General features: G+C 56.6%; 2 protein-coding genes across 2 annotated transcripts; one reads left to right on the top strand and one right to left on the bottom strand.

Moving 5' to 3' along the window:
- The first annotated feature begins 5,096 nt into the window (after nucleotides 1-5,096).
- LOC141981237 (cytochrome P450 11B, mitochondrial-like) lies at nucleotides 5,097-11,791 on the top strand. The gene is made up of 8 exons (XM_074942914.1): nucleotides 5,097-5,182; nucleotides 5,702-5,901; nucleotides 6,586-6,789; nucleotides 7,687-7,841; nucleotides 9,098-9,264; nucleotides 9,777-9,855; nucleotides 10,811-11,002; nucleotides 11,620-11,791. The coding sequence occupies exons 1-8, from the start codon at nucleotides 5,118-5,120 to the stop codon at nucleotides 11,731-11,733; spliced, it is 1,176 nt and encodes a 391-aa protein (XP_074799015.1). The 5' UTR covers nucleotides 5,097-5,117; the 3' UTR covers nucleotides 11,734-11,791.
- Nucleotides 11,792-27,393: 15,602 nt separating this feature from the next.
- Nucleotides 27,394-61,742, bottom strand: LOC141983507 (uncharacterized). The gene is made up of 10 exons (XM_074946707.1): nucleotides 61,670-61,742; nucleotides 53,178-54,525; nucleotides 50,698-50,738; nucleotides 50,327-50,515; nucleotides 48,844-48,924; nucleotides 47,011-47,197; nucleotides 32,038-32,139; nucleotides 30,534-30,675; nucleotides 29,607-29,791; nucleotides 27,394-28,803 (listed from the first exon to the last, which is right to left on the bottom strand). The coding sequence occupies exons 1-10, from the start codon at nucleotides 61,740-61,742 to the stop codon at nucleotides 28,554-28,556; spliced, it is 2,598 nt and encodes an 865-aa protein (XP_074802808.1). The 3' UTR covers nucleotides 27,394-28,553.
- Between the last annotated feature and the right edge of the window lie 2,986 nt (nucleotides 61,743-64,728).

Here is a 64,728-nt window from a genome sequence, read left to right as displayed (position 1 = left end):
AGCAGGGGCTGGGAGCAGAGGAGAGCAGATCAGGGCTAAGGAGGGAAGTCTCTGGCTCAACTTTCTAATCTTCCCCTGATAACTGAACTCTGGGAAAGCCCATTTCGTGGCCCACTATGAGCCAGGCCTGAGGCCTACAGGGGGACGCAGCCCCAGCCTGACCAGTCCCTGAGACACTGAACCAAAAGCTGGACCCTGAGGAGATGGGTGGCCAAATCCATGGGTGGGGGGGGACAGCAGAGGAGGCTCCGGGGGCCAGTCTGGGACTCCCCTGTCACCCCCAGGCCCACACACAGAACAAGGGGCATGCTGTGCCAGAGAAGGAGAGGGTGCTCCAGCTGGGGTGGAGTGTGAGTAGAAATAAGGCACAGCGGTTTTCACCCTGTCACCTAACCCTGGCTAGATGTCCCCTGGGGTCACAGAGGATGTGGTGTGGGGGACAGGCAGGGCCCGGGGATGCTGGGCGAGGAGGGACGTGGGGGGGATAAGCAGGGCTGGGGAATGCCAGGCGAGGAGGGACGGGGGGGAGGGGATGGTCAGGGTCCAGGGGATGCCGGGTGAGGAGGGATGTGGGGGAATGGGCAGGGCCGGAGGATGCCCAGGGAGGAGGGACGGGGGGGGACGGGCAGGGCCGGGGAATGCTGGGCGAGGAAGGACGGGGGAGGACGGGCAGGGTCCAGGGGATGCCGGGTGAGGGGGGATGGGCAGGGCCAGGGGATGCCGGGCGAGGAGGGATGTGGGGGGACGGGCAGGGGATGCCTGGGAAGGGGGGATGGTGGGGGACGGGCAGGGTCCAGGGGATGCCAGGTGAGGAGGGATGTGGGGGGAGGGGCAGGGGCGGGGGATGCCCAGGGAGGAGGGACGGGGCGGGGGATGGGCAGGGACGGGGGATGCCAGGCGAGGGAGGACGGGCAGGGTCCGGGGGATGCTGGACAAGGAGGGACGGGACAGGGGACGGGCAGGGCTGGGGAATGACAGGCGAGGGGGAACGGGGCGGGGGATGGGCAGGGCCGGGGGATGCCCGGGGAGGAGGGACGGGCAGGGTCCGGGGGATGCCGGGGCGAGGGATGGGCAGGGCCGGGGGATGCCCAGGGAGGAGGGATGGGGGGGGACGGGACGGGCAGGGTCCGGGGGATCCGGGGCAGGGGACGGGCAGGGCCGGGGGATGCCAGGCGAGGGGGATGGGCAGGGGTGGGGGATGCCCGGGGAGGAGGGACGGGGGGGGGACGGGCAGGGTCCGGGGGATGCCGGGATGGGGGACGGGCAGGGCCGGGGGATGCCAGGCAAGGGGGGATGGGGGGGGGACGGGCAGGGACGGGGATGCCCAGGGCGGTGGACGGGCAGGTCCGGGGGTTGCCGGGGCGGGGGACGGGCAGGACCGGGGGATGCCCGGGGCAGGGTACAGGCAGGGGTCCGGGGGATGCTGGGGCGGGGGACGGGCAGGGCCGGGGGATGCCAGGCGAGGGGGGACGGGCAGGGGCGGGGGATGCCCGGGGAGGAGGGACGGGGGTGGGGACAGGCAGGGCCGGGGGATGCCAGGCGAGGGGGGACGGGCAGGGTCCAGGGGATGCCCAGGGAGAAGGGACGGTGGGGGGGACGGGACGGGGGACGGGCAGGGCCGGGGGATGCCAGGCGAGGGGGGACGGGCGGGGGACGGGCAGGGCCGGGGGATGCCGGGCGAGGGGGGACGGGCGGGGGACGGGCAGGGCCGGGGGATGCCGGGCGAGGGGGACGGGGCGGGGACGGGCAGGGCCGGGGGATGCCGGGCGAGGGGGACGGGGCGGGGGACGGGCAGGGCCGGGGGATGCCGGGCGAGGGGGGACGGGGCGGGGGACGGGCAGGGCCGGGGGATGCCGGGCGAGGGGGGACGGGGCGGGGGACGGGCAGGGCCGGGGGATGCCGGGCGAGGGGGGACGGGCGGGGGACGGGCAGAGCCGGGGGATGCCGGGCGAGGGGGGACGGGCGGGGACGGGCAGGGCCGGGGATGCCGGGCGAGGGGGGACGGGCAGGGTCCAGGGGATGCCCAGGGAGAAGGGACGGTGGGGGGACGGGACGGGGGACGGGCAGGGCCGGGGGATGCCAGGCGAGGGGGGACGGGCGGGGGACGGGCAGGGCCGGGGGATGCCGGGCGAGGGGGGACGGGGCGGGGACGGGCAGGGCCGGGGGATGCCGGGCGAGGGGGGACGGGGCGGGGGACGGGCAGGGCCGGGGGATGCCGGGCGAGGGGGACGGGGCGGGGGACGGGCAGGGCCGGGGGATGCCGGGCGAGGGGGGACGGGGCGGGGACGGGCAGGGCCGGGGGATGCCGGGCGAGGGGGGACGGGGCGGGGGACGGGCAGGGCCGGGGGATGCCGGGCGAGGGGGGACGGGCGGGGGACGGGCAGAGCCGGGGGATGCCGGGCGAGGGGGGACGGGCGGGGGACGGGCAGGGCCGGGGGATGCCGGGCGAGGGGGGACGGGCGGGGGACGGGCAGAGCCGGGGGATGCCGGGCGAGGGGGGACGGGGCGGGGGACGGGCAGGGCCGGGGGATGCCGGGCGAGGGGGGACGGGGCGGGGGACGGGCAGGGCCGGGGGATGCCGGGCGAGGGGGGACGGGCGGGGGACGGGCAGAGCCGGGGGATGCCGGGCGAGGGGGGACGGGCGGGGGACGGGCAGGGCCGGGGGATGCCGGGCGAGGGGGGATGGGGCGGGGGACGGGCAGGGCCGGGGGATGCCGGGCGAGGGGGGGACGGGCGGGGGACGGGCAGGGCCGGGGGATGCCGGGCGAGGGGGGACGGGGCGGGGGACGGGCAGGGCCGGGGGATGCCGGGCGAGGGGGGACGGCCGGGGGACGGGCAGGGCCGGGGGATGCCGGGCGAGGGGGGACGGGGCGGGGGACGGGCAGGGCCGGGGGATGCCGGGCGAGGGGGGACGGGGCGGGGGACGGGCAGGGCCGGGGGATGCCGGGCGAGGGGGGACGGGCGGGGGACGGGCAGGGCCGGGGGATGCCGGGCGAGGGGGGACGGGGCGGGGGACGGGCAGGGCCGGGCACAGCCTGTTCCTGGCGCTCGGCGCCGCCGTGTCCTTGCGGGGCGGGGCGGGCCCGTCGCAGGGCATTTAAGGGGCGAGCCCGGCGCCGGCTGCGCAGCGAGCCCCGCGGACCCCTCCGTGCGCTCGGCCATGGGCCCGCCGAGCCAGCTCTGGAAGCCGCCCGCCCAGCGCCGCCTCTCCCGCTGCCTCCCGTCGGGGGCCGCCCGCAGCTCCACTGCCCCGGCCCCGGCCCCGGCGCGGCCGCTGCCCTACGAAGCCATCCCGCGCAGCGGCCGCAACGCCTGGCTCAACCTGCTCCGCTTCTGGCGGAGTAACAGCTTCCAGCGCTTCCACCTGGTCATGCAGCGCAACTTCCAGCGCTACGGGCCCATCTACAGGTGCGGCCCGCCCGGCGGGCAGCCGGACTCCTGGGTTCTCCGGCTCCGCGGCGCCCCGGGCGCTGGGCTCCCCCGGGCGGCTGTTCAGGGATCGCGGGTTTGTCCCGCACCAAGCAGCCGCCTCCCCCCTTGAAGGGGGAACTGGGCCCGCCCGGCAGGGCCCCCAGGCTGGCTGGTCAGGGCGAGTGTGGGGGTGAGCCCCCACCGTGGGGAGCTGCCGGCCCGCTGGATCAGCCCATTGCTGGGGTCTCTAGGGTGCCCTGCCCGGGCCGAGCTGCTCCCAGAGCCAAGGGAATCCGACCCGGCAGCTGCTGAACCGGTCCCCGCTGAGGGGACAGAGCCGCGCCCTGTGAGCCCCGCTCGCTCTGGGGTGGGAGGCGCCTGACAGCTCCGTGGTACTGGGGATGGCGAAGCTCCATCCGCCGACCTGTGCCCCGGGTTCAGGGCTGCATTTGCCTACAGCCGCTTTCCTGGGTTCCCACCCGCCTCGGGCTGAGGTGTCCCCAGGGATGGGGGGCTCCCAGCACTTCCCTCCAGAGGGGCCAGCCCCTGTTCCATTCAGAGCCACTGGCATCACAGGCCCAGCAGGGCCAACCCTGGAACTCCCTGCAGCAGAGATCAGAGTTAGACACCCAGGCTGGATATTTTGTAAAGGATAATTCCACAACCATCCGTCTCTGGCGAGAGGGGGGACAATCAGCTCTCATGCTTCAGGGCCTGAGCTGGCCACGGCTGCGGTCAGGAGGCTGAGAGCACTGGCCCCAGCTTCCACACCAGCGCACCCAGCAGTGCCGGGAATCCTTTGCCCTGTGCGATACGCCCATAGCTTGGGAAGAGGCAAGGAGTGGGTGGGTGATGGGATGGGAAGTGCTAGGGGCTGGCAGAGGATTATCTCTATGGCACTTGCCCACGGGCTCTGGGTGGCACCGGCTCCGTCTGCATGTAGAAGCTACATTACCAGGAGAAGCAGCAGGACCAAGCCCAGCTCAGCAGCTGCTGGCACCAGGGAGCCTTGGGGAATCCGTCACAGTGACTTGCTCCACTCGGTTACCCTTTGGGAGGTCCCCCACCCAGGCCATATCCCAGCACAGCTGGGTGCCCAGCCAGTGCCTGGCCACGGGGGAGTGTGATGGGCCCCTGAGGGGAGAGGGACTCGCTGGAACAGGGCTGCATCCGGAGCGATGGATCCGGAGCACAGGGGAACCCACACTGGGCCTCAGGCTGTGACTGGCGCTGCGCCTGGCAACGGGGTTAGCTGCAGGTGCCAGCTCTTGGGGGGTGAACCCCGCCGGTGCCCACGGGGGCTGGGGCAGGACCAGCAGCTGGGAGAGGGGTGGGAATCCCCGATGGCCGGATTTTCAATCCCGAAGGCCTCCTGCCCTGAACCCTCCCTGGCTGGCTCTGGGGAGAGCTGCCCAGGACTCTGTGCCCAGCCCCCGGCCCCTCGGTCACCGGGAGAGGCTGCGTGACCCTCTCTTCTCCCCAAGGCCCTGCTCGCGGGGTGGGGCAGCTGGGGCCCAGGCTGGTGCGACCTTGGAGCACCCGCTGCCAGGGCTGAGGCTGGGCGCGCCGGGCCGGGCAGCGGGCGCCGAGCTGAGGCCTGGGCTCTTTCGCACAGGGAGACCGTGGGCACCTACAACTGCGTCAACGTGCTGCTGCCCCGAGACGCGGCCCAGCTCTTCCAGTCGGAGGGGATCTTCCCGCGGCGCATGGGCATCGAGTCCTGGATCGCCCACCGCCGGCTCCGCAACCACAAGTGCGGCATCTTCCTGCTGTAAGGGCAGCCACTCGGCTGGGCGGGAGGCGGGGCGGGGCGAGGGGGGAATGGGAGGCAAGGCAGAGGGAAGGGAGTTGGGGAGGGGGGTGGGCAGGGCATGAAATGCAGGACAGGGGCAAGGCCTGGGGCAGGGAGAGATGAGAAGGGGTGAGAGGCCTGGGGGACAGCAGGAGGGGAGAGGGAGGCTGGGCCCAGGGGAGCTTTCATCCCCTTGGGCATCGCCTGGTAGCTAGGATCTGCTAAGATGAGAACTGAGCCAGTGACTGGCCACAGCCACGCAGGGACGCTCCGCTCCCTGGAGCCAGGTGGCATGTCTAACTGTGCTCCCACGGGTGCCCCTTTGCTGCAGATGGTGGGGGCCAGGTGCTCAGCGCTCACACCCAGCCCTTCCTGCCGCTGGAGCTGAAGGGGAATCTCCTGAGGCTGAGGGCAGTGCAGGGCTGATGACACACACCCCAGGCAGTTCTGATGCCCCCAGCAGAGGGCAGTGTCGCTCACCGGCTCTCCTGCCCCCAGGAATGGGGAGGAGTGGCGCTCGGACCGCCTGATCCTGAACAAGGAGGTGATCAGCCCTGCGGGCACCCGGAAATTCCTGCCCTTCCTCAACACTGTGGCCCAGGACTTTGTCACCCTCATGCACCGGCGCATCAGCAAGAACACGCGCCGCTCGCTCACCATCGACCTCTACAGCGACCTGTTCCGCTTCACCCTGGAGGGTAGGTGCAGGAGGGGCTCCAGGTCCTCGCCCCATGGCCCTGGTCGTCACGGCATCAGAGGAAGGCCCTGTGGCCAATGTGGGAAATGCAAAGCCCTGCCCCTGTGGGGTTGCCACTGGTACCCCCTGCCAGGCTCTGCCTGGCTTGTCCCGGGATCCAGGCTCGCTGGTGAGGACGAAGCTGGGTCCAGTGCACCACATCCAGGAGCTCTGCATACCCTACTCCATTTAGACAAGCCAGGCCCAGGGACTCCTAGCAAACTGCCCCCGCACCCGGCAAAGGTCGGGCTGAGCTCTCCTCTGCCCCAGCCATGGGCCTGCAGATCTGCGCAGGGTGGCCTCCTGCCTGCCTCCCATAGCCCAGCCGGATGGACACAACTGTCCACAGCCCCCTTGTGACCCAGGGCAGAACGGCCCCCCTGGAGCATTGTGGTCGCAGCTCTCAGATGTGGTTTTGGTGTGGAGGGGCCCTGAACACGCTGGCGGGGAGCCAAAGGACAATCAGGGGAAGGTGGGGGTGGCCTTGTGCTAAACCACAATCCAGGACACCTGGGTTCGATTCCTGGCTCTGCCATGCTGTGTGCGTGGGGGCAGGCTGCCCCCGGCTCCCGATCTGTGCATGGAGATGCTGATTGAGGGGGAGCTGCAATTAGATCCATTCACGGTTCCCCTCTCCTCCGGCCAGCAAGCAGCTACGCCCTGTACGGGGAGCGGCTGGGGCTCCTGGAGGAAAGCCCCAACACGGAGTCGCAGAGATTCATCAGCGCCGTGGAGACCATGCTGCGGACCACCCTGCCGCTGCTCTTCATCCCGCCAGGCCTCATGCGCTGGGTTAACACCAAGCTGTGGAGGGACCATATCGAGGCCTGGGACACCATCTTCAAGCATGGTGAGCCGGGGGAGGGGGGCACCGCTGTGCGAAGGAGTGGGGCATCCCTGTGGGGTCTCCTGCAAGAGGCCTCGGGGCCCCGCAGCAGGGGCTGCTCTCCTAGGGACGCCCGGCCCCTCCCTGAGAGCCACACGTGGTACAGGTCGGAGGGTCGCCTCTTAGCAATGAGCTCACAGCCCGGCCACACAGCCCCGTCCCCCCGCAGGGCCAGGCTGCGGCACTATGCCCAAGGCTGGGGCAATGAAAGAGTCCCCCGCAGCGCGCCCTGCGGCATGCAGGATTTTCCTTGCGGGTCTGCCTGGGGTCTGCCCACCTGAGACATAACCAGCTCCCAGCAGCAAAACAACTGCAAGACCGTCTCCAAGCACGCCCCTGAGTCGGGCTGACCCACACCTGCAGGAGCACCGTGGGGCTTGCCTGTCACTGCCTCTAGCAAACTCCCCATGGCCCCTTGCTCCCCCACACTCTTCCTCCCCCTTCCTGTGGCAGAAACGGCCAGAGGGGAGAGCCTCAGAATTTGAGCCAGGACTCCTGGGTTCCATTCCTGGTTCTGGGAGATGGTTGGGGGGCACTGGGAGCCAGGACTCCTGGGTTCCATTCCTGGCTCTGGGAGATGGCTGGGGGGGAGCTGGGAGCCAGGACTCCTGGGTTCTGTCTGGAGCTTTGCAGTTGTGGGATTCTGGACACTTGCCCTCTCAGTTCCTCTTCTCTAAAGTGGGGAAGGCCTCATTTTCCTCAGGGTTTCTGAGGCTCCGGAGGATGGTCCCTGCCTGCTCTGCTCCCCTGGCACCTGGGGCTCTGGTTTGTTTCCTGCCCTGGGGCTGAGGGGGGATTGTGACCCTGGCTGCGCGTCCCCAGCTGGGAGGAGTCGCTCACTGCCCCGTGCTCATCCCCCAGCTGATAAGTGTATCCAGAACATCTACCAGGAGTTCTGCCTGGGGCAGCCCCGGAAGTACTCGGGGATCATGGCGGAGCTGCTCATGCAGGCGGAGCTGCCGCTGGACTCCATCAAGGCCAACATCACTGAGTTCACAGCAGGTGGCGTGGACACGGTGAGTACCTGGCACCCTCCCCTCCGGCAGGCTGGCTGCAGCCCCAGGCCAGCTCCCTGGCAGCGACGTCGTTCGGGATCGCGGCCAGCCCAGCCCATCCTCCCAGAGCACTGGGCCTTCGCTGGCCTGGGCCGCGGCTCAGAGCTCCTGGGGTGTCTGTGCTCACAGCTGCAGCCAGCTGTCCCTGAGCTATGGGGCACCCACTTGGGACAGCCAGGGGCCAGCCTGGGATCCTGATGGGAAAGGTCCCTGTGGAACTGAGTGGGGAATTCTCTCCCTGCCACAGGACTCTATGGGGTTCCTGACCTACCTGTGGACAGGAACTTGTTCCTTATTGACTCCTCTGGATCTCTAGTGCTCCCTGTAGCTCCCAGTTCAATCCCCGTGGGGCCCTGTTGGCTTCACCCCCACTCAGGTATGGGAGCTCTCCTCGTGGGAGAGAATGGCACTGACGTCCTTCCCAGTCAGCTTGGCGAGGGCGCTGCCGGGGCTGCATTGAGGTGGGCATGGCAGGGCTCAGTCCTGGATTGGGCCTGCTCAAGACCCTCCCGAGCAGCCTGCTAAGCAGCCCCGCAGTGACTAAATCCACAGGACCGAGAAATGCTCCTGGGGGCCCTGGAGAAACCAGAGACCGACTTGGGGAACAATACTAGGCTCAGGCCAGAGACCTGCAGCTAATACTCATGGGCGGGGGGTGAACCAGACCCCCAGTGTGAGGGAGCAGGAACAGCTGAGGGACCAAGGGGGCAGCAAACAGACCCTGATTCAGCAAAGTGGCACAGCGTGTCGGGGGGTTGCGTAGGCAGAGAGCTCCCCTTGGTGGGGCTCTGCGAGGTCTCCCCCAACTCAGGGCACCTGGATCCTGCAAGGAGGTAGCCACGCTGGAGAATGCTCAGGGAAGAGCTGGAGGGGCCAGGGGGAAGCACCTACATGAATGGGTCTGTTGTGACCAAGGGGGTTGAACCCCATGGAGGGAGCGGGGTGATTCAGGGGGGAACAGGCCTAGCGTGCCGAGAATGGGGCAGGGGGACAGAGCCGAGGAAGGTTGAGGCTGCATCTCAGAGAACACAACTGAGACCGACAAGGCTGGGGATGTTTCAGTGGCTGATAATAGTGGGTTGGCCAAGGCAACTGGGCCCCTCCCGCATGGGCCCCTGGGGCCGGCCAGTGAGACGCCCCTGTGGTTGTGCCCAGCCCACTGCGCCCCCAGGTGAGGCGTGGGGGTGGGCCGGCTCTGACTGTCCCCTCTGGCCCAGACCGCCATGCCACTGCTCTTCACCCTCTTCGAGCTGGCCCGCAACCCCAGCGTCCAGACGGCCATTCGCCGGGAGATCGCCGAGGCCGAGTCGCAGGGCCCAAGGGAGCTCTCCAAGGTGCTGAACTCCATGCCCCTGCTCAAAAGCACCCTCAAGGAGACACTGAGGTGAGGGCCAAGGGCACAGCCTCCGAGGCCCATGGGGAGCTGCCCCTGGAGTGTGGGGGAAAGGAGGGTGGGCTCTGCTGCCTGGGACTCCAAGGGCAACTTCTCCATCATGCCAGGCACTGGGTCTGGGGCTGAAACGCCCGCCCAGGGAGTGCTGGGGACGTGACTCTCCGGGCGCAGGACTTGGGGGGCCAGCCCGGCCAAGCGGTCCCTACAGCAGTGGGGTCTGGCCAGGCACGAGGTGGGGAGAGGGCGTGGGCAGGTCGGGGCAGACACTGCCGGGCACAGATGGCTGGGGGATGATCCGGGATGCGGAGGGCAGCCGGAAGCAGGGAACGCTGGGTCCGTGGGGTTCAAAGCTCAGCAGCAGTAGTGGGTGAATGAAGGGCAGCGGAAGTGACACGGGGCTCCCCCGAGGGGCCATTTGCCCTGAGCAGTGTCGGGCCAGCTGTCTAGATGGCGACGAGGGGGGCGCAGGGGACAGGCAGCTGACGGTGCGGCTCTGTTGGCAGGCTCTACCCTGTGGGCATAACGGTGCAGCGCTACCCAACCAAAGACGTGGTGCTCCAGAACTACTGCGTGCCAGCTGGGGTGAGTCCCTGCTCCTCTGCCCCCACCCCCATTCTCTGCAGCCGGAGGGTGCCCTCTTCCCATCACTGCTGGCCCCCCCAGTCAGGAAGTGGGGACGCTCACTGGCCCGGGGGTCAGGCCGGCTGCTCGGACGCCCATGCAGATCACAAAGCGGGAACTCCTACTCCATGCTTAGAAGAGGGCTGGGGGTCTGGAAGGGAGCATCACACCCCATGCCCCATCCACAGCACCGCACAACTGCCCCAGCACATGATGGGCTTCTCACTCTGCCCCTGATGCCGCAGGTACCAGCCGCTACAGAAGGCAGGGCACCAGAACTGCCGCGTGACGGGGTACGGAGCCCTTCGGCATCAGCATTTCCTGATTTGCCACAAAAAATCCTGGATTTTGATAAAACCATTATTCATGTTTTGCCAATTTTTTTAACCTAAATTTTGACTTTTTCGGGACTGGAGCAATATTTCACAGGGGAAGTGGATGGGGCCAAGCTGAAGGGCTGGCAGGGTCAGCGGGGGGCTCTCTCTGCCAGGGAAGCCAGTACTCTTGGGGTGCAGCCTTCTGTTACCCTCCTGGTCCCCACCCATCAGTACAGCCCCATCCACCTTCCCTGCCCAGTGGGGGAGTGACGGGCAGGGAGGGGAAGCTCCCACAACAGCCACATGGCGAGTTACCCTCCCCTTCTCCCTGCTGCCCTCGTTTTTGGGTTTTACTGATACGTGGCAGGGAAATTAAAGAGCTCCAACCCCAAAGGCCTCATGACCTCAAGGGCCCATGGGCTGTGCCAGCGTGGGCTGGGGGAAGAGGTCACCCCGTGACTTCTGTTTGACAAAGCAGCAGCTGTTGCAATGATGGAGGTATAAACCAATCAGCTCTCCTTATGCAAGTGAGCTTACGTCTGATTGGTGGAGCCTAGTGGCCATCCAGGTCCGTACCTCTCCCCTCTGCTGCCCCGCAGACCCTGTGCCAGGTGGGGCTATATGCCATGGGCCGGAGCCCCGAGGTGTTCAGCAACCCAGAGCGCTACGACCCCCTGCGCTGGCTGAGCAAGGAGGATAACAGCTTCAAGGCCCTGGCCTTTGGCTTCGGGGCCCGGCAATGCATCGGCCGCCGCTTGGCAGAGACCGAAATGATGCTGTTCCTCATGCACGTGAGTCGGGGAGCAGCTATGGGGAGAGGTGCCAGGGCTGAGAGCCGCAGAGCCAGGCGGCCTGGGGGCAGGCCTGGGGCTGGCCCGAGGTCAGGGGCCTCTCACTGTACGTTGGCCAAACTTCACACAACTCAACTTGTTTGTTGGTACTTCAAGAAAATGAGGAAGTATTTGTAAGACTCTGTGACCTTCCCACACAGCTCGGCCACCGTCCCTCAACCCCAGCCTGATGTCCCCTGCTATCCCGGCCCTGGGCTCCCCTCAGCTCCGTACTATGTACCTCAGTCCTGGCTCGCAGCCCCCTTACCTATTCCAGGGCTCTGCTCTGCTCCTCCTCCGTCAGAAGTCAGGTTATTTAGGAGCTTGGCTTCTTCTCGTTCCATCTGCCCTGGACCGAGCTGGCCACATGGCCTTTTCAGACACCGTCAGGAGAGACCGGCAGAAACAAGCCAGTAAATGCCCCTGCACAACCCCATCCCAGCCCCACGGCCTGCAGCATCTGGGTCTCCCATCCCCACGCACAGCAGCCCACCCCGCCCCGGCTGTGGCTCAGGCTAGCCGGCCGGATCCCAGCCCAAGCTGCTCCGGTGTGTCACCAGCTGCCTGTCTCCTTTCAGGTCCTGCGGAACTTCCGGATCGACACCGTGTCCAAGGCAGATATTAAAACCGTCTTTGGCTTCATCCTCATGCCGGAGAAGCCGCCTCTGCTCACGTTTCGGCCCATCGACTGAGCCCCTCACCCTGGCTCCCCGCCTGCTCCTTCCCCACCCTGGGCGTGGGGGAGGGAAGGAGGAATCCAGCAGTGGGGGGAAGCAGGACCCCTCTCCCAGGCAGGGCATCTAGCTGGCAGCCCCCCACCTCCCAAACGTGCCGGGGCAGCCTGGTACAGAGAACAGCCACCCCACCTTGTAACAGAGAAGTAGGTGCAGACCAGAGAGCCTGTGGGCCTGCCCCTGGATCTCGGCCACATGCTGGGATTTGTAGTCTCTATGGGCTGCATAGTGTGGGAGGAGGGTGGCCGGGGGCCACAGTTCAGCCACCTCTGTCCTAAGGGCATCTAGTCCCCCTTTGCCCATCTGCTGACAGGGGAAAGGGGTCTCCTTCCCTGGGAGAGACACAGCGCTGGCAGGAGACCCCACCAGCAGCGTGGAACCATAAAGCCATGGGACGGGGCAGGAGAAGGAGGCAGGCTCTGTTGGGAGAGGAGGGGGCAGAGGTGCCAGCTCCCAAATTTCTCTTATTCAAATAAGTGGCCATCTCCCACTTCATGTCAATGGGTCTGAAGCCAGCGAGATGTGGGAGGGAGGCTGCCCTTAATAAAGATGGCTGCCATCTCCCATGCTTCTGTATGAGGTGAAGCTGTGCCACTGGCAACGTGGCTGGACGGGACACAGAGACTGTGAGGAGCAGCAGAGACCCTGGGAAAGGGGGATGGGGAAAGTGAGGGGAGGAAGATGCAGATTTACGGGGTGCAGGGGATGTTGGGTGCAAGTGGGAGGCTGGGGGCTGCAGGGGAGCTGGGGGGCAGGGGGAGGTGCAGGGGAGGTGGGGTGGGGTGGGAGGACAGTGATGGGGTGGGAGATGGAGGGGATCAGATAGCAGCTCCCCCAGCCTGCATGTGGGGGGGAAGGGGTGTCCCCTCCGAGCAGCCAGGGGAATAGAATCATAGAATATCAGGGTTGGAAGGGACCCCAGAAGGTCATCTAGTCCAACCCCCTGCTCGAAGCAGGACCAATTCCCAGTTAAATCATCCCAGCCAGGGCTTGGTCAAGCCTGACCTTAAAAACCTCTAAGGAAGGAGATTCTACCACCTCCCTAGGTAACGCATTCCAGTGTTTCACCACCCTCTTAGTGAAAAAGTTTTTCCTAATATCCAATCTAAACCTCCCCCATTGCAGCTTGAGACCATTACTCCTCGTTCTGTCATCTGCTACCATGAAGACCGTGTTGCAGCATCAGCAGCTCTCAATAACTGATCTTGAGTCCCGGGATTTTGCTGCCTGCAGGAGGCGCTGTCATGATGCCACGAAAAGCTCATTCGCACCCAGGACTTTCAGGGCTAGGCAAGCGGGCAGAGTTCCGGGCGAGAACGGCGGGGCTGAGGACTCAGACCTGACCTGCCATGAGCCCTGCTGTGGTGTGACCCTCTAGCGGAGAGAGGGGCCTGGCAGGGGTGGGTGTGGGGTTGCTGAGACCCACCCACAGAGGAGCCCCAGGGCAGCAGGAGGCAGAGAAGTGAAGACAGTGCTAGGAAGTGGCTGGCTGCCCCCAGCTCAGGGGTGAGGAAGTCTCCAGCCGGGAGAGACGGCTGCAGCAGTGTGTGCAGTGACGTTTGATAGTTCAACCCAGAATTCTCACCCGCTGCCCAGCAGAGGAGTGGAGGGGCATTAAAAAGGCAAAAGACAGGACCCAAAACATCACAGGGTTATTTTTTATAAGTCATGATTTTTTGGGGCCCATCTCCATGGCGTTGGTGGGTTGGACTCGTGGTTTTTGATCGCGGGGGGCTGGCGGTCCCCACGCAGGAGCACAGCAGCTGCCTCGGAGCAGGGCCCAGCCTCCGCTTCCGCATCTCAGTGCGAACACTCTGGGCTGCAGAGCAGGGGGCCCCTCACCCCGTCCGCCCCGGTGCCACAGCTCCTTGGGGGGGGGCATGGACGGGGGAAGGGGACCAAGGCTGGGGCTGCAGCTGGGGCCAGGAATGGAGCCATGGCCAGGAGCCACGGCTGGGAGCCACGGCTGGGAGCGCGGCTGGGATTGGCGCTGGAGCGGGGCTGGGTGGTGCTCCCTCTTTACCCCCCATGGGGGCTGGCCAGGCTCCGCTGCACCCCCCACCCCCGAACGTTTCTCTGCACACACACCCCCCGGGGGCTTGCCCACAGGTTAGGGACCTCTGCTGTAGAGCAGGTGGTAGCCTGAGCCCTGGTGGCCAATGCTGCCAGCCCTCGCCCTGCTCGACTGCAGCGTCTCTCCTCCTCTCCTGGGCCTCTCCTGCCTGCCCCAGGCCATTGTCTGCTATCATGAGGCTGTAATATAAATAAGTATCTTCTCCCTTTGTTAAACTGTTCATCCATTTTGAGGAAGGCCGAGGTGTGTGAATTTGGCAACCGTGGCTTAACGGATGGATAGAAATAATTAATCTGGGTTTGGGTCTCTAACTGCAAAGAGCTACGGTGCTTTACTTTTCACCGAGCCCCACATAGGTGACCTCCAGTGATGTGAGGCCCCAGAGAACTGGTTTTTAAGAACTGGTGTTTGTTAGAATGAGATTCGGCCATGCCATGCCAGTAAACCGAAACGGAGTGGGAGACGGCGTCATTAGACTAAAACAGGATCGCTTCCAATACACTTCCTTCCTGGGTGGGGGTCAACACAAGTTCTAACTAGAAAATATTCTTCGTTCTTCCACCTCGCATTAATCATAATGCACCAATGGCTGGCTGGCTGGAGGAGTTAACAGTAAAAAGAAAAAGTACAAATACCTAAGGCCTGGTAAAGGCAGATTTCACGTTGCTTCACTGAACGATCTTTTCTAAAGTAATTGACCACAAAGGGTACTCTGGTAAGATGTAGGTGGCTGGCGTAGAGTAATGCTGGAGCTGCACCTCTCTCGGAATTCAGCATAGACGCTGCCTAGGCAGATGGAGGGATTCTCCCATTGGCGGAGTTAATCCACCTCGCTAAGTGGTGGTAGCTAGGTTGATGGAAGAATTTCTCCGTCCACCTAGCACTGTCTACACCAGGGGCGGGGTCAGTATAGCTACATCTCTCTGGAGTGTGGATTCCCCACCCCCACCCCCCGACAGGCACAGCTATACTGCTGTAAGTGCCTAGTGTAGACCAGGCCTTACTCTGCCAAATGTATTTCCCCTTATCTGAATACTCTACACCAGGGGTTAGATTTCATTGTACCTCTTGCATGTGTTGATAGGTGATCTGCTGTAGAAACTATACTGCTCTGGAATTCAGGAGGTTGCTGTTTCTTAGCTATTTTGCTTAAGGCTGAATAATAAACTTTGAAAGCAAAATAGGTACACCGGCCCTTGCCTATGCTCCCACTAGAACACGGAACGCTTCCAGGTCCCTATTCCCCGGGTAAGGAAGCCCTTAAGAATAGGAAGACTTAGTGCGGTGTAGTGCATTACAGGGCCTGGGAAAGCTGCCTGCACAGGGCATTGTTTGAGAAGAGCAGTTCCTGAATAACTCCCTGTGTAGATAAACCCCCAGGGTCAAACCGAGAGCTCCTGGCCTGCACAAACAAGTGTGGTTTGGGTTTGGGGTTTTTGGGTAGCAGGGTTAGTAAGTATCACTGGTCCTTGGCAAATGCTGCTTGGCAAAATCACTCAGGGCAGTATCTTTACACAAATCTATAAAGAATTCATAATCTGACCTGTTCTCCAGGTTGTGCCACCTGTATTTTAGGTAAATATTTGAACTGCGTGAAGGCAATGATGTTTACATAAGCCAGTGACTTAATGCACATGGACAGCTGGCCTTGTATCTTCTCCTCCGTTATCCCTTTGTATCGGTCGAGTTCCCGCCTTCGGCAGGGTTGGTGCTGGCTCCGTCTGTGTGGGGCGGAAGATGAGCTAGGGCGGCTGTTGTGATCACAGCGGAGAGTGATCCCAATGCAATGCCGCTAGTTCGGTCAGCAATAGTGCAGGGCTGCAGTGCATAGATCTTCTGACAGCCACAGGGAGACACGGCTGGACATGGCCAGCTGCTGAGTGAGCTTCTGTCTGCAGAGAACCGTTGAGGTTATCACCTGGAATGCAACTATTTTTATTATACAACCTGTTGGAACTGCAGAGTAAAACAACAAAGGCCTTTAAACGGCTATTTTGCATGCAAAGTAATAAAGTCTGAAGATGAGTGGCCAATATTCTGCTGATTAAAGATTAACACTTGGAGAAGTGACCTCAGCTGAGCCTCCAATATCCAAAGGACTCGATGAAATTAGTGCATTATGATCGGAGCTCATCATCTGAAAGTCTCTCTTGACTGGCTTGGCCTGCCTAGGGTAGAGTTTGCACATGGGAAACAATAACAGGAAAGCATGTGAATTCCATCGGACGCGCTCTGAGACTGTAGCTGGTACATACAGCTGCACAAATGGAGTTTCCTTTCATCGTTAGGCCGTGCAGCTCTAAGCAGCCTGTCTTGGACGCCATCGAAAATAAAGTGAATGTACCCGGGAGTTCCCTTTCCCCGCTTCCAACACTGAAGTCTTGTAGTGAGCTCCAAAGAATACAATACTTTGGGCAGCTGGATGTGGTCAGATCTCTTCTTTCCAGAACCTCTTTCAGAGTAGTGTGTATATTTCAGGGTTGCTCTGAATTTCCTTATCAGGGCCCCGCTTGTGACTCTCCAGACACTTGTGGTTCCCCATCCCTGTGGCTTTTTCTTTTTTTTAACGATGATCACAGTCCTGGGCCTGGCTGGCTGAGCTGGTTTGCTGAATGGGACTCATGGTAGAGGGAGGTTCACCAGGCTGCAGGGCAGCCTAAATTCTTGGTCTTTTTCTCCCGCTGGGCGCTGAAGGGCAGGGTTGCAATGTACAGGTTTCCTTTACCATGTTACGAATGATGCTTCCTGAGCTGGCAAAGCAGATACAGTATCGATATAACATTTATTCAAGCCTGAAATTAAAAATAAACTAAAACTAGCCTAGCGGGGGGCTATGTTAATAGGGCTCATGCTTAGGAATTGAGCAAAATCCTGTCCTTGCTTGAGGCAAGACTTAGAAAATAGAGCTTCCTAATGACCGTGTGGTGTTCACATGCTACTTTCCCCAGCTGGTTCGGTTTTCTGCTGGACAAGCAGGGCTCCCACTCTCTCCTGGCCCTGCTTTCTGACTAGAACTCTTGCTTATTGCAGTGGTTTTGTAGTTTTGTCGGTCCCAGGATATTAGCATATTAACATCCTGGGCCCAACACACCTACAAGTACAATGCTAGAACCAGGGGAGATCCTGGATTTTGTCGTCTGAATGGAAATGCCACAAGGTGAAGAAAAAGGAAGCAAAACTTACCAGCGACCTCGACTTCCTGAGCAAATGTAAGAAACAGAACAAAACATCCTCCTGGAGGACTCACCATTGCCAGCCCTCTGACCCCTGCCTACAGCTCTTGCTTCTCTTCCAGCATAAGTGAATGGCTACCTCCCTTTGGCTACCACTTACCACCTAGTGATAGGTGAGAGTGCATAGTTCTTCCCCTGCGTTTGGGCTGGGTCTACATTACAATGTGTTGTCAGCATGGCTGGTTGGGCGGCGGGGGCGGGAATAACCACGCTCCCTGGCTGCCATAGCCGTGCTGGGAAAGCCCCCAGTGTAGACACACCTATGCCAACAGAAGAGTGCATCTGTCGACAGAGCTAACGTCGGGCGGGCAGGGGCTGCCTGCCGTGACCCCAGAGCATGTGTGCCAGCCTCAGGGCAGAGTGCTGGGAACCCAGCACCAACCCCCCATTGGCTGTGAGCTCTGTATTCGATTTCACCAACCAGTTACCAGGTGTGAGCGCCTCAGGCCCTACAAAAGCCTAACCTGGGAGTCACAGCCAGGCCCTGTGGGCTCCCCCATCTGTCCTGCCACCCAGGGGAGCTGCCTGTGTGATAGCTGGGCCCTTACCCCAAAGATACGGCAATAGTCAGGTTACTCCCTGTCCCAAAGGACGCGTCACTCACCCCAGGTCACCTGCGCTTTAGCTCTCACACCAAAGCCAATGCTTGTAGCTAGTCCTATAATAAACTACACACAGATTTATCCGTAGGCAAGGGAAACAGGAGAGTTATTGACAAGGTTAAGGCAGGCAAATATACATACACAAATGAGCTCCAACTGTAGGTTTCGAAAGGGAATAGAAGCTTCTATCACAAGCAAGCTCCATACGTCCTTTAGGTCTAACCCAGGCTGAGCACTGGGGATCTCTTGCTTCTGCCTAGAAACCTGCCCCCCACCCTGCCCGATTCCAAGCAGCAATGAGATTCCGTTTCTCCCTGTCAGGGGTATTTATTCCCCACCCGCCATTTCCTCTGAGCTGTGAAGTCAGCTGATGGGAGGAATCCACTTGCATGACTCAGCTTCATGGGGGTGGGGGAAGAGCAGAGCAGCAAAGGCTTTTGTCCTCTCTAATGATCCACAACGGTCCGTCTGGTGTCGATGGGCCTTCCCTGTGGGGCAGGACGTAACACCTTCTGCTGGAGCCAGCACTTCACACTGCTTAATGTCTCTCTCCTGCCTGGTGAGTTGCACGATCACAGAGGCTCAGACGCTCAAACATTCCCTTGCACTAGGGGATACAGATGTTAGAAGTGAGATTAATGCCGGCAGCAACTCATAGACTTTAAGGTCAGAAGGGACCATTATATTCGTCTAGTCTGACCTCCTGCACAATGCAGGCCACAGAATCTCACCCACCCACTCCTGTAACAAACCCCTAACTTATGTCTGAGCTACTGAAGTCCTCAAATCGTGGTGTATAGACTTCAAGGTTCAGAGATTCCTCCAGCAAGTGACCCGTGCCCCACGCTGCAGAGGAAGGCGAAAAGCCCCCAGGGCCTCTGCCAATCTGCCCTGGGGGAAAATTCCTTCCTGACCCCAAATATGGAGATCAGTTAAACCCTGAGCATGTGGGCAAGACTCACCAGCCAGACACCCAGGAAAGAATTCTCTGTAGTAACTCAGATCCCACCCCATCGAACATCCCATCACAGGCCATTGGGCAAATCTACCGCTAATAGTTGAAGATCAATTAATTACCAGAATTAAGCTATCCCATCCCACCATCCCCTCCATAAACTAATCAAGCTTTGTCTTGAAGCCAGATATGTCTTTTTCCCCCACTGCTTCCCTTGGAAGGCTGTTCCAGGACTTCGCTCCTCTGATGGTTTGAAATCTTCGTCTAATTTCAAGTCTAAATTTCCTGAAGGCAAGTTTATATCCATTTGTTTTGTGTTCACATTGATACTGAGCTTAAATAATTCTTCTCCCTCCGTGGTATTTATCCCTCTGATATATTTATAGAGAGCAATCATATCTCCTCTCCGCCTTCTTTTGATTAGTCTAAACAAGCCAAGCTCCTTGAGTCTCCTTTCATAAGACAGGTTTGCCATTCCTCGGATGATCCTAGTCGCCCTTCTCTGTACCTGTTCCCGTTTGAATTCATCCTTCTTAAACATGGGAGACCAGAACTGCACACAGTATTCCAGGTGACGTCTCACCAGTGCCTTGTATAACGGTGATAACACCGCCTTATCGCTACTGGAAATACCTCGCCTGATGCATCCCAAGACCGCACTAGCTTTTTTCACGGCCATATCACTCCATAAAGGCTAAACACAAAGCACATTCTTGGACTTCTGACACCTGCTTGAAGAATTCTAACAGGCCGGTGGGCCAGCCTGGTTCCAGAGACGTATTTGTCAGTGTTGAGTTGACACATGGGACCTTGGCATGAGCTGGCACCCGATCTTCAGCAGAGCAATCCCGGCACAGCATTTGTAATATAGACCAGGCCTTAGTGGGACAGACGTGCAGGACAGTGCTGGGGAATGCTGATTTTAAAAAAGGTATTTTTAAAAAAAGTGGTAACTTGCTCTCTGCATATAATTGAGTGGTATGTATCTATTTTGAACAATGGAAAACTGTCCTTTAAAAATGTTAACTCTCCTCCATCACACATACACCTGTAAAGGTCTGTGGGGTCTTTCTGGCAGTTGCAGAGACATTACTGGCTGTTCTGCTAACGTTTGGCACCTGTCCCAAAGCAGGGTTCCAGGTTTATTAATATATGGCCTACCCCCTATTGCGCCTCCTAGTCGGCATGCCCCAGCTAGCTTCCCCCCAAAGAAACTCTTCCCTTAGCTCTGCTCCGACAAGATGTTGAGGTCAGTGAGGCTGTTTACCTCGGTGGGAGTTTTACTAAACAGGGGCTTGCTGCCACCCTACCCCCAGTGCGTTTAATGTGCAGTTAGGGTAAGCCCACGCACTGGTATGTGAAAGAGTTGCTGCTCTGACTAATGACTGAGCCCGGGGTCAGGTCGATGCCAGGCAGCTGATATCACCCTAACTCTGTAAAGGGCTACACTAAAATTTCACTCCTGCCAACGTAACGTGCCCACCACAGCGACATAATAACCCCACTTCCATGAGAGGCGTAGAGTCAAGGTCAATATAGTTAGGTCAATGCAGTGTCAGTAAAGATGCTGGCTTGCTTACATCGACTGTTGCTGGCTTTCAGACACCGTCCTGCAAAGCCCCACACTGACAGTTCATAGAATCATAGAAGATCAGGGTTGGAAGGGACCTCAGGAGGTATCTAGTCCAACCCCCTGCTCAAAGCAGGACCCACCCCAACTAAATCATCCCAGCCAGGGCTTTGTCAAGCCGGGCCTTAAAAACTTCTAAGGATGGAGATTCCATCACCTCCCTAGGGAACCCATTCCAGTGCTTCACCACCCTCCTAGGGAAATAGTGTTTCCTGATATCCAACCTAGACCTCCCGCACTGCAACTTGAGACCATTGCTTCTTGTTCTGTTATCTGCCACCACTTGAGAACAATCTAGATCCATCCTCTTTGGAACCCCCTTTCAGGTATTTGAAGGCTGCTATCAAATCCCCCCTCATTCTTCTCTTCCGCAGACTAAACAATCCCAGTTCCCTCAGCCTCTCCTCGTAAGTCGTGTGCCCCAGCCCCCTAATCATTTCCGTTGCCCTCCACTGGACTCTCTTCAATTTGTCCACATCTCTTCTGTAGTGGGGGGACCAAAACTGGACACAATACCCCAGATGTGGCCTCACCAGTGCCGAATATGGGGGAATAATCACAGTTCAATCAGTGCAAGTGCTCCTAGTGAGTTCACACACCATTGACACAAGGAGCAAACTGTAGACACGCACACAAGCAATGTAATTAGTGCAGCAGCTGTACGCCAACCTAAGCGAGGGCAACTTAATTTTGTAGTGTAGCCATGCCCTCGGGTGTCTAATGTGGAGATGGACTGACGCACAGAGCTGGATGAATAACTAAAATAATGAATTTACACATAAGTGGTAGACAAAATACCAAAATATCCTCAATAAATGTCATTTACAATGAACTGCTTGACCAGCTTCACTCATTAATTAGTTCCAAGCGTTTTGCTTCGGTTCCTGGTGCGACGAAGCAGCTCCTGTCTGGGATTGCTGGTTCCCTCTGCTCGCGCCAGCTGCTTATTCTCCACCATCACTTTTCTGGAGTGGGCTGGAGTTTTTGGCCGGAGGGAAGGTTTGGATTTTATATCTTTAAGAAAAATAAAACTTTCCAATAGTCTATGATTGCAAGGTGCTCCTTGGAGGCCTTTTCAAGTTTCCAGAAATGCTGATCGGTCTCAAGTCTCGGTTCCTGGGGAAAACACCTCTGCCTCCCTCCTGGTCTCACTCAGGGCCCCCCTGCTCAGGTTTCAGGCCTCAAGCCATCAGCACAGACTGGGGCAATTCTCCCATTCTCAAACCAGAGCCTGGGGGGGCAGCCCTATGTATCATGTGTGCTTTACCTCAGCAGGTCTGACTTGGGTGTAGACCACGCAGGTCTCTTCCCTCAGAGGGTAATGCCAGTGAGTGCTACAGTGACCAAATGGCCTCCTTTAAGCAAAAGAATCATTTATTGTGAACAAAAGTATTTCAGAGAAAATATACGTTACTGTAACGAGGCTGGTTCTGGCGGGACCCAACGGAGAGCGCCAATTCAGGACACATTGCTTCGAGCAGGGCGGTTACAGCCCCAGGCTGGGGTTTCTGTGCACACCGAGGCAAACCAAACCAGCCAGACAGAGCAGACTTTGGTCTCACCCCACTGGCTAACCACACGTCACACAAGCTATTCCCTTGGACACTCCAGTTTCCCAGTATCCCCACCATTTATGGGGACAAATGGTTACGAAAACCAATACCCCAGTAAAAGAACAAAGGTTCCCTCGATCCCAAAGGACCAAGCCCCAGGCCCAGGTCAATGTACAAATCCGATCTTACCCACAAATCACGTTGTTGCCAATCCTTTCGAATCTAAAATCTAAAGGTTTATTCATAAAAGGCAAAGGATAGAGATGAGAGCTAGAATTGGTGAAATGGAATCAATGACAGACAGTGACGGCCAAGTTCTCGGTTCAGGCTTGCAGCAGTGGTGGAATAAACTGGAGGTTCAAATCCAGTCTCTGGAGAACACCCACAGCTGGGATGGGTCCTTCAGTCCTTGGTTCAAAGCTTCAGTGTAGCCAAGTCCCTCCAGAGGTAGGAAGCAGGATTGAAGACCAGATGGAGGAGCTGCAGCAGCCTTTTATAGTCTCTTGCCATGTGGTCTGTCTTCCTTTGTCCCAAAGACAAGCTGCCTACCACATGGCCTGGAAAAACCTCAGAGTTCTGTCCATAGGCAGGTCCCTGCACACCTGGCTGAGTCCCAAGGTGTGTCTGCCTTCTCTCAGTGGGTCAGTTGTGTAGCGGATGGTCCTTAATGGGCCACCCAGCAGGCTAGGCAGAGCTGACCCCAACTTGTCTGGGGAGTCACCCAGAAGCAGAGCAGAAGTTTGAACTACAGACAGTACAGAGCCAATATTCATAACTTCAACTACAAAAATGATACACACAGACAGACAGCACAATCATAACCAGCAAACCATCACCTTGTCTTAGACACCTCATTCGACCCCTTTATACAAGATTTGGTGCCACTACAGGACCTTGGTTGCAACCATGTTCTATAGGGTCCCAGATTATGTCAATAACGTCAAGTTACACACAATAATACAGGGTATGCACAGAGCTGCTTCCTGGGTGTCTCCCTCTTTTCCATGCGCAGGGACCTTGGAAAGATGAACTCCCTCTCGACTTTTCATTAGAGACTTTCTCTGCTGGCTTTTCTCCCTCCCAGAGCTCCTCCCTGGGCAGCCCCTGGTGACTCATGCCCTGCTAAGGACTACGGTCACCTTTTAACTCTTTATAACCCTTTGGTCGCTAGCCTCCCAGCCTGGCAAAACAGCTGTGTCACTTCAGACTGGGGCCAGAAAGTCTTTCAAGTGTGTGTGTGTGTTTTTATCTAGGAAGCCGCTGTCACCTGCCTGAACAGACCCCCCTGAATTTGGAGCATTATAGGCATATAAATAAATATTTTACTAGCCCAGTGTGCTCTCACGTCCCCTCACTGACCAGGTTACATGCAGTGCTCAGAACATTATTACCTAGTTGCTAAGTGTCTAGCACAAGGCAAGGGATGGAAATTCTTTTAAAGGTTCCAAAAACGATCACATATCTTAGGCAACATTAGTAGAATTTTAATGGGAACCATAAGGGCGGCCAGTTCAAATCAATTATTTAAAACAAAACAAAACCCCTTGTTTTTATTTTCTCCATTCTTAATGCACTTGTTTCTTGTAAAGTGGAGTCAGTGCAGTCAAAAAGGAGCAGAAATTCCTAAAGGCTCACGCCACAGCAAAGGCACAAATTAACTAGCACTCTGTAAAGGCACATTGAGGGTATCCACAGCTCCAGAACTCTCCAACAACAATAAGAGGAGGTGGGGGGCGGGCTCAGTCCCTGTGTAGACATTCAGTCCTTGGCCTCTTAGCTGAAACGTCAACAAGGGTCTCAAAGAAGAAGGCCATATTGGTTAAAAAAATCCTGGTTGAGAGGGAAAGTAACAGCAGCTAGAAAACATGTGACAAAGCGCAGAAAGGGGAAGTTGATAAAGAATATAAATTAGAAATTAGGAATTTTAGAAAATGTATATGGGAAGCACAAGGACACAAGAAGAAATCTATGGCCAGCAGAATTAAGGACAATAAGGAGGAGTATATTAGGAACAAAAAGAATTGTCCATTCATTACTAGATGGAAATTGTAGACTTATCAAGAATAATGCAGAAAAGTGTTCAAGTGTTCAATAAATATTTTTGTTCTGTCAAAAAAAGATGTAGTCATCCCATATAATGCTCTTTCCAGTCCACTAGTCTCTCAGGAGGATGTTGAACAGTAGCTACTAAAGTTAGGCATTTAAAAACCAGCAGGTAATGTGCATACAAGAGTTTTAAAAGAGCTGGCTGAGGTGCTCACTGCACCCTTAATGTTGATTGTCAATGTTTTAGAATACCAGGAAAGTTCCAGAAGACTAAAAGAAATCTGATGTATGCCAATATTTAAAAAGAGTAAACAGGATGACCAGGGTAACGAGAGGCTTGTCAATCTGACATCTATCCCAGGGAAGAGAGTGGAGCAGCTGATATACTACTTGATTAATAAAGAATTAAAGGAGGGTGCTATAATTAATGCCAATCAACCTGGGTTTATGGAAAATAGATCCTGTCAAACTAACTTGATTTTTTTTTTTATGAGATTATAAATTTGGTTGAAGAAGGTAAGAGTGTTGATGCAACAGAAGCAGACTTTTGGGCATTAGACTTGATACCTCCTGACATTTTGATTAAAAAACTAGAATGATATGGAATGTAACTTGGTACACAGTGAACGGATGGAAAGCTGGCTAACTGATAGGTCCCAACCGGTAATTGTAAACGTGGACTCATCCTTGAGCCGGTGGGTTTCTAGTGGGGTCCCACAGGGATCGGTTCTTGGCCCCACAGTAACATTTTTATCAACGAGCTGGAAGAAAACATAAAATCATTGCTGATAAAGTTTGCAGCTGACTCAAATTGGATGAGTGGGAAATAATGAAGAGGACACGTCATTGGCCCAGCGTGATCTGGGTCACTTGGTAAGCAAGGCACAAGCAAACAATGTGTGTTTTAATATGGTTAAATGTAAACGTATCCATCTGGGACCAAAGGCTGTCAGCCGTACTTACAGGGTGGGGGTCTCTTTCCTGGAAAGGAGCGACTCTGAAAAAGATGTGGGGTGGTGGCGGATAACCAGCTGAACGTGAGCTCCCAGAGTGATGCTGTGGCCAAAAGGGCGAATGCGATCCTGGGAGGTACACACGGGAATCTCCAGGAGGGATAGAGAGGTTATGTCACCTCTGTATATGGCCCTGGTGCGAGTGCTGCTGGGGTCCTGGGTCCAGTTCTGGTGTTCACGGTTCAAGAAGGACGCTGATAACTTGGGGAGGGGTCAGAGACGAGTCACGAGAACGATTACAGGGTTAGAAACCGGCCGTACAGTGAGAGACTCCAGGAGCGCCGTCTGTTTAACATAACAAGGAGCTGGTTAAGGGGTGACTTGGTCACAGTCTAAGTGCCTGTGTGGGGAACACACATTTGATCATGGGCTCGTCAGTCTAGCAGAGAGAGGTCTGACCCGAGCCAATGGCTGGACGTTGAAGCGAGACAGATTCACGCTGGAAATAGGTCGCAGGTTTTTGACAGGGAGAGTAACTCACCACTGGAACAATTTCCCAAGGGTCTTGGTGGATTCTCCGTCACTGACAATCGTCGAACTCGGACGGGCTGTGTTTCTAAGAGCTCCGCTCTAGGGATGATCTGGGGGCAGGGCTCTGGCCTGTGTGCCACAGGAGGTCGGAGGAGATGAGCCCCACGGGCCCGTCTGGCCTTGGCCTCTCGGTATCTATGGGTACCTCCCCTGCCGGGCTGCCAACAGGTAACGGCTGTGGCCATTCTCTGTGCCAGGTCCTTGCAAGCAAGGGGCCGAGAGCCCATGGGGCTTTGGGTGCCGGGTGCAGGACAGAGGCTTTCAGCTCTTGCCTGACGCCTGGCAGAAGGAGGCAGCACCAGCGAACCCTCCAGCCTGGCTGGCACCCGCGGAGGAGAGCAGGACTCGCGGGTGTGTGTGTGTGTGGGGGGGTTACTGGGGGCTGGAAAGGCCGGGGCATCACAGCTCCCTTCGAGGCAGGACTGCAAGACAGCCACAGCCTCGTCCGCACCCCCCACCGGCCATGCAAACCCTGCCCCAGGCTGCACCCAATGCCCCTCCCCCACCCCACCCTCCTCCTTCCAGCTGCACAAACAGGACCCGGGACCAGGGCAAATGCTCCCCTGGCACAGCTGTGCCCCACGGGGTGCTGAGACCCCCAGCCCCAGCCCTGCTCGGTGAGGCCATAAGCCCAGCTCGCTGTCCTGTAACACATGCCAGGACCCCGGGCCTCTGCTCAGGGCCCTTCCTCCACCCGACCCCAGCCAGCTGCAGCCTCCACCTCCTGGCACGGCGCACAGGCTGCCCTGCAGCCCCACTGCACCCAGAGGCGCCCTGCGCCCGAGACTGCCACAGGGTCAGACTGGTCCAGCCAGACCCTCAGCCTCTGAGACATGGGTGCACGGCCCCCATAACATGCCAGCAGGGCAGGGGCTGCCTGGGGCACCCATCCACCAGCGCAGCTCTCGGCAGCTGCTCCTGGCTCTGCTCAACCCGGCTCTGGGCTCACGCCGCTGTCCTCCTCCCAAGTTTAAACCCCACTCACCCCAGCCGGACACGGCCGCCCCAGGGGCAGGGAGACTCGCCTTTGATCGGGGCTGCCAGACAGCTGGAGCCCATGTAGAAGCACCGCTGGGTCAGCGCCACCCAGTGGCGGGGCTGATAGCCACCCTGGCACATTGCACTGAGCAGGCCTGACCTGTCGGAGGGTCCCACGTCGAGGGGACGAGGAGCCACTAATGGTCTGGGCCCTGGAGCCGGGGGGGGTCTGCTGTTGGGGTTCCCAGGTACCGTTCCCCAGGGTGCAGCCAAATGCTGGTGTCGCCAAGGCCAAGTGCCACTGGCCGGGGGTGGGGTAGCTCCGACGTGGGTGGGGTGGGGCTTCCAGTGCGGCTCCAACAGTCCAGCCCCGGAAGCCCCTCATTTCCCTGCTGCCCCCCCAGCCCTGGGCCAGTGGTGGAACGGTATCTCCTGCCCTTCGTGCCGATCCCCAGTGGTGCCTGTGAAGTACCCTACACCGGTGGCACAGGGTCTCCAGCACCCACGTGTGGCACCGGGCACCACAACCCCCTAATGATCCAGCACCATGCAGGGCCTGGCTTCACAGCTCCCCCCAAAACGCCATGGGAGAAGCACTGAGCTTCAGCCAGCAGGGAGTGTAGCCACCCCAGGCCAGCCAGCCGCTTGGCAACCGTCCCCCAGCCCAGCTCTTCCCTGCCTGCCCAGGGGCAGCTCTCAGGGGGCAGGCAACTCAGGCCTAACTGGCAGAGGTGCTGGGCACCCAAAGCTGCCATTGACTGCACCTGGGGATGGGGGTTTGCTTAGCCCCCAGGAAATCGAGCCTGGGGGGCTCACACTGAGCTCCCCTAACCCAAGCACCCATGGAAGCCAGCCGTGCAGCCTCTTGCTCTGCCCAGCCGCAGAGGCTGTGAGGGGAGAGCAGAACCCAGCCCTCCTGCACCCGCACCCCTGGCTCGAACCCTTGGAACTGCTTCCCCCAAACCTGCCCCCACCCCAGCCAATGAGACACAGGGGGCCAGGCTCACACACTTTATTCACACACATACCCAGTGTGCCCCAGGCTGAGCCTTTCCCAGGCAGCACCCTGCAGCGGGGGGAGCCCAGCCTGCCCCGCTTGCTGCTGCCACCTCTGGGGACTGGCAGGGGGAGGCGGGCACCACTGGCAGCTTTCCCAGCGCTGGGGGAAGGGACAGCTGATGTGCTGCAGGGGCTTTATGTGGAAGAACTAAAGTCGAAGCCCTGAGAAAAGGGCCTGCCCCAGACTCTGGGCACAGTGTCCCTCCATGCTGGGGGGAGGGGCCGGGCTGGCAGGGCCGAGGCGAGAGCAGAGGGTGGGTACAGAGGAGATGCCAGGAGGACCCTGGGTGCAACGCCGGCAGCAGGAGAGAAGCAGCAATCTAGGCGAGGCCTCTCCCCTGGCACAGCCTGCGCGGGGCGCCCTTCCTCGCTGCCTTCCAGGCTCCGCTCAGGCCTGTGCGCCCTCCCTCCTCTAGTGATCCCTGCCTGCCGCCATTCCTCGCACCCTGCCCCAGCCCGCAGCACCCCCAACCGCTCTGCTGGGACAGCGCTTCCCGCAGAGCCCCCAGCTGCTCGCACCCTCCTGCTAGCGGAGGAGGGGCTGCCTGGCCCCTCTGGGGGGGGACGGCTCTCCCCCTGTGTCCTGTGCACAAACACGCAGGCAGCTGGTACTTAGCAAACTCCCACCCCACGTGCACCAGCACAGCCCCACGGGGCAGAGGCTGGGAAAGGGACCTAGGAAAACTCTCAGGGGCCATGGGGGGGGCCTGGGGATTAGTGCTCTGTTCCCCTGCAAGCGCCCCGAGGTCACCGTTCTACGCTTCCACAAGAGAGCTGGGGTTGGGCCTGCCACAGCCCTAGGAGAGACCCAGCGGCCGAGTCCCAGCTCTCGGCCGGGGTGTAACCCCAGCCCTCCCCGCTGCAGGCCACGAACGGCTCAGGCGGCAGCAGGAAAGGCCCGGCCCAGTTCTGTGCCGCTGTGGCTAGTGCTTTGGCTACTGGCCGCTCTGAGCTGGGCGCAGCCTGTCGGAGCTCGGCTGCCCTGGCGTTTGAGACAGTCCAATAAATTAAGATGGAAGCGGCCCGAGGGGGCCGCCCCCCCACCAAAGGGCTGTGGCTCCATGGCCCGGTGTCCACGCCAGGTCCTGGCTGGCTTGCTGGGCACTAGAAGAGCTGCAGTAAGAACTCCGGTGCCCACTCCAGGGCAGTCTGTGTGACGGCCAGAGCCGCCGCCCCCAGCGTGGCCGAAATCCCCCACACGGCCGCTTTCACCAGCGGGCTGTGCCCGGCCGCGGGCAGGAGAGCAGCAGCTTCGGCATGGGCGCCATCCTGCTGCCGCTGGCTGCGCAGCACGGAGTCCGGGCGCTGGCGGGAGGCGGCCAGCTGGAAGGCGGTGAAGGTGCCTATGGAGATGCTGGGAACAGACGGGGAGGGAGCTGGTTAGCACAGGGAGGAGTGGCATGCAGGGTTGGCCAGGGCCCGGCTGGGGCTCTGCCCCCTAATGCCAAGGTGCGAGGGCAACTCTCTTCCCAGGCTGCATGGGGGGACCTGTCCTCCTCAGCTGCACTGCCATGTTAAGAGAAGGCAGGGGGCATCTCTGAGCGCAACCCCCAGTGCAGCCCTTGGCTCTGCCGAGCTGGACACCCTGGGTTACTGCCCTGGGTGGGAGGGAATCAGACCTGCTCCAATGTCCGCCATTACCTCGCTGCCTAGGGGCTGGAGACCCACAGAAAAGCCATTCGCGCTCGTCCTCCCACAGCCAGGGGCCTTCCGCTCCGGCAGCGCCAGCCTATGCCGTAGTCTCGGAGCCGCTCAGCCCCAGGGCTGCATGGGGGGGGTTGGCCGGACGTGTGTGACAGCAGAGTGGGACGAGCTCACCGCCAGCCTGCCAGACACCATGAGCTAAGAGGGGTGCCCAGTCCCCCCACTGCAGCCGCCAGCATGCCTGAGAGCTTGGCCAGACCGCCTGGTTTTCTCACTGCTCCAAGGGCAGAGGGAAAATCGACAAGGCGTTTGGGAACCCTGGCCCCTGGCAGCAGGGATGGTCGGGGAGTGGGGCAGCCAGCTACATGGCAAGGAAAGAGAAGAGCTGCACCTTTAACCAGACACTCCTGCCAGGGCCCGGGGCAGCCCCACACCTAGGAGACCACTGGGGGCCGGGTGCAGGTCCAGCAGCAATTGGCCTCCCGCTCCCCCCGCAGCCCTGTCCTCCCTCACCTCTTGTGGTGCTGCAGAGCTGCCTGCTTGGCCAGCTCGGTGTGCGGGTGGCGCTGGAAGAGCTGGAGGGCCCGGGAGATGAGGCTCTCGTACGGAAGGTTTTGGGGGATTTGGGACAGAAGCTGGTGGACGCTGGGCATGTCGCAGTCACACGCCAGCACCTCCTCCTCCCGGTGCAGGACGATCTGCCGGGAGAGCGCGCCATGGTCATATGGGACACGTGCCCCTGCAATAACCCCCAGCCCCGACAAGGGCTCTCCGTGGGCTGCCCCTGCCACACCCCAGTCAGACAGTTCTAGGTTTTACACCATGCCCAGCACCTTACCACACCTCTGACAAAACAGCCACCTCTGGGGTGGAGCACAGCAGCTGTTTCGCAGTGAACTGGGACATTGCACACCAGTTTGAGACAGGAAGTAAAAGAGAACCCCGTGACCAAGTGAAGTTGCAGGGGGAGCTGCGAGCCACAGAACACAGTCACCCTCCTGGGAGTTGGGCTGGGACTCCACGTTAAGCAACTCAACTGGCTAAACGTGCCAGAGGATCATCAGTGGCCAGGAGTAAAGGCACAGGGACCTCGCACCCCACCGGGGCGCTGGGCTCAGCGCAGGCTCCCCCTCTGAGTCACTCACCCCCTCCCTCCAGCAACTCAGCCGTCTCCCATCCAGCTACGGACCCATCCCGGCTGGCTCAGCTTGTGAGATGGGCCAGGGGACAGAGCTGCGCTCCCTGGCCTGCGTTCGAGGGACGTCGGGCTGGGGGATTGCAATGGGCCCTTCTGGCTTTGGAAGCAGGGGAGGCAGGCTGGCGGCCCGTCACCTTCCCCTGCTAAGCCCCCCATGGAAGCGGGGTGCCAGGGACAGGACTCCCTCCCAATTCCGCTCCCTGGGGCAGGGAGCCTGGGCTGAGGACTGCAGGCAGACGTACCGCGGCAGCGAAGTAGACAGGCAGGAGCGGGTGCGAGGCCAGGAAGAAGTCGTAAAGCCTCAGGACGTGGGGGAAGCTGGTGAGGACGTGGCCGTACCACGTGATGAGCCAGCTCAGGGCAAAGATCGTCCCCACCTCCGCTCTGCAGACACGGGAGAGAGGGTCCTGCTCAGACGCTGACTGTCTCCATCCTGCCAATACCCACCCCCAGTGTGCCCCTGCACCCCAACCTTGACCTGCCGCCCCCAGCTTGCAGCCTCCTGCCCCATCCCCCAACCCTGACCCGCAGCCCCCCGCCCCCAACCCTGACCCGCCACCCCCAGTTTGCAGCCTCCTGCCCCATCCCCCAACCCTGACCCGCTGCCCCCCAACCCTGACCCGCAGCCTCCTGCCCCATCCCCCAACCTCGACCCGCTGCCCCCCAACCCTGACCCTAACCCTAACCCAACCCTAACCCACAGCCCCCCATCCCCAACCTCAACCCCTACCCTCTGCCCCCCGCCCCCAACCCGCAGCCTCCTGCCCCATCCCGCAACCCTGATCCACCTCCCCCCACCCCTGACCCGCAGGCCTCCACCCCCAACCTCAACCCGCCACCTCCTGCCCCATCCCCCAACCCTGCCCCACCGCCCCCCAACCCCGACCCCTACCCGCAGCCCCATCCCCCCCCAACCCCTACCCACAGTCCCCCGCCTCCAACCCGCAGCCTCCTGCCCCATCCCCCAACCCTGACCCGCAGCCCCCCACCCCCAACCTCAACCCCTACCCGCAGCCCCTGCTCCCAACCTGCAGCCCCCGCAACCCCGCCACACAGTTCCCCATCTCCCAACCCTGACCTACAGCCCCTCAACCCATCTCCCAATCCCACCACACAGTTCCCTGTCCCCCAGTCTGGCCCCACAGCCCCCCGCCCTCCAATCCCACCCCAGAGCCCCCCAACCCTGCCCCACAGCCCCCTGCCCCCAATCCCAACCCACAGCCCCCCATCCCAACCCCAACCCGCAGGTCTCAGCCCCACAGTCCCTCACCCCCGCCCCACAGCCCCCCAACACTGCCCCACAGCCTCCTGCTCCCAACCCGCAGTCCCCTACCCCCAACCCTACCCACAGCCTCCAATCCCACCCCACATCCCCCCATCCCAACCTCAACCTGCAGCTCACTGCCCCACAGTCCCCCACCCCCGTCCCCCAATCCCAACCCTCTGCCCCAACCCGCAGCCCCCCGTCCCAACCCCTACCTGCAGTCCCCCGCCCCCACCCTCCAATCCCGACCCACAGCCCCTGCAGCCCCAGGCTCCTCCCCCCACACCCAACCAGTTGATACCTCCCAACCTGCAGGACCCAACCCAATTATTTCCATCCTGGGCCCATCTTGCGGGGGTGGGGGTGGAGAGGGGTGGGCTCTGGGCAGATCAGTCACGTTGCTGCTGGGCCTGGGAAGGAGGCAGAGTTGCACGGCGCACAGCCCCTGCCCGCCCCCAGCCCAGCCCCACGACTGACGGTACCTCAGCATGAAGTCATGGAGGCAGAGGCTCTCCCGCTGGAGGATGGGCATGAGATAGTTCAGGATGTGCTTGGTGCTGTCCATGGTGGGGTCCATGAAGTCCCTGTGGACGGGGAGAGGTTAGAAGAGGGTGTCCCCAGCGAGGCACCAGGAGTGCGACGGGCGTGATCACCACGCCCTCACTCAGTGCATGCTGCGACCGGGAGCCTCCCTGCACCGTAGTACAGGCAGGGTGGATAAAAATCAATGATTTAAAAAAAAAATCAGATTTTTTTGATAAAATTTTTTGAGGAAAAAACCTACCTAAAGATAGTTTTAATTAAGATACATTATAGCTCAAATATATCATCATGGATTATAGGATTATAAATTCTAATTTTATAGTTTGAGACAATATATTCATGTAATGTTTAAGAAAAGTTTTGTAAATGAGTTCCAATAGTTTATGGATTAGGGACCCAATCTTATGGGGTTCCAGGGGCTTCTGTATAGATTTAGGTTAATCCTTCTATCTACCCAATGGGACTCCTGCTCAGTCTAGAAAATACCATCAGAGATGCTTAGTTTTGCAGTTCTCAAACTGTGGATTTGTGTCTCCAGAGATAACATGCTTGTTAACAGCAAAAATGTTTTTAAATAAATAAAATATAGAGGTGAGAAATAACAGAGCTCAACCCTATTGTCCATCAGCAAATTTGTGTACACAGAGTCAATCCCTTACCTCTCTTTAAAAGTGCAACATTTCAAAAAGTTCAATGAATAGAAGATTGTTGGGGGCGGAATAGATCTGGACAAGGAGAAAAAGTCTGGAGATAAATGTGAGAAGGGAGGGACAGGCAGTAGAAACAAAAGTAAAACTGTTTGAGCAGCATATTCCAGAAGGCTCGAGGTCTTTCTGAGTGTAGCCTTCATTGATTTGAGATCTACCAGACCATTCTCTCACTAGAAGGGAAAACCTACAATGGCAGCAGGAGGTAAGACAGACCCAGTTTGGGAATATTTGAATGAAGTTCCTCTACCTGTGGCTAAGACAGGCATGCGTGCACAATGCAAACAGTGTGTAGACGGACGGGGATTAGGCTTGTCTGAATGAAACAACATCAGGAGAAGTTTCAGGAGAAGCGTTCCTTCTCAGGAGGAAGCTGCATTGAAGATGATGAAAGGAACATGTCTGAACATGCAGGATCTTCAGGTTGGTAAACTTTTTTATTTCATACTTCTCTCTTAAGGACGGCCTGTCTTCCTTCTGGACTATTCTTGAATTCTCATATTTGAGCAAAAAATACAGCTGTTACTCTATGGTACTGTCATTTTAGATGCAGCTGTGATAAAAAATGAAGAGCTGAAATAGGCAGATCTTCCTTTTACAATTTCACCTTTACAGTAGTGCTGAGTGTCAGCGAATGCAATGAGTAACAAACACTAAATGAGCAGTATGGTAATAATTAAATAACTGTATTGACTTATTTTGTTTAGGAGAATCCATCCTCAACATACAAGATTCTGAAGACTCTCCACCTTCAAGATCACCATCATTTTCTATAGTTTCAGAGTTCTCTGCCAACGACAGTGTTTCAGTCACATCATGCATGTCACACAGCTACAGTATAGCAAAAAGAAAAAAAAAAATCTCCATCATCCAGAAACAACCATAGATAAGTTAGTGATAAGAACCAACAGATTACAAAAAGAGGTAATTGATGAAAAAATTGCCCGATTTGTTTACACAACAAACTCTCCTTTCCGTATGATCGAGAACCCACACTTCATTAACATGGTTCAGTCATTAAGACCAGGATACAGATGCTCCCTGGGTTACGCAAGACCCGACTTACACAAATTCGGCCTTATGCAAAAAGTCCCATAAGGCATAAATAAAATTTTCGAGTTGCGGAAAATATTGCGTAGTTTATGGAAATGCAAAGTACTGTAGTGTGGAGGAATACAGCAGCAGCATCTCCTACAAGGGAAGGCTTTGCGCTCTCACAGCCTCGTGTTATTTCAGTGATACTGTATTTCTGTTATTTCACCCTATTATTTCATTCAAATCATGCCTGGAAAGCGACCAAATGATAGCAAGAGTGCAGGACCAATTCGTAAGCGAAAGAAGATTGATTTAGAGCAGAAAATGAATATAGTGAAAAAGTATGAAGGCGGACAAAGCCTGCCGTCCATTGCTCGTGAACTCGATTTGGCTACCTCAACAGTGAAAAGTATTTTGAATGATAGTGCACGTATAAAAGAGCATGTGAAAGGCTCTGCTCCTTTAAAATCAACAGTCATAACGAAGCAGCGTTCTGGAGCTATCTACGAAACGGAAAAGTTATTAACAATGTGGATGGAAGATCAGATTCAAAAATGTGTGTCGCTTAGCTTCATGGGTATTCATAGAATCATAGAATCATAGAATATCAGGGTTGGAAGGGACCCCAGAAGGTCATCTAGTCCAACCCCCTGCTCGAAGCAGGACCAATTCCCAGTTAAATCATCCCAGCCAGGGCTTTGTCAAGCCTGACCTTAAAAACCTCTAAGGAAGGAGATTCTACCACCTCCCTAGGTAACGCATTCCAGTGTTTCACCACCCTCTTAGTGAAAAAGTTTTTCCTAATATCCAATCTAAACCTCCCCCATTGCAACTTGAGACCATTACTCCTCGTTCTGTCATCTGCTACCATTGAGAACAGTCTAGAGCCATCCTCTTTGGAACCCCCTTTCAGGTAGTTGAAAGCAGCTATCAAATCCCCCCTCATTCTTCTCTTCCGCAGACTAAACAATCCCAGCTCCCTCAGCCTCTCTTCATAAGTCATGTGCTCTAGACCCCCTAATCATTTTTGTTGCCCTTCGCTGGACTCTCTCCAATTTATCCACATCCTTCTTGTAGTGTGGGGCCCAAAACTGGACACAGTACTCCAGATGAGGCCTCACCAGTGTCGAATAGAGGGGAACGATCACGTCCCTCGATCTGCTCGCTATGCCCCTACTTATACATCCCAAAATGCCATTGGCCTTCTTGGCAACAAGGGCACACTGTTGACTCATATCCAGCTTCTCGTCCACTGTCACCCCTAGGTCCTTTTCCGCAGAACTGCTGCCTAGCCATTCGGTCCCTAGTCTGTAGCGGTGCATTGGATTCTTCCATCCTAAGTGCAGGACCCTGCACTTATCCTTATTGAACCTCATCAGATTTCTTTTGGCCCAATCCTCCAATTTGTCTAGGTCCTTCTGTATCCTATCCCTCCCCTCCAGCGTATCTACCACTCCTCCCAGTTTAGTATCATCCGCAAATTTGCTGAGAGTGCAATCCACACCATCCTCCAGATCATTTATGAAGATATTGAACAAAACCGGCCCCAGGACCGACCCCTGGGGCACACCACTTGACACCGGCTGCCAACTAGACATGGAGCCATTGATCACTACCCGTTGAGCCCGACAATCTAGCCAGCTTTCTACCCACCTTATGGTGCATTCATCCAGCCCATACTTCCTTAACTTGCTGACAAGAATACTGTGGGAGACCGTGTCAAAAGCTTTGCTAAAGTCAAGAAACAATACATCCACTGCTTTCCCTTCATCCACAGAACCAGTAATCTCATCATAAAAGGCGATTAGATTAGTCAGGCATGACCTTCCCTTGGTGAACCCATGCTGACTGTTCCTGATCACTTTCCTCTCATGTAAGTGCTTCAGGATTGATTCTTTGAGGACCTGCTCCATGATTTTTCCAGGGACGGAGGTGAGGCTGACTGGCCTGTAGTTCCCAGGATCCTCCTTCTTCCCTTTTTTAAAGATTGGCACTACATTAGCCTTTTTCCAGTCATCCAGGACTTCCCCCGTTCGCCACGAGTTTTCAAAGATAATGGCCAAGGGCTCTGCAATCACAGCCGCCAATTCCTTCAGCACTCTCGGGAAGGCTAAGAGTATTTTCGAAGACAAAGGGAAAATACAGTGATCCGAACGCAAAGTTTGTGGCTAGTCATGGGTGGTTTAATAGATTTAAACAACGTGCACATTTTCACAATGTAGAAGAGAGTGGTAAGGCTGCTAGTGCTATACAAAAGCAGCTGAAAAGTATCCCAAAGTGTTACGAAAACTTATAGAAGAATGTGGTTATACAGCCCAGCAAATCTTTAACGTTGATGAAACTGGACTGTTTGGGAAAAAAAGCCAGACAGAGCAAACATTTCAGAAGAGGAAAAGACAATGCCAGGGTTTAAGGCTGTGAAAGATAGGCTAACACTTTTGCTTGGAGATAATGCTGCTGGAGATTGCAAAATTGAAACCATTGCTTGTTTATCATTCAGAAAATCCCCGTGTGTTTAAAGGCATAAGTAAGGCTACCCTTCCAGTTCATTTCCGTTCAAATCGAAAGGCTTGGATCACAATGGCACTTTTTGAAGACTGGTTTATACATTTGTTTATCCCCGAAGTGGAAAAATTCTGCAGAGAAAACGACATCCCATTCAAGATTATGCTTATCGTCGATAATGCTCCTGGACATCCCGCACATTTAGACAACTTTCACCCTAATGTAAAAGTCGTGTTTCTGCCTCCTAACACGACTTCGATTCTACAGCCCATGGATCAGGGGGTCCTTGCTAATTTTAAAGTCTATTATTATCTACAAAGAACATTTGCACCGGCAGTAGAAGCAACTGACAGAGAGACTGGCAAGACTTTACGCGATTTTTGGGAATTGTATAACATTTACCAAGCCATCCTAAACATTGCTAAGGCCTGGGCAGGGGTTACCCAAGTTTGTTTGAATGCCGCATGGAAGAAAGCGTGCCCACAGTTCGTAAACAGCTTTAAAGGGTTCGAAAAAGAGGAAATCTCGGAGGAGGTGGCAGATGACATTGTGAAGCTCGCCGAGCAACTTGAGCTGGAGGCTGATGTTGGGGGTGTGGATGAGCTTATCGAATCCCATGGAGCTGAATTATCCAATGAGGATCTCATGGAATTTGAAGTGGAGGAAGAAGTTGAAGAAGTAGAAGAGCCACGACACTTCAACACCCAAGAGATGGCACTTGCACTTTGTGAGACTGACTCTGCAATGGCAAGGTTTGAGAAGATAGACCCCAATTCCTCACGATTCTTGAAAGCGAACAGAGGCATTGACGAAACGCTGGCCTGTCACAGACAGATATATGAAGAGAAGAAAAAGGCCACTATCCAGTCATCTCTCAATAAGTTTGTAAGGAAGGTTGAAAGGTCTGCAATGTCCATATCTCCACAGTCTTCCACCTCCAAAGCCCCTTCTAACGACCCCGATGATGTAATGCCTGTCTCCTCCTCTCCTTCCTCATCTACAAATTAAGCCCATTGTCATTCACCACCAAAATGCAGCCTTCAGTGTGCCAGGATAACAATAGGATTAAGGTAAATGCAATATTTTTGTTGTAATTGTTTTTTATGCTTGCACAACATACGTTTCCAACTTGCATAACCCGAATTTTATGTAAGGCTTTTCGGAACGGAATGATTGCGTAAGTAGGGAAGCGTCTGTACACTCCACCCAACACAGCAGAAGTTGCAAGAAAATTGCTCGATAAAGTGTCTGAAAGAGAAACTGAGCAGTGTGCCAAAAACCTAGATGGTGAAATTGTTAACGTGAGTCTTGATGGGTGGAGCAATGTCCACAATGATCCTGTTGTATGTGCTTGTGTGACAATAGAAGAAGGGAATGTCTTCCTTACAGAAACAATTGATCCATCAGGAAATGCTCGCACAGCAGAATGCTTACAAGAAGTAGCAGTAAAACAAACTGAAAAAAAATTCAAATGTCTACTACGCAGCTTGGTCACAGACAATGCTGCAAATGTATCCAAGATGAGAAGAAATTATTTAGAAGAGAGAGTCCCAAGCTAATAGCATACGGCTGCAGTGCTCGTTTGATGCACCTCCTAGCCAAAGACGTCAGTGTTCCAGAAATAAAAGTTGAAATTGCAAAATACTTCCGTAACAACCACTTTGCAGCAGCTGCTCTGAAAAGAGTGGGAGGAACCAAGCTCACTCTCGCACAAGACGTGCGATGGAACTCAGTCGTGGACTGTTCTGAGAACTGTAACAAGAACTGGCCTAATCCGATGACAGTTTGTGAAAAAAATCGTGAAAAAATAGATGGCCCTGTCACAGCCAAAGTTCTCAACATTGGGCTTAAGAGAAAAGTTGAACACGTGCTGAGCACCCTGAAGCCTGTTTCCGGGGCCTTGAACAAAATGCAGGGAAATCGCTGTTTTATTGCGGATGCTGTTGAAATCCGGAAGGAACCGAGCGAGATCTTAAAATAGAGAAATATGCAATGACAGAGTTAAATTACAAGCATTAAAAAAACAGATGGGACAAGCACCATCTCCAGCTCATTTTCTTGCAAGTAGTCTCAATACTGGGTACCAGGGTCAAACCTTAACTGCTGAAGAAGAGGAGTTGGCGACGACATGGACATCCAGCAATCATCCTTCCATAATGCCAATTATAATAAACTTCAGAGCTAAGGGTGAACCATTCAATAAATATATGTTTGCTGATGATGTTTTAAAGAAAGTCACAGCAGGGAACTGGTGGACGTCACTTAAGCACTTGGATTCAGAGACTGTTGAAGTGATCATCTCACTTTTACCAGCAGTAGCTTCTTCTGCCGGTGTAGAAAGAATATTTTCTTCCTTTGGACTAATTCATTCCAAATTGAGAAGTCGTTTGGGACCTGAAGAAGCAGGAAAGCTTGGTTTTCTTTTCCAGATTATGAACAAACAGGAAAATGAAGGTGAAGACGACTGAGTCAGCTGCTGAAGCCAATATTTTAAGTTTCTCATGTTGACCTGGCTGACACAGTAGAGTTAATTTTTGGTTGGGTTTTTTTTTTTAAATATTTCATTGAACTATTTTACTTAAAAACAAACCTGATTTTAAAAAAAAGTGAAGGTTTAACTAAATTCAAAAATTCATATACTTGTTTTGTTAAAATATTATATCTTTGCTGTTGAAGAAAAAAAATCCAGAATACATAACACTGTTGTTTTAGTGAAATAAAACAATTTAAATGTCTGTCTGGTGATGTTCTCCTCCTAATACAGCATGGCAAGAAAATCCTCCAAATATTAATGATTAACCTGTTGGATTGGAGATAGTTCACCTCCCAATGAGTTCATAAACATCAGCCTCAGTTACCTTTGGTAAATGAAATAACCAAACAATCATTCATTTTCTGATACAGCTGTAAAACTCATCTGAAAAGTTTTAAAAATAAATCACTTTAAAAGTGTGTACCTTCTAAAAATGAAACCTACGTCTCTCTCTGAGTTGTGAAGAATATGTATTAAGGTTATAACAACCAACAAGAATGGACATTTATGTAGAAATCCATGATTAAATTGAGTCTTCCTGACTTGTGATATAAAAATCAATTTGATTTAAATCAAATCCACCCTGCTTATAATGAAACAAACGAAGGTTTATTTAGGAAAGAACAGAGATTCAACTAAGAACACGAGAAAGTGATGGAAACAAACGATGACTGTACAAAACCAAACCACAAAACGTGCATGTGGGTCTGCACGTAATAACAGTTACCTTTCCTGCCTAATACAATAGGCTGCTCCCATGCTCCAAAGTTCAGTCTCCTCACAGAGACAGCTGGCTTCCTGGGAACCAGCATCCAAACATTCAAAAAACACCCCACCTCCACAAGATGTTTCCTCAGTGAATTAATCCAGAGGCCCTTCCCGCACTACGTGTTACAGTGACAGTCTATTGTCTTTACTCACACAGGGCGATCCTGTTCCTTTTTTACCTCCAAGTGGTTGATTGTTTGCAATTGTCTCTGATGGTTTCCATCGATTAGCCTTGCTCCATCCCAAGGCTGACAACTGAGCCTTGCAGTACATCACCAGCTAACCAGGGAGCGATGACAACTCCCTCCTGCTTGAGTGGGCCGTCACCAAGACACATTATCCCCTGGTGAGTAACTTCTTCTCCAAGCCCATAAAGCACACAGTCAATAGAGTTACATTAGTCCCTAAGTATTACTCGTATATACACCTCACAAGGATTATGAGGCGTGGTAAGTTACAAGCTTGCCATATACCCCTCATGGATAAATATCCTGCAAGACAGGCGTTTGGTATAGCAAGTTTGTCAGGTCTGAGAAGAGACTTGTTTGGAAAGAAGAGGGGACCCTTCGCTACGGGTCACAGAGGTCTCAAATAAAAGTCACTGCTGCACCAGTCATCATAGAATCATAGAATATCAGGGTTGGAAGGGACCTCAGGAGGTCATCTAGTCCAACCCCCTGCTCAAAGCAGGACCAACCCCAACTAAATCATCCCAGCCAGGGCTTTGTCAAGCCTGACCTTTAAAAACCTCTAAGGAATGAGATTCCACCACATCCCTAGGTAACGCATTCCAGTGCTTCACCACCCTCCTAGTGAAAAAGTGTTTCCTAATATCCAACCTAAACCTCCCCCTCTGCAACTTGAGACCATTACTCCTCCTTCTGTCATCCATCCTCTTTGGAACCCCCTTTCAGGTAGTTGAAAGCAGCTATCAAATCCCCCCTCATTCTTCTCTTCCGCAGACTAAACAATCCCAGTTCCCTCAGCCTCTCCTCATAAGTCATGTGTTCCAGTCCCCTAATCATTTTTGTTGCCCTCCGCTGGACTCTCTCCAATTTTTTCACATCGTTCTTGTAGTGTGAGGCCCAAAACTGGACACAGTACTCCAGATGAGGCCTCACCAGTGTCGAATAGAGGGGAACGATCACGTCCCTCGATCTGCTGGCAATGCTCCTACTTATAGATCCCAAAATGCCATTGGCCTTCTTGGCAACAAGGGCACACTGTTGATTCATATCAATATCCTTGCAAAATGCATGCACAGATGCTGCGTGCGGGGGTACGCTCTTAAGGGCTGTGTCTAGAGACGAGCCACTGGCAGAGGTGAAAAAGCAGGTTTTCAGTCAGATAAGGAATGTTTCTCTAGCAGGCTGTTTTCATGTACTTTAAGCAGCGTCTGGTTCACAACTTCATCGATCCGAGCCGAATGCTAATGCAGGATCGGGAAACCGTCAGAGAGAGAAAAGTAACAGGAGGAAGCAAGTGGCAGCTATGTTCATTCCCTCTGGAGCCCCTGGCACTGGCCGCTGTCGGAAGACAAGCTACAGGGCTAGATGGCTGGGGGGAGGGATAGCTCAGTGGTTTGAGCATTGGCCTGCTAAACCCAGGCTTGTGAGTTCAATCCTTGAGGGGGCCATTTGGGATCTGGGGCAAAAATTGGGGATCAGTCCTGCTTTGAGCAGGGGGTTGGACTAGCTGACCTCCTGAGGTCCCTTCCAACCCTGGTATTCTAGGATTCTATGGACCTTTGGTCTGACCCAGTCTGGCTGTTATCTTAAAATGCACCTCGAAGCTTTGCTCTCTAGGACATCTGGGGGACAAAGACGACACCCTGGCATCCTTTGCCTGGGAAGTAAACAGGCAGCGATTTGCTTCATGACAGCGGGGTCTCAACCAGGCCTGGCTGAAAACGCTGGCGAGAACCTTGGGCGAGATAAGCTGCTGTAGACAGGAGGGTGTCACGGAGTGCCCGGGCGATGCTCTGGAACTGCTCCCCATGAAGCCAGTCAGGACTCTGGGGCAGTCGCCTTCCGGTGAGCAGCCTGTCCGCAGGGCAAACAGCTCACACGGCTTCCACCTTCCTGGGTCTGACCTCGGAGCATTCAGCATCCTCTGCCCCTCCGTGTGCTTCCCACAGCGAGACCGCTCAGGCGGGGCTCCTGGGGAAGCCAGAGGGTCCTGCACCCCAACTTCGCAGTCAGACGGGACTCTCAGCCAGCCAGTAAAACAGAGGTTTATTAGACGACAGGAACATGGTCTAAAACAGAGCTTGCAGGTGCAGAGAACAGGACCCCTCAGCTGGGTCCATTTTGGAGGGCAGTGAGCCAGACAACCACGTCTGCCCTTCACTCCATGTCCCAGCCAGCCCCAAACTGAAACTCCCTCCAGCCCCCCCTCCTCAGGGCTTTGTCCCTTTCCCGGGCCAGGAGGTCACCTGATTCCTTTGTTCTCCAACCCTTTAGCTCTCACCTTGCAGGGGGGAAGGGTCCAGGCCATCAGTTGCCAGGAAACAGGGTGTCGGCCATTCTCTGTGTCCAGACCCCTGCACACACCTGCCCTCTAGGGCTCTGCAGTGATCATACACCCTTACCCCACCACCTAGATACTTAAGAACTGCATAAGGGAAATTGAGGCACCCCCACAATATTCGGAGGAACCATTAAGAACAGTCCCACTTCATCACATCTCTCCCCCCTTCGAGATCGAACTGAGCGGGGTCACTTTAGGCGGTGACCTGGGGAAGTTCGAAGCCACCAACGTTCCCATGGATGCCCCAGCGTCTCTGCCATTCCTTGGTAGGAGTTACACCAGGCCCTTCCAGTTTCACGCCCTCCCTTAGGTCGGGGGTGGTCGATAGCACTCGCAGGCCGCATGTGGGAAGGTTTCTGCGGCCCGCCCTTTGGCCACCCCAAAACCCCAGGGGGTCAAACTTGGATTGGGTCTTCTCCCCAACAAGCTGGCCAAACACAGCCACTTGGTTATAGGACTGTTTAAGTTTCTTAACAGCTTTCACTCCATCTGAGACCTTCTCAAAGCTATCCACACTGGGTCTTTCAACAGGACAGTCAGTGGATCCATTCACAACAGAAAATTTCTGGCTGTTAGGAACTGAAACTTTCTTGATTAAATCACTTTCACACCCTTCAGTTGCAGTAAACTGCTTGCAAAGACTCCATGAGGATTCCTTTCCCTAGGGCTTTTCTATGCAACAATTCACCCCTCACAGAAATTCTGCTCTTACCCTCTTTACCTAGGGCTTGCTCTAGAGGAACACGTTCCTGAGCAACAACAGACTCTTTCTGGGTCTCCCTTACATCCAGAATTACCTATGGCCCGTCCGGTGGATTCCTACACAATCCCCTTTCAGGCAAACTGACAGACTTCCTAGATAAATGGTCAGAAGCCTTCTCCTTCCCTTTGCCACACACAAGTTCAGGAATCTTTTCCTTCTTGCTACAGGTTTCCACACCCTCCATAGGTAACACAATCACATCACCTTCATGCTCTCCTTGTGCCCTGGCTAGGATCTCACCCTGATTAGACAGAGTTGCGACACCCTTTCCCAACCACACACGAGCAACAGGCAAAATACAAGCACCAGAATTGTCTGGTCTCTGGGATTTTACATAGACACTAACTGGATGCGACCTAGTTACAGGGCCATTCTCCTGAGCAGACACAAACTTAGGACCCTTCCCTTCCTGGGCTTTAGCTGAATCCAGAACCAGCTCTGAGACAACTGCACAACGCTCAACCATCACAGGCTGAAAGGCCCCTTCTGTCTGCTCCACAGACCAAGAAGAGCCGGACACACTTTCTCCTTTCCCAGACACACAGCTTGGGATCTCATTCCCCTTGTCCCAGCACACAAGGCTGATCACAGACACCTGCTTGGAGATCAGGGTAGCTCCCTCCACAGGCAAGTCAATACCTCTGACAGGCACAGGCACGTTTCCTTCACTGTCCCAATTCTCCACCCAGCTAACAGGTAAGGTCCAGGGACACTCATCTTCCACTCTCCTCGCCTTCCCACCCTGCTGACTAGACAAAGCCATCAGATCACAAGGCTGCCTAGGCTCATCCAAACTTTCCTTACCAAGCACCTTGCCACTCCCCACAGATCCCCTCCCCTGCCTGTGTCTCCCCCCACTCAGCTGGGGTCTCAGCTCCCCCTGTGCTCAGCGCTGCCCTTGCTGTCCCAGTGGGGGTAGACAGTGAGCTCGCTGCTTTCCTCACTGCATCAGAGCCAGCGTGAGCCCCTTCTCCAGAGTGCAAGGGCGCAGGGAGCATCTCTCTGTCCCACCCAGCCCCAGGGGTCTGCTTACAGGCAGGCAGGTAGCCTGAGCCTAGCGGCTCCTCCCTGCTGCCAGCCAGGTCATCTGCATTTTCACTGACCATTTCCCTCTCCACCGATTGGTTCCCTGGATTCAAATTCAAACCCTCGGCCGTTACAGGAGCAGGGCCTGGATCCTGTCCCAAAGAGACACAGTCACCCCACAACAGGGTCTCGCAGCTGGTGTCCTGGAGCACCCCAACAGCCAGCCAGCCCCACCCCTCCTGGGTCTGCACAGGGATCTGGGCCATAGGCAGGGCGAGGGGCTTCGTCCCTGGGACCCTCACCCAGCTCACACAGCCCCTCAGCATCTGAGGCTGCACCACCCAGGGCCTGACAACAGTTCTCTCTGTCCCCGGATCTCGCCCCCCCAGGAATGTCTCCCCATTGACCATCACCTTCCTTTCCCACCGGAGGTCCGAGGGGCCTGACCCCAGGAAACTCCACACAGACATATAGGTTGGGGTCAGGAGTGGGAGCCTGTCCACCTCCCCACCCATCTGGCCGACAGAGTCTATGGCCTTGGGACCCAGCAAGGGAGCTAGACACCGGGGCTTTTCCGCAGGGTCCCCCTGGTTCAGATCTCCAGCCTGCTCAAAGGCAGTGAGGTGGGCATCCACATCCCCCCCCCCCTTAACCAGGGGCAGCAATTTAGTCTCGAGGTTCCCTGCGGAACTGGCCCCCCGGGGTCTATCCCCACTCACCCCGGGGAGGTCCCCTAGGCCTCTCCACTCCACCACCGCGAGTTCATGCTGCTGCTGCTTCTGCAGCTCTTTCTCGGGCTCTCGCTGTCTCTCACAGTCCTCTTGCTCTCTCGGACTCAGCTCCAATCCCGTCCATCTCCGATCCCCGGATGGGGAACCCGATCGTGAAGACCCTCGTCTGGTCGGGGACAGGAGTCTTGGCGATGCCTGGCTACTACTCCAGCTGCTCCCAGATCCTGCTATAGCCCCATTTGGGGTCAGGAATCTGTCCCTTAGAGCGGTCATCCTCCTCCAGCTGCACGATTAACTGTGCTTTGGTGAACTTTCCAATGCTCAACCCTCTCTTTTTGCACAGGGTTACAATGTCCTTCTTAAGAAGACGGTGACAGGCCATCACTCCGCTCTTCCCAAGTTGTTGTGGACTCACAGGCCTGTGTGCTCGCAGCTCCCCACGGTTTCCAGGGAGAACCCCTAGTGTGCCAGCCCTTCGCGAGGTCACCACCTCTTTGCCAGGGTCGAGCTGCAGACTCCTCCGCCCCTGGGACCGCTCGCTGCAGTCCCCCGGGGGACCCTGTTACTGCAAAAGTCCTTCTCTCTGGTCACACACTCCCAGGGGTTAACCGCCCCCTGAAACCATCTCTCTCTGAATCTTCAGCACGCCTAGTCCCCATCAATCCCCCTTTGTTTTACTGCTCCCCAGTCACTTACTGCAGGAAGCGCCATCCACGGGGTGCAGTAGATCCCACCGCTGCCACCAGTTGTCACGGAGTGCCCGGGCGATGCTCTGGAACTGCTCCCCATGAAGCCAGTCAGGACTCTGGGGCAGTCGCCTTCCGGTGAGCAGCCTGTCCGCAGGGCAAACAGCTCACACGGCTTCCACCTTCCTGGGTCTGACCTCGGAGCATTCAGCATCCTCTGCCCCTCCGTGTGCTTCCCACAGCGAGACCGCTCAGGCGGGGCTCCTGGGGAAGCCAGAGGGTCCTGCACCCCAACTTCGCAGTCAGACGGGACTCTCAGCCAGCCAGTAAAACAGAGGTTTATTAGACGACAGGAACATGGTCTAAAACAGAGCTTGCAGGTGCAGAGAACAGGACCCCTCAGCTGGGTCCATTTTGGAGGGCAGTGAGCCAGACAACCACGTCTGCCCTTCACTCCATGTCCCAGCCAGCCCCAAACTGAAACTCCCTCCAGCCCCCCCTCCTCAGGGCTTTGTCCCTTTCCCGGGCCAGGAGGTCACCTGATTCCTTTGTTCTCCAACCCTTTAGCTCTCACCTTGCAGGGGGGAAGGGTCCAGGCCATCAGTTGCCAGGAAACAGGGTGTCGGCCATTCTCTGTGTCCAGACCCCTGCACACACCTGCCCTCTAGGGCTCTGCAGTGATCATACACCCTTACCCCACCACCTAGATACTTAAGAACTGCATAAGGGAAATTGAGGCACCCCCACAATATTCGGAGGAACCATTAAGAACAGTCCCACTTCATCACAGAGGGTAACCTGGTTGCTAAGTGCAGTCTCTAGGAACTGTGCTGTGATACTGTTTTTCATGCAACCGTTTGTTTCCAATATTCTTACTTGCTGTCCCCTGAATCTCTGTCTTTGATGATAAACTTATTCTTGTTTTCACTCTAAATATACCCAGGTGCTGCGGGCTAAGCACAGTGCTGGCCCTCAGCTGAGCCGTACCAGCTGGTGAGTTCTGTGTGCGCAGGAGGGCTGGTCACTCTGTGAGTGCCCAGTGGCTCGGGGCTGGGCCCTCCAGAGGGACGCTCTGAGGACTCGGGAGTGGGCGTGTGCCTATCGCTCCCTGCCGAGGGAGTGGGGCCTGCGGAGGCCTGGCAGGCAGTGCTTGGTGGTTTTGGGGAGCTGATCCCCAGCAGGCCCAGACAAGACTTCCTCACAGCCCTTAGACAGACACGGCTACAAGGGCCAGAGGACCCAGCGCCGCGGCAGCAGCTCCCCTCCCTGCAATGAGCTATCCCCAGGGGATGCCCCTTCTGAGCTGGAGCAGCCTGTCTCTGGGAACCCAGCCTGGCGGGTGTGGGGGAAGGGGCACTGCTAGTCCCAGGGAGACCCTGTGAGATTCCAGTCCAGATCTCTCAAGTGCCAGACTGATGCCCCAGTGGTTAATGCTCTGCACTGCAATGCAGGAGACTCAGGCTCAAAGCCCCCCAGGGCCGCAGTGAACACCGCAGGGGACAGGGCTGGTGCCCCAGGGTCCCTGGCTGGCACAGTGACCTGCAGTGCCACTCTGATTCCCAGACCAAGGCACAGGCTGGCCGAGGGGACGTCCCAGCCCACTCTGAGGCAGCTCCGTTGGCCTGATACCTGAGATGGTGGGTGGAGAGTTTCTCCAGCAGCGCGCTGCCCATGCGCTCGCCGGCCACCAGCAGGAGCGTGACGGCGATGTCGTGGTAGCCCTGGTAATAGTGCAGCTCGGGGTGAGCCCTCAGGATGTGCAGGATGAGGTCGATGAGTTGCTCCTGCAGGACCTGGCGCTGCTCGGCCCGCATGCCTGCACAGAGACGGAGCGTCAGAGCCCCAGGGCACCGTGCAGTGCTCCAGCGCCTCCCACTCAGCCAGCTCCACAGAGCCGGCCCCCACTGGAGTCTCCAGCTCCTCCACCCTGGCTCTGCTTGAGCAGGGGGTGTGGTGGGAAGACTGTCAGACAGGAGGCCCCTGCAGCGCTCCCTGGGGCTGACTGCAGACCCCTCTAATCCCCTCTGGCAGTTGGTCCCAGCCAGGTCCTCCTGACCGAGTGCGCTGTGCCTCGGGCCCAGGTACCCGGGCTCCAAGAGCTGCCCTGTCCCAGCTGCCTCAGCGGGTCCCAAGCGGAGATGTGGTCTCTGCTGCAGCCGGGCCTGCTTCCTTTGAGGATTAGCACCAAGGCCATGAGCCAGCAGCCCCCAGAGTGCCAGGAGCACAGCAGACTGGAACCAGCAATTAGGAGCTGGAGGGCCCCGTATTGTCCCTCCCCATCCTGCTGAGTAAGCCAGTCCCTCATCCAAGCCCGGGCTTATGGAGAAGAAGAAGAGAAGCCTGGAGTGGCCAGCGAGCCCCAGTGCGGGGTGCACATGGGGCGGGAGCGTGATCGCTGCGTTTGGTGTTGTGAGTTGGTCAGGTCTGAGAAGAGAACTGTTAGCAAAGAACAGGGACCCTTCGCTCTTCCAGCCTGACTCGCACACGGAGCTTCCTCACCACACCTTTTTCCGCTGAGCGGCCCCCACTGGCCCCATGAAGCCAGGTGAGACTGGTGCCCCACCAACCCTCCCCAAATATCCCAGCACCTGGCTGGCCAGATTCACCCTCAGAGACAGCAGAGGAGCGACAGGGAGAGGAGGGAATGAATCTCTAGGCAAGGGGTGTGGGCAGGGGGCTGCTACAGCCAGACGCTCGGGTGCGGGGCTGGGTTAGCGGACGTTCTAAGGCAGGACCTTGGAGGGGGAGCACAGGATCCAGCGAGGGGCACAGGTACCTTCCGAGGCAGGTGGCTCCCCTCCGGCACCAGCTCTGCAGGGCAGAGCCAGGAACAGGCAGGACAGAAAGAAAACACAGTTACCAGGGAGACCCCCCTGCAGCATGTTCCCCGCTGCGCTGGACCCAGGCTGGGCTCTGCCCGGTGAGGAGGGGCACCCGCTGTGGAGCCTAGCCATGCGTGCGGGTGCACGGGACGAGCCTCAGGAGCCTGCGGGGACGTCGGGAGCCCTGGGCCCTCGCTGACTCTTGCAGTGGGGAAGCGGGGAAGCACTTAACCCTTCCCTGGCCACCCTGAGCTGAGAGCAACAGCCCGATGCAGGAATGAGGGCACGGCCTCTGGGAACGCTCCACCCTGCCCTTACAAAGCTACCTGGCACCACCTCACACACCCCTGGGCAGGAGGTGGCCTTGGGTCTCCATCCCAACAGTGCAGCCTTTGGGGAGAGGGGAAACAAACACCCCTTCTCCCCTCAAATCCTCCTGCCCCCCAGCAACTCCAGCCACCCTTCCCCACAGCTCCCGTGGGAGGGAGGTGGGGCCATCAGGCCTCTGCCCCCTGGGACTAACCGATGCCCGATCCCAGCACACAGAAAAGCTCTCCCCAGCTGCCACCACTTCAAACCAGGAAGGGCCTGCGGGAACCTCGCTGCCCACAGGCACGCCCGGCACCAGGGCACGTCTCACCTTGGGGGAAGCGGCGTGTGGAGCGGTTCACGTCCAGCTGCACTTGGTTGTAGTCCTTGTGGTTCCGGCGGACAGCCCTGCCTGGGGGGAGAGGCCAGTGGGGTCAGCGGCATGCTCAGGGCTAGCAGCAATCCTGGCAGTCCCACATACCTCCTCAAGGAGCTGCCCGGCTGACATGGGGGTCTGCAGCATGGACCCCAACTCAGACCCAAGCGCTGCAAGAACAGGACGATAGCAGAGGCAGCCCCTCCTCCCCACTGCCCTTTATCCCTCCTTGGCTGGAAGGACTGGTTCAGTCTGGCATCGGAGAGGTGAGAGCTTGGGAACCCTGTCTGAGCCTTTGCCCTCTAGGACAGGATCACTGGGTTAGGCACGTCCAGCCAGTCACATGGCCCCTGCTCAATGCCCCCCAGACAGCTCTGATTGACAGCTCAATGGAGGGCCGGTACCCATACAGCACTGGGCTGGCGAGCAGGGAGCTGGCAGCAGTTCCAGTGTCACAGTGGCAATGACTGCTCTGTGCCCATCACCCTGGCCCCAGGGCATGCCAAGTAGATGAGGAGCAGTCAGCTAGTGGGCAGAGCACACAGCTGGAGCTAACAAGGCAGACATTAACCCCAGCTCTAACAGGAGCTTGGGCAAGTCTCTGGCCCGGTCCCCATGTTCCTCAGGCATTAGTCCATCTCCTGGCTCAGGATGTGCAGAATGGGGGTCACAGCTCCAACCCCAGGGCGACGAGAATTAGTCAGCACCCCACTCAGGCTCAGTGTCTGAAGTCAGCAGCTTCTCGTCCACTATCCCCACTACGATGACGATGAACCATTGTGAGGCAGCAGGGAGGGGGGAGTGTTGACCTGGGAATGTGGCAGGGGAGTTTCACTGGGGATGGGAGACCTGAGAGCCTGTAACCTGAGCCGGGAGGGGGAGGTAACACCTCTGCCCAGGAAACTGGACAAAGGCTGCAGGAGGGAGCCTGCGGGGGACGGGGGGTGGGGGGGGAGCCTTGGCAGCCACACATATTTAAACACCTTCTGGGCACACCAGCCCACAACCTCCCACGTCTATCATGAGGTGCCACCCACAGGGGCTATAAGCCCCAGCATGCACTGCTCTCCCAGCGTCCAAGCAGGATGAAATGTAAGATAAGCATGCTACGAATATGAATTAACCCCATGGAGATCTATACGATCCCCGTTACACAGGGGATGCTGATGAACAGAGGGGCAAAGTGATGCGACAGCAGCAGAGGTGGAGAGAGAACCCAGGAGTCCTGGCTCCTAGGTTCCCTGCTCTAACCACTAGCCTATAGTGTCTCTGCATAGAACCAACCATGCAAGTGAGACCCAAGCACTTCCCGCTCATGTGACAGTCAATCAGAACTCTCCCCCGGTGCCCAGAAGCCTGTTAAGGTGCTGGCCAGCCCAGCAGCGAGGCCCTGGGGCACAGACGCGCCCCTGTACGCCAGGGAGCTGAGCCCCCCTACCTGGCTTGGGAGGCAGGTTATACACGTTGACGCTGAGCAGCTTCGGCCAGACCTTCCTGCGGATCTCATCTGTGAGCAGCCCCCCCTCGCTCACCGCTGCCCCCCGGAGGGTCTCCACAGCCACAGGGTCACTCGTTAGGGCCTGGTGGATTAACAGCAGCTTCTGCTTCCTCTTCGACCCGAGCAGCTCTGCCAACAGGAGAGAGATGGTCACCGTCTATGCCCTGCCCAGCTCCCCACGCTTGGCCGTCGCCACCTGTATCCTTCTCCTGGCTTAGCCTTCACTCGAATCCCTCCCTACAGCACCCAGCGTGATCCTTCCCCCTCCCAGGGCTCGGGGCACTGGGCACATGCTCAGCTCTGCCACCTACCTAGGCCTGCAGACTCCTCGGGGAGGGGCCTGGGACTCCACCTGTGGGATGCATCCAGGGAGAGGAGAGACAGAAAGCGGGGCAGCCAGTTTCCCCAGATTCAACGAGGATAAAGGCAAACGAATAAGCCTGGCGAATTAGCCAAATTCCCAGCGGCTCAAGGGGAGACAGACCAAGGGCGCAGGAAGGCAGAGCTCCTGAAGAGGCAGCGAGTAGGTACTAGTTTGGTTTCGTCTCCCATCACAAGAGCAAGCAGCCCAGCGTAGCTGTGGGCGCTGCACGCACAGGGACCAAGTCGCAGAGCAGGGAGGGGAAGCTCCCACCTGGGGCACTGCGGCCAGTTCCAGCCACCCCATGCCCAGAAAGAAAGCGACAAACTGGAAGGAACTCAGAGAAACGAGTGACTGGAGGCTCCTTACTGGAGAGAGTCTGACACGAGCAAGGCTTGGCTCAATGACAGCTGTGGGGCCATGGGACAGAGATGGGGATGTGAGGCCAAAAGGCCAGGGGACACTCCAGCTAGCACAGAACGCTGCAGCTTGTCCCCTCAGTGACACTGGCTACCACGAGTGCAGCAGGCCCGTCCTCCGCTCCCTCCGCTGGTCTCGCAGAGAACAAAGTCTAGCTCAAGGTACTGCACGGCCTAGCAGTGGGGAGTCTGAATGGAGTCCATCGTGGACAGCGCCGGTCCTCTGGCCCCAGGGGACCTTTCTGCCATCAGGCGGCAGAGATTTCCCAGGGGCCATCCAGACTATGCAACAGCCGCCCCATGGACAAAGGGTCACCCCAAAGCTCGCCAGCCCTGCTCCCTGTGCCAGGTGAACATGGGCCAGATGGGACCGCCGGGGTCCCAAGTCCAGTCCCTGCTATTGCAGGTGACCCCATTGTGTGATCCTGACAGGACAAGTTCCCACCAGCAGGTCTGCAAGAGAAAAGCTGCCCCACTCCTCTGATCGAGCTGTCCAGGCAAGGCCACAACAGCAGAGAACCAGAGAGCCCTTGGCAAAGCCCCTCACAGGAGGCTGCTATGAAAACAAAGCAGACAGGGAAGACACAAAATCTTGCGGTGAATCAGAAACTAGCCAAGGCCGAAAACAAGGATGAGGAGGAGTACGTGGGCAAAGGGTGCGTGAGCTCTCTGGGGCAGGGACAACCTTTTCTGCAGAAAAGGACCTGGGGATTACAGTGGACGAAAAGCTGGACATGAGTCAGCAGTGTGCTCTTGTTGCCAAGAAGGCTAACGGCATATTGGGCTGTATTAGTAGGAGCATTGCCAGCAGATCGAGGGACGTGATCGTTCCCCTCTATTCGGCAGCGGTGAGGCCACATCTGGAGTACTGTGTCCAGTTTTGGTCCCCCCACTACAGAAGGGATGTGGACAAATTGCCCTCCACTGGACTCTCTCCGAGGAAAATGATTGGGGGGCTGGAGCACATGGCTTATGAGGAGAGGCTGAGGGAACTGGGCTTATTTAGTCTGCAGAAGAGAAGAGTGAGGGGGGAGATTTGATAGCAGAACTACCTGAAGGGGGGTACCCAAGACGATGGAGCTCGGCTGTTCTCAGTGGTGGCGGATGACAGAAAAAGAAGCAACGGTCTCAAGTTGCAGGGGGGGAGGTCTAGGTTGGACATTAGGAAACACTAGTTCACTAGTGGGAAGCACTGGAATGGGTTCCCTAGGGAGGTGATGGAATCTCCGTCCTTAGAAGTTTTTAAGGCCCAGCTTGACATGATTTAGTTGGTGTTAGTCCTGCTTTGAGCAGGGGGTCGGACTAGGTGACCTCCTGAGGTCTCTTCCAACCCTGATCTTCTATGATTCTATGACCTGTGCAGCCCCATGCCAATGGGGCTCTGGTCCTGAATGGTGATTCTGGGTTCTGTACTGGGACCAGTATTTAATTATTCATTACACAGGGAAAAAAACGACATTAAAAAGAAAAAAGAAAAGGAGTACTTGTGGCACCTTAGAGACTAACCAGTTTATTTGAGCATGAGCTTTCGTGAGCTACAGCTCACTTCATCGGATGCATAGCATATCGTGGAAACTGCAGAAGATATTATATACACACAGAGACCATGAAACAAAACTTCCTCCCACCCCACTGTCCTGCTGGTAACAGCTTATCTAAAGTGATCATCAAGGAGGGCCATTTCCAGCACAAATCCAGGTTTTCTCACCCTTCCCCCCCCCCCCACAGACACACATACAAACTCACTCTCCTGCTGGTAATAGCCCATCCCTCTTTGAAACCTCTCTTTATAATGCGCATGATAATCAAGGTGGGTCATTTCCAGCACTAATCCAGGTTTTCTCACCACTACCACCCCCACACACACACACCCCCCTCCAAAAACCACACACACAAACTCACTCTCCTGCTGGCAATAGCTCATCTTACAATGTGCACAGCAATAATCCAAGTTTAACCAGAACGTCTTGGGGGGGGGTTTGTAGGAAAAAAACAAGGGGAGATAGGCTACCTTGCATAATGACTTAGCCACTCCCAGTCTCTATTCAAGCCCAAATTAATAGTATCCAATTTGCAAATGAATTCCAATTCAGCAGTTTCTCGCTGGAGTCTGGATTTGAAGTTTTTTTGCTTTAAGATAGCGACCCTCATGTCTGTGATTGCGTGACCAGAGAGATTGAAGTGTTCTCCGACTGGTTTATGAATGTTATAATTCTTAACATCTGATTTGTGTCCATTTATTCTTTTACGTAGAGACTGTCCAGTTTGACCAATGTACATGGCAGAGGGGCATTGCTGGCACATGATGGCATATATCACATTGGTGGATGTGCAGGTGAACGAGCCTCTGATAGTGTGGCTGATGTTGTTAGGCCCTGTGATGGTGTTCCCTGAATAGATATGTGGGCACAGTTGGCAACGGGCTTTGTTGCAAGGATAGGTTCCTGGGTTAGTGGTTCTGTTGTGTGGTATGTGGTTGTTGGTGAGTATTCGCTTCAGGTTGGGGGGCTGTCTGTAGGCAAGGACTGGCCTGTCTCCCAAGATTTGTGAGAGTGTTGGGTCATCCTTCAGGATAGGTTGTAGATCCTTAATAATGCGTTGGAGGGGTTTTAGTTGGGGGCTGAAGGTGACGGCTAGTGGCGTTCTGTTATTTTCTTTGTTAGGCCTGTCCTGTAGTAGGTGACTTCTGGGAACTCTTCTGGCTCTATCAATCTGTTTCTTCACTTCCGCAGGTGGGTATTGTAGTTGTAAGAACGCTTGATAGAGATCTTGTAGGTGTTTGTCTCTGTCTGAGGGGTTGGAGCAAATGCGGTTGTATCGCAGAGCTTGGCTGTAGACGATGGATCGTGTGGTGTGGTCAGGGTGAAAGCTGGAGGCATGTAGGTAGGAATAGCGGTCAGTAGGTTTCCGGTATAGGGTGGTGTTGATGTGACCATCGTTTATTAGCACTGTAGTGTCCAGGAAGTGGATCTCATGTGTGGACTGGACCAGGCTGAGGTTGATGGTGGGATGGAAATTGTTGAAATCATGGTGGAATTCCTCAAGGGCTTCTTTTCCATGGGTCCAGATGATGAAGATGTCATCAATATAGCACAAGTAAAGTAGGGGCGTTAGGGGACGAGAGCTGAGGAAGCGTTGTTCTAAGTCAGCCATAAAAATGTTGGCATACTGTGGGGCCATGCGGGTACCCATAGCAGTGCCGCTGATCTGAAGGTATACATTGTCCCCAAATGTAAAATAGTTATGGGTAAGGACAAAGTCACAAAGTTCAGCCACCAGGTTAGCCGTGACATTATCGGGGATAGTGTTCTTGATGGCTTGTAGTCCATCTTTGTGTGGAATGTTGGTGTAGAGGGCTTCTACATCCATAGTGGCCAGGATGGTGTTATCAGGAAGATCATTAAAAAGAACATTATTAAGGTTGCCAAATCAAGCACTCAAAAATTACAAAAAGCCTTAATTCGGCCCCCTTTGTGCATCTGCATTACAATGCAGTCCTTAATTATGTGATCAGATACTATTTGTTCCCCAGGATTCCTGCCTCATTCAGTTCACAGGATGGATGATGCTCATTTATCCTCATTCGCCACTGTGCAGCCCCAGGCCTTATTCACCCACAGCATCTGAACCCTGCTCTTCAGCGCTATTGTTCATTTCCTCTTGGGCTTTTCTAAGGCCCTCAGCACTATAGCATCCGAGTGCTTCACAAACAGTTTATCTTTGCAACACCCCTGGGAAACCAGCTATCACCCCATTTTACAGATGGAGCCCTGAGGCACAAAGGGATTCATTTTGGGGTGGCCAATCTGAGACACCTAGGACCTGATTCTTCAGAGTACTTAACATCAACAGCACTTTGTATGTTCAAAGCACAGCTCCCGTTGAGTGCTCAGTGCTTCTGCAAACCAGCCCCCAGGTTCTCAAGTCGGGCACCCAGAAAATGAGGCACACACAGTTAGCACCCACCTGTAAACAGCCTGGTTTAAGTGACTTGCCCAGCAGCACACAGGAACTCTGTGGCAGAGGAAGGGATAGAATCCAGTTCTCCAAGGCAGCATTCAACTGCCTTAACCATGAGACCAGCCTCTCCGCCTGCATTCCCCTGCCTCCTTCACTACACACCTTCCAACTTCTGCAACAGATGAGGCAGCTGCCTTCATGACACAGCCCTGACTGCATCCCCAAAGCAGGTCCCTCCTGTTCACTGAATTGGGGGGTAGGGGCACTGAGAGCACAAGGGAGACAGTCCCCCTGCTCCCAGTTGTGGTCTCTCCAGCCTCAGGGCTGGAGCATGCTCAGAGCTGATGGAATCTATGGAGCATGTGTGAACTGCAATTTCTCAAAGGCTTGTTACTTGGCCAACTGTGGACGGATTGACACAGGGATGGCAAAAGGCACCACCCTAATGCAAAGTCCAGGCCCACGCCCAATTTCGAGTCCCTGCTCCAAAGCATGGAGGTGCCAGAGCTTCTCAAAGGCACGGTCGCCAGGACTGTAACATGGGCTGACCCACTGTAGCTGAAATTTTCAAAATAAAATAATAATAATAATAATTAGTCTGAGGCAGACACCTGGCTTGAAAAGCTTTATCCGAGCCAATTAAAGACTGGGAAAGTTATAAGCAATTGAAAACAGGGTGTTATCATGGGAAATGTCGGGTATCCATAATAACAGCGGATGCTCCGAGCCCTGCCCAGAACGATCTGGGAAAGAGAGAGGGGAAGTCTGCAGAAGACACAATTATTTTAGTTTCTAGAGAGTGGAGATGGCTGAGGAGCTTCCGAGACTGACCCAAGCAGTGCCATGGCCAGCGGATTCACTTGTAACCAAAGCGCAGTAATGCCCCTTTGGAGGGGCTAGCCTGAGCTCCTCGGGCCGCTCTAACAGAACCAGAGCGGCTCAGGCAAGGGGCCTGGGCAGCAGGCAGGACAGGAAACAAAGGTCCGGCTCAATGGGCAGCAGCAATCCAGAGACAGACAAAATGTCAGGGTGAAGAATGGTACTGAGGCTACCCCCCTGCCACTGTGTGAATCAATGGGGCAACCTGCGCTGGGATACTGGGGCAGCTCCAGCCATGTTAGGGATGTAGCAGAAAGAGGGTTGGGGGAGGGTGCAGGGGAGTGCCGGTGTCACGGAGTCCCTGGGCGATGCTCTGGAACTGCTCCCCATGAAGCCAGTCAGGACTCTGGGGCAGTCGCCTTTCCGTGAGCAGCCTGTCTGCAGGACACACAGCTCACACTGCTTCCACCTTCCTGGGTCTGACCTCGGAGCATTCAGCATCCTCTGCCCCTCCGTGTGCTTCCCACAGTGAGTCCGCCCAGGTGGGGCTCCTGGGGAAGCCAGAGGGTCCTGCCCCCCAACTCCGCAGTCAGACGTGACTCTCAGCCAGCCAGTAAAACAGAGGTTTATTAGACAACAGGAACATGGTCTAACACAGAGCTTGTAGGTGCAGAGAACAGGACCCCTCAGCCGGGTCCATTTTGGGGGGCAGTGAGCCAGACAACCACGTCTGCCCTTCACTCCATGTCTCCAGCCAGCCCCAAACTGAAACTCCCTCCAGCCCCTCCTCCTCTGGGCTTTTTCCTTTCCCGGGCCAGGAGGTCTCCTGATTCCTTTGTTCTCCAACCCTTTAGCTCTCACCTTGCAGGGGGGAAGGGCCCAGGCCATCAGTTGCCAGGACAGGGTGTCGGCCATTCTCTGTGTCCAGACTCCTGCACACACATGCCCTCTAGGGCTCTGCAATGATCATACACCCTTATTGCACCACCTAGATACTTAAGAACTTCATAGGGGAAACTGAGGCACCCCCACACTATTCAGAGGAAACATTAAGAACAGTCCCACTTCGTCACAGCCGGGTATTACCGAGGGGCAGGTTGGCTCCCTTCAGTGTCCCAGGGCTGGTGTGAAGCCGGCTCTCTCACCCGCATGCAGCCAGCTTGGCAGGTTTCACAAGCACGCTGACTTCCCGGCAGGCTCCAGCAGCATCAGCAGCTCACAGGACTGGCTGGCAGGGGGAGGTGGAGAAGCAGATATTGGGACATCCACCCACCGCAGCTGTCACCCTCCCCTCCGTGCACCTGGCCCCACGACTAACCCCACCACGGGACCCAGGAGTAGCCCTTCTGCGCAGCCCTCGCTCGGGCAGCGGCCACAAGCCGGGACGGGGGTGAACACAAGCAGGAAGGCTCCAGCAGGGCAGCTGGATACAAACCCCTGCTCAGGGATCGCTCCCTAGAGGATTCCTTCCAGACTCTTAGCCCCTCTAGCCTGAGGCACCCCAAGTGACAGGGTTCCCCTGCGTGGGGAGGGGCTCCACAGCCTGAGCCAGCTCACTGCAGGGCAGCGATGGGGCTCCCAGCCCTTCCCACAGGGAAAGGACTTCCCATCTCAGTGCATCTCACTTACCTACACTCCATCCCCTTCCTCCTGACTCCACCCTGCTCCTCCCCACACTCCCTCCCTCCTTCACCCCTTGTTCGCTGCCTTCGCAGGGATAGACACATGGGGCGCTTTTAATCTGGCCATCCAGCTCTGGCTCTCCAGGCCCTGAGCATTTCTGTAGCTCTTCTCCGAATTCCCCGCAGCTGGCTTTCTAGGGGCCAGCGCAGAACGCACTATTCCAGGAGCAGCAGCCCCAGAAGCCACGTCAGGGACTCTCTCCTCCTTGCTCCAGGCTGGAGACCTCTCCCCACGATGGCATCACCACCGATATCATTGCAAACGTCACCCCACACCTCAGCCCTGACGCCTCCAACTGAGAGCTCCAGGGACAAGGGGAGGGAGCAGACTCGGACACAGACGTGGCAGAAAGGCGCAGCAGGTTTGGAAGCCACTCCCCGCCGTTTTCCCCATCACCGGCCTCCCATAAATCACCACTAGAAACCAGAACATTCAGGGCTGGCGCGTCAAGGCTATGACACCAGCCGCACGTCACCAGCACCTGCATGGGTCAGGCCCTGAGCTTCACAGCGCATCAGACACTTCCCAGGGAGCCCCAAGAGGTCGAGGGCTCAGGGACCAGTTTATGCAGCAACATGTCTGCCCAGCTAAGCGCAGGTCTGGAGCATCCTCTGGCGCGATGGGATGCAGAGATAGGAAGTAGGAATGCTCTATAAAGAGAAGCCAGCAATTCAGCACACTCCACCTGTTTTGTTGGGTGCACCCTGGCTCTCCTTCCCTCCCATCGCGGGTTCTCCCAGCTGTTCCACAAAGCACCTCCCTTAGTTTCTTTTCCAGCAGTGAAATTACAACCCTGGCCCGTATTCCAGGCAGCTCCCCCCGCCCCTCTGGCGCAGAGGGGTTAAAGCGTCCAACTGCAATCCTGAAGGTCGCAGGTTCGGCTCCATCCCGTACTGAAAGGTCACCTCCAGGTCACCCAGCTGAGAAGTGGGTACCTGATCCATCGGGCTGGGGCAGTCAAAGGCAGCGGACGCGACGCTGGCACAACCGCCTCTATGTGCCGCTGGCTGTGAAACGGACAGGCCTTAGGCACGTCGGCCCGACGAGCCACGGCCACCCACCTTTCCTCCCGCAGCTCCTGCCTGAGCCCCAAGGAGACAGGTGGGGTCCTGCCAGCACTCCCTGGCCACAGCCTTTCCACCTCCATCACAGAGCAGCCACGTAGGGAACGAGGCTGCTCCCTCAGGAGACACAGCAACGAGGCCGAAACTCCCAAGCACCCGAACCCTCCTCCTCCCCACGCAGAGAGCGCGGACCCACCCTTGCCCAAGAGCGTGGCTGGAACGTCCCAGGGAGCTGCATCGTGAACTGCCAACCAGGCTGGGAGCAGGGCACATGCGACCCCGCGACCCCCTTTGCCGCTCTGCACAGTTGCCCTGAAGAGGCCTCAAGGCCAGAAGGGTGAAGCGAAACCGGGGGGCAGCACGTTTCCCAAGCCAAGGGCAGGGGGGTCAGACACAACACGCTAGCTCTGCGGCAGCATTGGGAAGCCACAGATAATAGAATGCCAGTTCCTAGAGCTATCATCCACAGATCTCACAGCGCTTCACCGGGTCCAGGTCACTATCCCCATTACACACATGGGGAAACTGAGGCATGGAGCAAGGAAGTTGTCACGGAGTGTGGGGGAGTCCAGGCCCTGCACCCCTCTTCCTGGGATTCACTGAGACTCTCAGCCAGCCAGTAAAACAGAAGGTTTATTGGACAACAGGAACACAGTCCAAAACAGAGCTTGTGGGTACACCCAGGACCCCTCAGTGAAGTCCTTCTGGGGGAGCAGGGAGCTTAGACCCCAGCCCTGGGGTTCCCTGTGTTCCTCCACCCAGCCCCAAACTGAAACTAAACCCACCCAGCAGGTTCCCTGCTGCAGCCTCCATCCACATTCCTGGGCAGAGGTGTCACCTCCCCCTCCCCCTCCTGGCTCAGGTGACAGGCTCTCAGGTCTCCCGTCCCCAGGGCACATTCCCAGGTCAACACTCCCCCCTCCCTGCTGCGTCACATCGTCACATCTCTCCCCCCTTCGAGACTGAACTGAGCGTGGTCACTGTGACCAGTGACCTGGGGAAGTTCGGGGCCCCCTCTCCAGGACAGCGCATCTGCTATCAGGTTGGCACTTCCCTTCACGTGGACCACGTCCATGTCGTAATCCTGCAGGAGCAGGCTCCACCTCAGGAGCTTGGCGTTGGCTCCTTTCACCTGGTGCAGCCAGGTCAGGGGAGAGTGGTCGGTGTAGACGGTGAAGTGTCGCCCAAAGAGATAGGGCTCTAGTTTCTTGAGGGCCCACACCATGGCCAGGCACTCCTTCTCGATGGCCGCGTAGTGTTGCTCCCGGGGTAGCAACTTCTTGCTCAGGTACACGATGGGGTGTCTCCTCCCCCTCCCCCTCCTGGCTCAGGTGACAGGCTCTCAGGTCTCCCGTCCCCAGGGCACATTCCCAGGTCAACACTCCCCCCTCCCTGCTGCGTCACATCGTCACAGAAGTGACTTGTCCCGGGTCACCCAGCAGGCCAGGGGCAGAGTCGGGAACTGAACCAAAGTCTCCTCAGTCCCTGCTCGGTGCCCTACCTGCTAGGCCACCTTGCTTCCCATCGGCACAGGGCAGCCAGTCACCAGAGCTGCCTCTTGGCAGACAGCCCAGCACTGGGCTGCGCTCTAAACACAGCACTCAGTCACCAGAGCTAGAAACCCCAGCCTGGGCCTGCCCAAGGGCTGTCCCCAAGCAAGGCCAGCAGTGGCTCCCAAGGAGGACACAAGAAGCCAGTAGCGGGCACTCACCAGACAGCCTGTCCCAGGGGAAGTGCCTCCCTAGCCCCCACCAATTAGCACTGAATCATGCCCTGTCGTGGGGAGAAGGGTCTATAGCTCCCTACAGCCCTGACAGCCCCACTGGAGAGGGACGGGTGGGGCGGGGCATCCAGCCAGGACCATCCCAGCCCCACCGCCGGAGCTGCACCTGCGACACCCACTCATAGACTTTAAGGTCAGAAGGGACCATTATGATCGTCTAGTCTGACCCCCTGCACAACGCAGGCCACGGAATCTCACCCACCCACTCCTGTAACAAACCCCTCACCTATGTCTGAGCTACTGAAGTCCTCAAATCGTGGTTTATAGACTTCAAGGTTCAGAGACTCCTCCAGCAAGTGACCCGTGCCCCACGCTGCAGAGGAAGGCCAAAAACCCCCAGGGCCTCTGCCAATCTGCCCTGGGGGAAAATTCCTTCCCGACCCCAAATATGGCGATCAGCTAAACCCCGAGCATGTGGGCAAGACTCACCAGCCAGACACCCAGGAAAGAATTCTCGGTAGTAACTCAGATCCCACCCCATCGAACATCCCACCTCAGGCCATTGGGCAAATCTACCACTAGTAGTCGAAGATCAATTAATTGCCAAAATTAGGCTATCCCATCATATCATCTCCTCCATAAACTTATCAAGCTTAGTCTTGAAGCCAGATAGGTCTTTGGCCCCCACTGCTCCCCTTGGAAGGCTGTTCCAGGACTTCACTCCTCTGATGGTTCGAAACCTTCGTCTAATTTCAAATGTAAACTTCCCGATGGCCAGTTTATATCCACTGCAGCATGTCAAAGAGCAGCACCCCCTTCTGCCCTCCCCCCCCAGAGCATGGGGGTCCCCAAGGGTCAGTGCCCCCCAGCAACTCCCCCCCACCCCAGAGGGCCCTGAGGGGTCAGCACCCCCCAGCACCTCCCCCCACCCCAGAGAACAAGGGGCCCTCAGGGGTCTGTGCCCCCCAGCACCTCCCCCCACCCCAGAGCACAAGGGGCCCCCCAGGGGTCTGTGTCCCCCAGCACCTCCCCCCACCCCAAAGCACGAGGGCCCCCCAGGGGTCAGCGCCCCCCCACACCCCAGAGCACAGAGGCCCCCCAGGGGTCAGCACCCCCCAGAGAACAAGGGGCCCTCAGGGGTCTGTGCCCCCCAGCACCCCAGAGCACGAGGGCCCCCCAGGGGTCAGCACCCCCCAGCACCTCCCCCCACTCCAGAGCACAAGGGCCCCCCAGGGGTCAGCGCCCCTCACTCACCTCCCCGCCGCCGGCCCGGGGGGGGCCGCTCGGCCGAGCCGCCCCCCCGCTGCCTCGGGCCGCCGCCGCTCATCGCCGCGGAGCCAACTCACAGGCCCCCCCCCCGGCCAGGCGACAGAGCCCGCCCCGCGCCGCTTCCACCTCCCCATTGGCGCTGCCTCCGCTGCTCATTGGACAGAGCCGCCGTCGCTCAACTTCCAGGCCCAGGAGTAGGAGGGGAGAGGAGGCGGGGCGCAAGGCGCGCTGGGAAATGTAGTTCACGGGGAGCTGAGGGCCTTGGGTTGTGTCAAAGAAGGGCGGGGGGCATGGGCATGGGGGGATCTGCATGGGTGAGGGTGGGGATGCAAGGGTGAGGGTGCATGGAGGACGGTGTGTGGGGTGGGGGGGATGCAGGGGTGGCAGGTGCATGTGTAAGGTGGTCTGGAGGGGTGGGGTGTCTGGGGATGAGGGTAGGGGGTGCATGGGTGAGAGGGTCTGCGAGGCTAAGGGTGGGGGGTCGTGGGTGATGGTGCAGATGATGGGGTCTGTTGGGGTGAGGGGTCGTGTCTGGGGATGAGGGGAGGGGATGCATGGGTCAGGGGTACATAGGTGAGGTGGTCTGCAGGCACGAGGGGGTCTGCAGGGGTGAAGGTGTGTGGAGTGGTGAAAAGGTCTGGGGTGAAGGGGGTGCACAGATGGGGTGGGGGCATGGGTGAGTGAGCAGAAGAAGGGGGCAGGTTCATGGGTGAGGGGGTCTGTTCGGGGTGCTCCCTATGGTTGACGTTTGGGTTTAATGATTTAGGGCCCCTATAATTATAGAAATCCATAACATGCAATTCTTCAACCTCCTGCTTCAGGGTTTAAACCAGCCTCTGGGTAGCAGAGATCAGGATGAGAGTTATGTAGGGGGCAGATTAGTCCACATCTGCTCTTGCAGGCTTCTTACACCTTCTACTGCAGCGTTGGGCGCTGGCCCCTGCTCTGTCAGAGACAGCAGACTGGGCTAGCTGGACCTCAGGTGTGCTCTAGTCTGGCCATTGCTACGTTCCTCTGTGGTGTCTGCACACCTTAACAATTCTGGCCCAGTGCCTGCAGTACTGCCCACTCTCATCCTGTTAGCACAAGGCTCAAACGATTCAGTGTGTTTTCCAGCAGCCCCAGCTCCCGGAGTCATGTGATTACATGAGACTCCCAGCTCTCATTTTTAAAAAAGAACAGTTTCTAGCCCTGCTCGTTGTGGAGAAAAACTTGGAACCATGACCCTGAAGGGCTCACACCCGGCAGGCAGAGAAAAAATTGTTTATATTTAAGATCTCATGGTTTCTAAGCTAATCCCCTGATTTGGGAGGCAGGATTCTGTAATGTCTGGCATTGGCCATACTGAGCCTCTCTGGGCCACAAATGCATCTGCAGGTTTTGTGCCCTTGCCCTGCTGGGGGTCAGGTGTGTTATTTATATGGTACCACACGTGTGTCACCCCACCAGCGCCCTAGCACCGCATAGGCGGCAGCAAGGGAACTACTACCCAGCCAATCACGATCCTCAGCTTTGGTCTAGAGGCTTCCTGCAAACAAACTGAGACAACATTATAATACATTTACAAAGTCACTTGCAGGCAGCCAGCCCCTATCCAACTCCACCCCATTGTTGTTACAGTCTAGCAGTGCCTCCACACAGCCTGGATCAGGGCCCCGGCGTACAGACAGATGGAGGCACTGGAGAGCTGCCAGTTTTGATATAGGCAGACCAAGGAAGGAATGTTATTTACATTTGACAGGTGGGAAACAGAGGGCTTTAAGATTAAGCCAGTGGCCCAAGGAGTCTGGGGTAGAGCAGGTTTCAGAGTAACAGCCGTGTTAGTCTGTATTCACAAAAAGAAAAGGAGGACTTGTGGCACCTTAGAGACTAACCAATTTATTTGAGCATAAGCTTTCCTGAGCTACAGCTCACTTCATCGGATGCATACTGCATAAGCTTTCTTTTTGGGGTAGAGCAGGAATTTGAACCATGGTCTCTATAAGCCCTAGTCTAATGGCTTAGCCACCAGGCCATCCACTCCATCCTCTCTTACTTAGTCTCATCCTCATTTGCTGAATCCTGGCTGCACTCCAGCCCTGATGATCTTCAGGGCAGGGATTTTATCTCTGTTCCAGGGAACTGGGCCGCTCCCTTCCAGCCCAGTACCCACTGCAAGCGCCATGGGCGGAGCTGACTGGGCTCCCGACAGCAGCCATGGCCAGGTAGGGTTTGCAAACCTTCCCAAAGGTCCATGAAGGTCATTAAGGGATGGACAAATCGAAGAGACGTTTTCCACTGGCCTCCCCTGAACAGCAATGGTGAGGGTGGGTTAGGGTTTGTTGCATATGCCGGAAATAGAGACCCAGCCAAGTGCAAGAGCCCAGGTTGGTGGCCCAGGGAAAACTTGGAACAATGTGGACATGGATTTGTTCACGTTGTCTAGGGAGAAAAGACCCATGTATCCATTCTAGACTATTGGTCTCACTTCCCTGAGCTAGCCTGGCTAGGAGATACTACAGCTAACCAGGTGATTGTGCATACGCCAGCTATGTTTGCAAGACATGGCATCCCTGCTACGGTGATGTTGGACAAAGGGCCATGGATTAGGGCCAGGAGTTTGCAGTGACGTCTGGGTTCAGACATGTAACCGCCAGACCCCATTAGCCCCAACCCAATACGTTGATGGAAAATGCCCAGTGGGACATAGGGACCTAAATTCCTTTGAGGCTCTGTGCCTTTAAGGGTTGAGCTTCCCAGACAGAGAGTCCGGGTGGGGTCTGTGGAGCTCTGTGGTTATGCCCAGCCAGCTGGAATCAGACATGGAATAAAGAGACCATTTGCAAGCTCCTTAAGCAGGACGTGTGAACACCACAAAGGAAGTGAATAAGATCAGAGGCTGAATCCTGGGCTGGTTACCTCACAGAAACCCTGTTGTCATGGGGACTGGAGTTCCCAGAACAAAGTACTTCCCCCCAAGTGCCCCTCCCTGTTGTGGGGCAGAAGACCCAGTGACGATTCTTCCTTTACAGGGTGAATCTAGCCTGTAGGAAAACTTGCCCATT

The sequence above is a fragment of the Natator depressus genome, chromosome 2 (assembly GCF_965152275.1).
Source record: "Natator depressus isolate rNatDep1 chromosome 2, rNatDep2.hap1, whole genome shotgun sequence".
In the NCBI taxonomy this organism is placed as follows: Eukaryota; Metazoa; Chordata; order Testudines; family Cheloniidae; genus Natator; species Natator depressus.
Note: the sequence above shows the minus strand (reverse complement) of the source record. Positions and strands in the feature narration are given on the sequence as shown.

Excerpts from the sequence above, each read along its gene's own strand:
- LOC141981237 (XM_074942914.1), top strand. The coding sequence starts at position 5,118 with ATGGGCATCGAGTCCTGGATCGCCCACCGCCGGCTCCGCAACCACAAG. Across the intron at positions 5,902-6,585 it reads GTTCCGCTTCACCCTGGAGG|CAAGCAGCTACGCCCTGTAC; the intron begins GTAGGTGCAGGA and ends TCCTCCGGCCAG. Across the intron at positions 11,003-11,619 it reads TGATGCTGTTCCTCATGCAC|GTCCTGCGGAACTTCCGGAT; the intron begins GTGAGTCGGGGA and ends GTCTCCTTTCAG.
- LOC141983507 (XM_074946707.1), bottom strand. The coding sequence starts at position 61,742 with ATGAGCGGCGGCGGCCCGAGGCAGCGGGGGGGCGGCTCGGCCGAGCGG. Across the intron at positions 54,526-61,669 it reads CCCGGGCCGGCGGCGGGGAG|AAGCCCTCTACACCAACATT; the intron begins GTGAGTGAGGGG and ends CTATGGATGTAG. Across the intron at positions 30,676-32,037 it reads CTCCATGACTTCATGCTGAG|AGCGGAGGTGGGGACGATCT; the intron begins GTACCGTCAGTC and ends CCGTGTCTGCAG.